Source organism: Nansenia antarctica (genome assembly GCF_963989245.1).
Source record: "Nansenia antarctica genome assembly, chromosome: 3".
In the NCBI taxonomy this organism is placed as follows: domain Eukaryota; kingdom Metazoa; phylum Chordata; class Actinopteri; order Argentiniformes; family Microstomatidae; genus Nansenia; species Nansenia antarctica.
This window is the reverse complement of record NC_137688.1, coordinates 24,440,795-24,512,883: the sequence shown is the minus strand read 5'-3', so window position 1 is coordinate 24,512,883 and position 72,089 is coordinate 24,440,795. Positions and strand designations below refer to the sequence as shown.

Sequence of the window (72,089 nt, the reverse complement as noted above, 5' to 3'; positions counted from 1 at the left end):
CATCAAAGTCCACCAACCCAAAGAAGACCTTGTTGGTGAAGGCACTAGAGTAGCGCCAGGAGTTGGCCAAGACATTAAACTCCTCATCTGCCTGCCTGAAACCATACAGTAAAACACAAGATTGCATATACACCGATAATAATAATAATAACAATAATAATAATAATAATAATAACAATGGGGCAAGCTCAACTGATAGCACCTTCAACAATAAGACACCTGTAAAGAGTCACACAGCCTGTTCCCATGTGTCCCCCTCTCATGCAGACTCCCCTGTCCCAAAGTGCCCCCCTCTCCTGCAGACTCCACTGTCCCCAATTGCCCCTCTCCTGTGCCAATGAGGTAACCCCTTCATGATTGCAGACTACTCACTTGCACACTCCACACTGCCGCTGAGGCTGCAGTGCAGTGAACATGATGACAACGGAATAATTGCGCGGTGGAGCCTTGACAAACCGACGGAACTTGTCCCCGTTCATGCGGATCACAGCACGCTTGCTAGCCCAGTCCATCAGCTGGCCCACCTTCTCAGAGAGCAGGGTCTGCGGGAGAACACAGAGGGCAGTGGTCAGGTTAAGGGGGTGTCAGCGGGCAGGGGGAATAGGTTCAGGTCAAATTTCGTGGTATGGTACCTGTACTGTATTAATGACAATAAAGACCATTCATTCATTCATTCATTCAACCAGTTATAATATTGGTGCAACTGATGCTTATAGCTAGGTAGCTAGCTAGCTACTTCTCATAAAATAAGGACATCATGCAAATGCAATGCAGATGCAGAGCTATATATTATTTATCAAGAGATTACGACAAGATGTGCTCGCATGCGATGTGTTACTAGTACTGCAACCGAGTCAAGGTGTTTAGCTCCTAGCAGTGTTCATTGAGCTGACTAGCTAAGCATTAGCTGGACTAGCAGACACACATCTCTGCCCCGAGAAGACCCTCGTTCAATGTTGTTGAGATAGCTATCGTACCATACTCTGAGACAAACATACCTCCTTTTTCTTCAGCCCCTGTCCATTTGAATGCATCTGATAAAATGCTAAGACCAGCGAAAACGAATACAAAAGTTTGGGAATCATTTTTATCCTCTCTGTGAAATACACACACTTCCCGGCTGTCAACAGGTTTAACGCAATGTAGTCCTGTAAGATTTCTATTGGTCGAGGGGGTAAATGCGGAACTTCCGGGCTTCGTAATACAAGGCCCACATTTTTATTTTATTTTTTTAAATAAATAAAAACATGGCTAAAAACATATCATAATGGTGTCTGAGAATCATTTGTAATATAAATCGCAGTGCAAAAGTTATATTTTGCCATATGGAGTACAAACAAAGTATGCGTTTTGGCCACTAGTGAGAATAGATACGTCAGTAATAAGGAGCTTAAGGAGCTTAAGGTTTCCGTAGTCCGTGTCCATGAGGTGTGCTAGGGGATGATAGACGATTGTCTACAGTGGGCTTGTTCATGAGACTGATCGCCTGGGGGAAGTAGCTGTTGGTTAGCCTCTGAGTTTTGGTCCTGAGGCTCTGGAAGAGGCCTCGCCTCTTGGATGCCAACGGTTTGAACAGGCTGTGGTTGGGGTGGCTGGGATCTTTGATGATCCTCCGGGCTTTGCTGATACACCGTTTGTTGTATATATCCTGGATGGAGGGAAGCTTACATCCAGTGATGGATGGCTGTCCGACCACCATCTGTAGTGCTTTGCGGTTGAAGGCAGTGCAGTTGCCATGCCAGGCAGTGATGCACCCAGTCAGTGCCCAATCCTTCTACCAATAAGTCCTGGTGTCAGCAAACCAAAGTCACTGTTAAGCATTATACAACAGTTAGTTCCGACCAAGTAATTTGGTTGGACAAGAGGCATTCCATGAGTTACGATATATAGTATAACAGCACTGGGACTTTTAACTATATGTATCACTCCGCCGCACAGGTGTTCTATTAAATGACCGTTAATTAGACTACATTACGATACAAGTAGCTAGCCACGAAAGTATGCTAGTTTGTGTTCTGGCCTGGGTTGCACCGATTTGGCGTCAGTCATTACTAAATGTAGGCATTTAGTGGTTACTAAACCCCTAGTAGTTACTAGCTAGTTCCAAACTAGTTGTTTACTAATTTCGGTTGCACCACGCCAATCGTTTGTCAATCAGCTAGTAAATACTTAGTAATGCGCACGTTGTTACTAAAAAGACATTGTCACATAAAACGTAGAAGAAGAACATTATAGCCAATCAGCAAGCAAAGCTCTCAAAAAACATTTACAGGAGGCTGCAATCCGTAACTGGACCCTCTAAATCAAAAATCAGATTAAAAGACCCGAACTACCCACTGTACATACTTTATGTTTTGTCCCCCGCCCCCACCTGTGGTGTATGTCCCCACCTGTCCTACCCGCTGTACATACCTGATGTGTTGTTGTATTGTATATCTAGTATTGTTCTTCCCATGATGGATGTATTTTTTATCCTGTAGATAGTAATAGTTATTTGTCTGTATTATCGTGTAGATAGTACTAGTTGTTTTTTTTTCCCCCTGTCTGTCTTACATGTAACGATGAATTGAAAATCAAGGACCCCAATTGAAATAAGCCAGTGGCTTTCTTGGGTTTTTATCCTTTTAGTTGACCTTGTATGTAATATGTACTTTCATGTACCTACTTCTGCAAATCTTCTAATAAAGTTTTCAATCAATCAATCAAAAGCAAAACCCTCCGTTTTTAAATCCTCAGTTTTGACCGCCATTGGCTAAAAGCTGTAATTTGGCTCTACAAGTGTTAATATGTCATTTTATGAAGTTTTAATATGTTTTCAGGCGAGAAAGTAACCATATATATTCACAAAATGTGTCCAGTTTATCAAAATAACCCGTTTATGTATCTGATCTGACGTTTTTTCCCCCACTTCTGTGGGAAACTTCGCTTCCCGTTGCGGAACTATTTTTTCTTGACGGAGCCAAAATAAATGATTAAATAAACAAACAAATCATAATCTGTTCAGTATAATACACTCCCTCTCGTGTGATATTGCTTAAGTTATAGTCATGACCCAGTCAAAAACCAGCGCAACAACAAACAATCTTTCAAACCTCTTCCCTCCTCTCCGCGTCACTAATCACTTTCATAGGTCATAGAGCGAAGTACACATTGATGCCTTCTTTAAAACAGATTTTTTTAAACAAGCTGGTAAACACCGAACACAATGGAATGAGTAAAACCTAATGCAAAAAGTACTGACTTAAAAGGTGGGTAAAGCTGAGTATACTTGGTATACCCACGACAACATCACAGTATCTATTAGACATTGTCTATTAGACAAGTTTAGTCAGCTTTACCCACCTTTTCTTCACATCACATCACTATTGTGTGGATATTACAGGGGTACTGATGTGCTTTTAAGGCTTTAGTAAACAATTATTAGATTATTTTTTTTCTGAGTGGGGCAGTCCCACTCATATTTTTCTTTTTTTATAAACAGACAGTGGAGGTTTTGACAGGAAGGATGGGTGAGAGAGAGAGAACGGAAGACATGCAGGATATGTCCACGGCCGGAATCAAACCCTGCGGTTACGTGGTCAACACTTTACCTGTTACGCCAACAAGCACCCCAGTAAACACATTTTTAAAAGAGCAGTCCAATTAACTATGACACTATAACATGCAAAAGTTAACATTCTCAACATACAAACTGTAACTTCACTTCCCAAATGTGTCTGTTGGCAGCTTGATGTTGCTAGCTTGAAAAGATTATGGATTACATCAGATTTTGTGCCAAAGAGATGTACTTGAAGCAAGGGTGGTGGAACGAGCAAAGGGAGCTGCAGAGGCTAGATGATTAGCAACAACATGTAATTGCCCTGAGGGACCAGCTCAGTGTGTGTGTGCGTGTGTGTGTGTGTGTGTGTGTGTGTGTGTGAGAGTGTGTGTGTGCGTGCGTGCGTGCGTGCGTGCGTATAGCATGTGCACGTGCATGTGTTCTTGATAATTGTAAGACAGCCTTCCTCATGTTCAATGGCATGGAGGATGTCAAGGTGTCATTACCGTTGCGCGTATCCCCTTCCAGTTTGATGAGCCACGTGAAGAGAGAGGTTTCCCTACCACCCCATTAGCCTCTGGTTCTATTGCTGGTGGAGCTATGATGAACCATATCATCTCTTCACGTGAGACACAGGTACAGAACAGTACAATGCAAACAGCTTGTGTGTTGTACAATCAAGCACTGAGGTGCTAATTGTGTATTCAAACAGCACTAACTGAACTGTCCCCGTTTCCAACCAGTCTGAGAGGCAACGACACCAGATCCAGGAAGGGAAGCTGAGCCAGAGGAGAAGAGGCCCTGAATATTGCATGGCACAAGGTCAAGGGAGACATGGATTGAATGACTCCTACAAAAGGCAGGAGATGAAGGGGCTGCCCTCAGAGCGTCGCAGGTGAAGAGACGCTGAGAGGTTAGACCCGAACGATGAGACACTCAGGAGGGCAACCGCGGTATTTTTGGGGGTCTCTTGTGATTTTGGAGTGAGATTAAGTAAACGCATCACCACCATAGGTCTGAACTGCCACCTTTCCTCGTCATGTGTACAACATGACGTTTTTTGGCTGTTGCTCTGATGAAGTGGTTGAGGCACCGGCACCGGCACCCCAGGAGGTCTTACCTACCTGGATCATGATCTGTTGTCTGTGTGCCTGCATCTCTATATGCTTGTTACTCTACTTTCTGTAAGTATAGATTATTCAGTAAGTTATTCAGACTTTACTGAAAGTCAACAGGTATAATGTATTATCACGTGTTATAGGCATGTGCTGTACAAGCCTTTATAATGCCTTGTTATAAGAATGCCTTGTCATACAAAATGTTAGGTCTTTTTGTTTCTTTACCAGCTACAAATGGCTGATAATAAATCAGGATCATTATGAGACAGTAAGAAGACTTTAGGCCTATAAAGAAGCCCTACTATATTCTGCCTAATGACTGTATCATAATGCACTATTCTTATTGGCTTTTAATGAAGCGTGTGTCTGTGGTGGCTATTTAGAGTGTCAATGGTTACAATGATAATGTCTAGGACGATGGCCACATGGGGCGGGTCAACACCATGTCTATTGGAGGAAGAGGAAGATGCCTTTGACGTAGGGGCTGTGGAAGAGGAGGAGGACGAGGGGGATGATGAGCAGGACGTCAACACTAGTTCAAGTGAAGAACGACGTGTGTGCTCTTTCAGGAACTGGAAGTCACAGAAAGCCAGAGGTTCAAAAGAATGGTTAGTACATCTGGACTCTGGAGTATCCCTCAATTCACTTTTATTTATTTTAAATGGTTATGATGTAATAACATCAGGATGAGTTTCATGGGGGTGAATTTCCTGAAAACGTTGTGGAAAGTGCTCCAAAATCTGTCCCTTCCTGCTCTTCGCAGTGAACTTCGGAGTATGAAGACTCTCCAGCTTCCCACTGTGAAGGAGACCACGCAGCGCTGCCCCTCTCCCAGGCCCAGGGGTCAACTCAAGACCAGAGGGCGTGGTCAGGAGAAGGTACGCTGGGCGTGGGAGCTCTGCAGTGTGGAGGAGGAGGAGGAGAGGCACCAGCAGGAAGAGAGGCAGTACCGTGCGAGGCAGCAGCTGGAGAGGCAACTGCAGATCAGCCAGCTGGAGACGGAGCTGGACTACAGCACCCGGGTGTTTAATTCACTCAGACAGAACCAGCAGGTCAGACCCCTCATTCAGCATGGGCACTATGGCACTACTTTGCAGCAGTGGCTCATAGTGGGTGATAATGATGAGGGTGGGGATGGTGATGATGATGATGAGGATGACAGTGATTATCGATAACAAGATGGAGATAATAATAATAATAATACATTTTATTTATATGGCGCCTTTCACGGCACTCAAGGTCGCCGTACAACAACAAATCTAAAAACAGCCACAAAATTCAAAACACAAAAAACATAGAAATATACAGTATAAAACATAGCCAGCAGCAGAGCAGCACGGGAAAAGCAAATCAACAGGGATACGCCTGCGTAAACAGGTGGGTTTTGAGGTGAGTTTTAAATGAGATGATAGAGTCAATGTTCCTGATGTCGGGGGGGAGGGAGTTCCAGAGGCGAGGGGCGGAGCGGCTGAAGGCTCTAAACCCCATGGTGGACAGACGGGCTGGGGGGACGGTCAGGTTGATGGAGGAGGCAGACCTGAGGGACCGGGTGGGAATGTTGATGTGGAGGAGGTCGGACAGATATACTTATTTTGGTCGGACAGAGATACTTATTTTGTGCCACTCTCTTTTCACCAGCTGATGTCCTGCCTCCTCCAGTCTGTGCTCTCTCCGAGCCCCTATGGGGGTACAGCAACCCACCCCACCGGACACCCACAGGTGTACGTCATCACGAACCAGCTCCAACACTGCTGCACTCAGCTGGCAAGGCAGCACAACAACATCCACAGGTGCTTGCTTCCAGAAACGCCATGAATCGGATCCAATAATAATTTTTAAAAAGAAACTAAGAGAACTATGGTTTGAGATGAGAGTGAGGGTGTGTTTAGGGTTCAGTACCTGCATATCCACTTCAATTAAAATGTGTTTTTTATCTACAGAATACAGGAGGTTTTAGGTGAACTGCTACACCAGCAACAGTCTCAACCTCCCTTACCTCCTCCGGAAGGCCTAAATACCATGAACATGAGTAGCTTTAGTGACTTCTCGTACTCTCCCAAAGGTAAGGTTATAAGTTGTTAAGACTGCTAGTTTCAATGTAGGCTTTGTAGTATTACTAACCAGCTGTGAATATGATGACTATTATCTACTTATCTTTTCAGGATTTGACCCATCTCCCTCATCTATGGGGGAGTTATCTAGCTCAGTTCCGCAGTCCTCTAGATGGCAGCAGTGGGATGAGCCCCAGCCTCAGTTCCCTGTGCTCCCAGCTCCAACCAGCCTTCAACAATATCCTTATGAGAGTTACGCCGTGGAGGGGGAAGAACTATGGTACCATATATTCATAATTTTGGCACTTTCTCTGTTGTTCATGTGGAAGGCGGATAAGGATGTCTTACAGAAAGGATGTCTCACAAAACATGAGAAAAGTTGTATGAGTATTTGTCCAAGCACAGTAGATAAATACAGTACATGTTGTGAAATATGGATGGTGCCAGTGACTAAAATGTAATTAAAAATAACATGGCTTTTGTTGTTTGTTTGTTTTTCTCCAAACTTCTCCTTTGAACATCAGGCCATCAGAGGAGGAGCGCAAAACCTTGCGGCCCAGAGCGGTGCGCTTCGCCGACGTCCATTTCGGTCAAGTTGACCAATCAGGGATCAGAGCCAAGAGTCAGAATGCTTTCAAGCTCCTCCCTCCTCATAGACCCAGCAGAAGTGGTAATTTAAGAGAGAAGTCTGCTAAAAGTCTCTCCACTATGTCCAACCCCATGTCCAACCCCATCACAACCCTCAAAAGTAGCAAGCCTTCGACCCGTGTCAGGCTGGTGTCGAAACAAAGAGTTCCAACTTCTAAGAGGCAGATGAAGACGAGTAAAGGACACAACAGAAAGCCGGGTGTGTGTGATACAAAACATATCTTCCACATTGTGCTACAGAGAAATATGAAACATATGACTAATAATGATGTTATGAAGTCTTCACAAACCCTCTATATTAAGGACTTCCTTAATAGAGTGTGTGTATTTGTGTGTAATCAGATGTGACCAGTGACGTCCCCCAGTTTGAGGTGTTGCGTGAGACCATCTACTCTGAGGTGGCTTCCCTGATATCTCAGAATGAAAGCAGACCCCATTACCTCCTAGAGCTCTTCAGGCAACTGCAGCTTCTCAACACTGACTACCTACGGCAGAGAGCACTTTTCACCTTAAAGGTATCAACGGTGTTATCTAATGGTCCTTCAGTTGATAGAGCATGCCACTAGCAATACTAAGGTTGTGAAATGTCTGCCTGGATCATACTGTATACCAAAAACGTATGCACTCACTGTACTGTATGTCGCTTTGGATTCAACTAAATGGCTTACACTGTATATATCTTCTCCTCCCATCTTCTTACAAGTCACAACACACTTCATCTTCTTACAAGTCACAACACACTTTACAGAGAAAATATAAACATAAAACGGTGGTTCTTAATTATTATTATTTTTTTAAACAGCAACACTCTAACCTATGGTATGACACGTTGATAGCTGTCAGAGAGTTAACACGTATGACCTAATGGTGAAGGAATTGGGATATTTCCAAAACCATACAGTATTATCCTTTTTTCCTGCAGGACATAGTGGCTCCTGAGAGAGACAGCCCTGAAGCCCAGTTCACGCCCCCCAGCCCTGTTGTCAAGAATGACCCCAGATCAGAAGTTCCCGCTACCCTGACCGTGGCTACAACCGATACAGTATACAAACACTCAGGAAAGAGCAAGAAAAGAAAGGATGGTTCAAAAAAGGACGAGAGGTTCCTCTCTGTCTGCTCCGACCTCCACCCGACTGAGGACCTGGATGAGAACTGTATGCAACCAAGTCTTGTATGAATGTTCATCAGTGTTTTATGAACGTTCATAATTGTTTCATGAATGTTGTGTTTTGTACCGTACACTTGTAGGGGACACTGTTATTGCTGTTCCCTGACACTCTTGTCTGTTTTCTGATCTGGAATGAAATAAGGAAAGGTATCAAACATGTGTGTTTGATACCTTTCCTCATTCCGGTCCTTGCATTACAATGAGCCTGTCCTCCAATTTCTCCTCCACCAGCCTCCCCTGATCTGTATGTATAATAAGCTATGCACCATGCTGTGTTGTTGTACAGTAGGTGCTTGTGATGATGATGATGATGATAATAGTAGAGGACATAATGCTGCCGTATCTGAGGTCCAGGGTGAGCGAGTGGACACTAGACATCTTGACAGGCAGGTCCATTCTATCATGGAGGAAGTCCGGCCCATCCTAAAGGTCAGACACATACAGTACATGGTGAGGTGTGCTTTTCGAACCCTCTGACTCAAATGACTTAAAAACTGGAAAGTGTTGCAGTAAAACGTGTGTGTGTGTGTGTGTGTGTGTGTGTGTGTGTGTGTGTGTATTTAGGCCCATATAGAGGAGGAGTTCTATCCCCAGCTCCTGGCCTCCATCAGACACAAGGTGCTGACTCTAACAGAACAGCCAGGTGGGAGCAGCAGTCAGGACGTCCTCTGGTTCTTCCATAAACAGCTCAGTGATGTTCTGCAGGTGAGGAAGCATCACATTCTCCTGTCTAACTGTCTAACTGTCTGTGTTCGAAATGGCACACTAACGTACTATTCATACTACGTATGACGTATATTTGAGTATGTAGTACGTTACCACTACATAGTATGTGAAATTTGTATACGTGAGAAATGCCCGGATGTATACTAGATTAGCCAGAATTTATGAGTATGAGGCGTGAGGCTACTTTACATACTCAACTGCCCCAAAATGCATTGCGCGTCTCTTCAGTCTCGTCAAACTGCACAATGAATCGGACATAACAAACCTGGCAATAGCCTACATGCAGCAAATTTACATACAGCTGTTATTTTGGGAATCTGCATGGTGAAATGCATTCTTAGACATGTCTACATCGTCATGATTACAAAGATGCCACTTGAAATGCATAAAATCAAATTTTATTTATGTCTTACACACACACATTCGCCTAGTATTTGACTGCCTCTAGCCACCCAATCACAAATGGTCCCAATATTGTAGCTTCAGATGAAGGAACAAGTTGTTGTTTTTTTATCCTTTTTTTAATCCTTTAATCTTGCTCTTTTAATCATGCTCTTTTAATCCTGCTCTTTTACCAACTGCTAAGACAACATAATAGTAAGCTAGTTATTTTAGCTGGCTAAAGATATTGGCCCCCAAATAATTTTACAACTTATTTAGCTATTTGTTCCGGCGTTTCTGTCGAACCCTGCAGTAAAGGTATCTAACTAAGGTAACGTAGCTAGCTAAAGTTAGCCTACAGAAGTGTAAAACAAACGTCAGATCAGATATATAAACAGGTTATTTTGATAAACTGGACACATTTAGGGAATATTCATGGTTACTTTTTCACCTGAAAACATATTAAAAGTTGTAGAGCCAAAATTACAACAGCTTTTAGCCCGTGGAGGTTTAACCTGATTTAAAATCCCCGCTGCCGGCCGGTGCGAAATGCATTCCGGGATACTGAGCTGCATACTTCAGTGTGAACAGTCTGCTGGTAATGGCGTACTTATTATAGGCAGTATGCAGTACATACTCATTGAGTATGTAATAGGCAGTATGTTAGTATGCCATTTCGAACACAGCCCTATACTACTACTACTACTACTTACCATCTGATATTCAATCAACCAAAAATGTATTTAAAAAGGATATGTTGTACATTGACCTTCAGTATGTCTGTCAGAACAATTATGTATGCATAACTCTCACTCAGCATTAAAAAAACTGTAATGACTAAACACTTTCTTTTTCAACAATTTCACTGATTGCTGTCTAGTCAGATAAGTTTAGATAAAAAAAAATCCCTTTTAACCCCTATACTCAGAGCTCTATGGCCAGATTTGCAGGGAGGCCTTTGAGGAACTGTGGTGGGGATCTGCTTGTGGACATTTCGGAGATCCTCTTCAATGAGCTGGTGTTCTTCCACCATATGCAAGACCTCCACATTACGGTGGTGAAGCAGAATGTGAAACACGCCCACACGCGCCCTGCAGTGAAATGGACGTCGTGCACGGAGGTGAGCACCAGCCAGGCTGCAATTGTGCAAGAATAACACTATTTACAGCGCTGTCATTTATTGCTATATTTATTACTGTTATATATAGATGTGAACATTACAGATACCTGGTCAACACAGCTTGGGATTCCAAGGAAATTACATGGAACTATGTGTGAAAGGGACAACATTGCAATATATATTACAGTTATTTCTTTAAAATTATAATCAACTTTCATTCGTTAGTAATGAAAACTCCCGCAGTCTCGATCAATCTCCTACCTAGATCAATCTCCTCTCCACTTACGTTACATCTACAATATGGCATGCATAAAAAAAATAAAAAAAAGTTTTAGTAGAAGGCGATAATAGGGAGAAGGTTTTTCCTTCTATCAGTGGCCCCGGGCCCGAGCTAGAGTACTCTTCCTGCAACGAATAGTGGACTGCTGATTCACATGCTTAGTATTCAAATGTATTGATTGTAAGTTGCTTTGGAATAAGGCGTCTGCTAAATGCCAAAAATGTAAATGTAAATGTTATTATATATATATATATATATATATATATATATATACAGTATACATATATATGTAGTGGGTACAAATATATGCTGCGCCTTTAAGACGAGCTCACCCCTCCCCCACCCCGGATGTGAACGCGCAGGTGTGCTTGAGAGAGGAGCAGTGAGTTGAAACGAGCAACGTGGACGGAGTGGTAGCGGTGTGGGCTCTTTGCAAGTATATAGTTTTGATAAGAAGATATTGCCGAGTGGTCATACAAAGTACGGGATACGTTGATTTGCGAGTGTTTTGTTTGGGAAGAGCGGGCCTGAACGTCGTCGGTATCGAGAGGTGAAGCGTGCGCCAGCTCACCCCTCCCCCACCCCGTGTGTGAACTGCGAGAGAAAGGAGCTACTGGTTGGTGTTCATTGTCCTGTACAGAGGAGAAGCGTGCGCCAGTGAGGCGTGGGTTCAGCGAGGTTTCTCGGAGTTGCCCTGCCAGCCATCAGACACCCTTGACGTGCGATCTCTGCTGGATGGGTAATCTCTGCACTACACCTTGCCATTAGCACTGGCCAACCACGCATACCGTGCGCGGACGAACAGAACTGTGAACTGAACGGACTAACGCTCGAACGCGCACAAACCCACACCGGGAGAAAAGGACTGCTCATTCAGACTGATGTTGTTAAATGTACCCTCTGTGAGACTGCTAGACTCTCTGTGAGACTGCTAGACTCTCTGTGTGACTGCTAGACTCTCTGTGTGACTGCTAGACTCTCTGTGAGACTGCTAGACTCTCTGTGAGACTGCTAGACTCTCTGTGAGACTGCTAGACTCTCTGTGTGACTGCTAATACATTACCATATTGAATTTATTGACCCAAATGTTAACCGTTTTGTGTTTGGATAATTTTCCATAAGCTCTGTGTTTATTTTTGAGTAAACATTTGAATGGAATAACAGCTGTAATTTCCCATTTCATTTACTTACCTGGGGGTAGGGGCGCCTCACCTGTTTAGCTAGACCTAGGTAAAGTAGGGGGTGGTGTCAGGTCAGTTCGGCACTTACCTCGCACACACTGCACACACTTTTCACGGCCACCTACTAAAGCCCACTTTACCCCGTCTAAGAGGTTGACGTTAACCCAAGCTACTAAACAGGAAACAACTTGCTCACTCACCTGAACATTGAGGCCATAGGTATTGGGTGTGGGGGACCTAGATCCTGTCCCACTCAGTCCTCCCCAGACTAAGTACTTTGTAACCCCTACAAGGCGGCGGTAATAATCCCGACCGTCACAATTGGCGTCACGAACAGGATAGAATAAGCAACCATTTTTAAGTGGAAGCCATGGCAGAATTAGAGGAACTTAAGAAGCAATTTGAGAGGATGATGGAGAGGTTCAATGACCAAGCTGAGGCCCTGATACAAGCTAGAAGCGAGCATAGAGAAGCTCTGGCATTAGCTAAAGCAGTCATAGATCAGCAGAAAGAAAAGCCCCCTGCATCTATTGTGTATATCCCCAGAGACCGCAAGATTTCAGATTTCAGTGGTAAACAAGGTGATGTAGATATTGAAGAATGGATCACATCAATTAAATCTGCCCTTCAAATCATGAAGGTCCCTATAGAGGACCAAGCCGAGTTCATCAAGCAGCATCTTCAAAACGAAGCCAAACTCACAGTCAAGTATATGGCAGACAAAGCTAAGGATGCAGAGACCATATTTGAAGCACTGCGTAAGACTTATGGTGACAAAGTCCCTTTAGGCACCCGGCTCAAAGAATTCTATGACCGCAAGCAGTTGGCAGGAGAGACCATACGTTCTTACGCCTATGACATTCAAGAAAAGCTCATGCGAATTTGTCGTAGAGATGCCAAGCGTGTCCCTGATTCAGACGGAATGCTGAAAGAACAGCTTGCTCTTGGGCTTCGAGATGATATCTTAAGAAGAGAGATCAAGAGGAGACTGAAGGAAAAGGAGAGTCTTACTTTTGCTGAGCTAATGCAAGACGCCATCTCATGGTCTGAGGAGGAAGAGGTTCAGGGGTCTGATAGTGCGCAAAGCAGTTCCCGTGCCAAAGGTGCCATTAATGCTACCAGGGCTACCGACGAACCTGCTTCGCAGTTGACAATGGAGATGTTGTATGAAGCAATACAAAAGTTAGCCATCCGTCAAGATGAACTGTTCCAGATGATGGGCCACAGTGGCACTGGCATGACACAAGGGAAAGGCGAGAGGGCAAGAAGCCCCCCTTTGAAAAACGAAGATGGGCAGTTCATCTGCTACACGTGCAATGAGCCAGGACATACCAGCAGACACTGTCCTCTGAACAGGGGAGCTAAGAGCATAGCACGTCCTCCACTCGGAAGGGATGGGCCATCTGGGCCTGCAGGAAACGACCCCGGAGGGGCGATGCGCCAGAGTCCAGGTACCCCTGCAATTAGAAGTCACCTGGCAAGGCAGCCCTGTAACACTTCTCAAGCCTCAAGTGTAAGTGCCTTTGGAAACTGCTTGGTCGTTGAAGTGAAGATAGCAGGCGTGAAGACTGACTGCCTGTTGGACACAGGCTCAGAGGTGACCACAATCCGGGAATCTTACTTCAGAGAGTACTTTGGGAAGTCGGCGTTGTCCTCAGCCAACTGGGTCCAGCTCGCCGCTGCCAATGGCCTCGAAATTCCCGTCCTTGGATGCCTGGAGGCGGAGGTAGAGTGCATGGGGAAGACCGTTGGCAGGAAGTGTGTCTTTGTCCTTAAAGATGAAAGCCCAGATGTGGAAGAGATGAGAGGCCTCCCAGGTATCCTGGGAATGAATGTTCTAAGTGAACTGAAGGATCTTTTCGTTGCCACGGACGGCATGAAGAAGATGAATAAGTATCGGGAAACAGAGGCTAAGGTCCACAGGGTGCAAGCGAACATCAGAAAAGAGGCAGGGTCCCTCGGACAGAGTGACCGAATAGGATATGTTAAAGTGGCAGGCAGAGAGACAGTCATCATTCCCCCACTCAGCGAGCGCATCCTGGAGGGTTCGCCTCGACTACGGAGAGGGCTCGCCTCGCCTACGGAGAGGGCTCGCCTCGCCTACGGAGAGGGTTCGCCTCGCCTACGGAGAGGGCTCGCCTCGCCTACGGAGAGGGCTCGCCTCGTCTACGGAGAGGGCTCGCCTCGCCTACGGAGAGGGCTCGCCTCGCCTACGGAGAGGGTTCGCCTCGCCTACGGAGAGGGCTCGCCTCGCCTACGGAGAGGGCTCGCCTCGCCTACGGAGAGGGTTCGCCTCGACTACGGAGAGGGCTCGCCTCGCCTACGGAGAGGGCTCGCCTCGCCTACGGAGAGGGCTCGCCTCGCCTACGGAGAGGGCTCGCCTCGCCTACGGAGAGGGCTCGCCTCGCCTACGGAGAGGGCTCGCCTCGCCTACGGAGAGGGCTCGCCTCGCCTACGGAGAGGGTTCGCCTCGCCTACGGAGAGGGCTCGCCTCGCCTACGGAGAGGGCTCGCCTCGCCTACGGAGAGGGTTCGCCTCGCCTACGGAGAGGCACCCGTCCAGTAAGGACACCGACCCTGACATTGACACAGGCTGCCCTGACTTCATATGCATCCCTGCCACTACACACATGCCCCACACAAACACAGGCCTGGGTATTAGAGAAGTAGTTGAGGAGCTGGGAACTATGGGTGGGTCAGATGCAGGGAGTGAAAGTGAGAGTGTGGCTGAACCCAGACGGTCTCAAAGACAGACCAGGGGTAGAATTCCCTGTAGATTCAGGAGTGATTATGTTTTGAAATAATTTGTGCGATTGCAAATGTTTTCTACTTACCTTCATGCATGTCCATGTTTTTAGGTATTGAGGAGTGAAAAGTGTTATGATGCCGTGTTTTATTGTTTTCAGCTCTTCTGAGGCATCCTTATGTACTGGTTGAAATGTTACCTGTGTTGTGAACCTACCTGTGGGTACTGTCGTATGGAGTGACATGTTGTATTTTTATTTCTTCTTTTACTGAGGTCGCATCGTCATTTGGATGTTGGATGGCATGGCAGGGTTTCGCAGGGGGGAATGTAGTGGGTACAAATATATGCTGCGCCTTTAAGACGAGCTCACCCCTCCCCCACCCCGGATGTGAACGCGCAGGTGTGCTTGAGAGAGGAGCAGTGAGTTGAAACGAGCAACGTGGACGGAGTGGTAGCGGTGTGGGCTCTTTGCAAGTATATAGTTTTGATAAGAAGATATTGCCGAGTGGTCATACAAAGTACGGGATACGTTGATTTGCGAGTGTTTTGTTTGGGAAGAGCGGGCCTGAACGTCGTCGGTATCGAGAGGTGAAGCGTGCGCCAGCTCACCCCTCCCCCACCCCGTGTGTGAACTGCGAGAGAAAGGAGCTACTGGTTGGTGTTCATTGTCCTGTACAGAGGAGAAGCGTGCGCCAGTGAGGCGTGGGTTCAGCGAGGTTTCTCGGAGTTGCCCTGCCAGCCATCAGACACCCTTGACGTGCGATCTCTGCTGGATGGGTAATCTCTGCACTACACCTTGCCATTAGCACTGGCCAACCACGCATACCGTGCGCGGACGAACAGAACTGTGAACTGAACGGACTAACGCTCGAACGCGCACAAACCCACACTGGGAGAAAAGGACTGCTCATTCAGACTGATGTTGTTAAATGTACCCTCTGTGAGACTGCTAGACTCTCTGTGAGACTGCTAGACTCTCTGTGTGACTGCTAGACTCTCTGTGTGACTGCTAGACTCTCTGTGAGACTGCTAGACTCTCTGTGAGACTGCTAGACTCTCTGTGAGACTGCTAGACTCTCTGTGTGACTGCTAATACATTACCATATTGAATTTATTGACCCAAATGTTAACCGTTTTGTGTTTGGATAATTTTCCATAAGCTCTGTGTTTATTTTTGAGTAAACATTTGAATGGAATAACAGCTGTAATTTCCCATTTCATTTACTTACCTGGGGGTAGGGGCGCCTCACCTGTTTAGCTAGACCTAGGTAAAGTAGGGGGTGGTGTCAGGTCAGTTCGGCACTTACCTCGCACACACTGCACACACTTTTCACGGCCACCTACTAAAGCCCACTTTACCCCGTCTAAGAGGTTGACGTTAACCCAAGCTACTAAACAGGAAACAACTTGCTCACTCACCTGAACATTGAGGCCATAGGTATTGGGTGTGGGGGACCTAGATCCTGTCCCACTCAGTCCTCCCCAGACTAAGTACTTTGTAACCCCTACAAGGCGGCGGTAATAATCCCGACCGTCACATATATATATATATATATGCCATCATTTGTTCCATAGTTCCTTTTCAGCCGACTCTCTGCTTTGTCCCCGTTTCTCTGGAACTTTATGCATTTTTTGAGGTAGTGTCTTGTCATTTTCTCTTCTTGTGTGACATCGCCATCCAGCGATTTTTGTGCGTCAGTACACACTCCCCCATTGTGAAGAGTGGTCGTGTGATTCGACACCTCGTCGCGCTAAAAGTAGGTAAAAAAACGTTGCGCTCGTAGTGTTAAGCCATCAGCGGCCTGGCCATTCCTGACTGAACCGGAAGATAGAAATAAAGTATGTTTTCTAGTCCTGGCTTTATGCTTTCTATGTTTTATTTTTCATGCAGTGTGATTTTGGTGTACTGTGAATGCAGTATGCCAGGAAGGATGCTTTATCCTGTGTTAAAGTCAGACATCTAAAAAAAAAAAAGAACCCCCCGCCACCCCCCAAAACTGTCTTAAATCTGCTTTGGTAGAACAAGGATGAAACAGAACTGGGAAAGGACTCTGATGAGGATGGAAAAGTATTGGGTCGTAAAAATGACGGATGCGGTTATGTTGTGCCGCAGGACAAAGAGCAGGAGGAGGATGTCAATAACTGTACTGAAGGATCGCCTCTGTCGATGAGTAAGTACATTTTAGTTGGGCTCATACTGACACATTTCCCCCAGACTACTGTAACTAACTGTTGGTATTTTACACATGTGTAAAACAGACACTCAAGCTGTGACTAACTGTAGCAGTGGAGAGGATGAGAAAGAGGAGGATAAGGAGGAGAAAAAGGTGGAGGATATGGCTGGGCCTGTTCTCCAGAGCTCTCCCCAAGCCTCTGACCTCTCTGCTCTTCAACAAGACCTGGTACGAACCACCAGCCAGGCAGACCAGGAAACACAAGAGGATGAACGAAAGAACGAATGAATGAATGGGCTGACAGACAGATGGATTGACAGACAGATGGATGGATGGATGGATGGATGGACTCAGAAGATTAGTTAATATACAGCCATATCTTCAAGTACTGGCAGTTCATACGTTCTGCTCTATGCAAGGAATTCTAAGTGTAATCAGATACACTTTAGAGGAGATCCCCTTACTGTACTCTGTATGCCTCTATTCCTGTATTACAGGGAAGGGATGTCCCACAACAGGCATGCCAGGAATCTAAATCTGATTTAGAGACTGTGGCAAGCCGTGGTGGTGAGTTTGTAGCCTATTATTGGTGCCAGCTAACCCAAACATGGTGGTAAGGATGGAATCCAGAGCAGTGTGTTTGCTGAGTGGGCATAAATTCAATTCAACTCAACTTGACTTCTTTTATTTGATTTAGCATAACGAAGTGTGTTTTTCCCCATTCCTCCCCCCCCCCCCCCTATTGTTCTGTCATACAGCAGAACATCTTGTGTGTGATGGGCAGCCCTCTGAGAGCTGGAGGGAAGCTGCTCCTGGGTCTATCTGCTCTTCTCCTCAAGACACAAAGGAGCCGGTCCAATCTACCTCTCCCTCGGAGAGCACCTTGTCATGCAGCCTTGACTCACGCCTTCCCACCCTCGTCTTTCCCCTCCAGACGTCCAACTCAGACTCAGGCCAACACTCCCCCACCTCTCCCCAAGGGAACACCCTGTCCCACAGCCTCGACTCACCATTGCCCACCTCCCCCTTCCTCTCTTCTTTCAACACTCCCAGCCCAGACTCGTACTGCTCCACCTCCTACCCAGCTGACCCCCCAGCTGAACCACTGACCCCCCGCCCATACCAACACTCCCACTCAGAGATCTCCAGTCTAGAATCAGACTTCCTTGTCATGGTGAGGGAACATGTTAGTCACCTCTTACCCGCCATTCTATCCTGAGCTACTGCAACGCACGCTTCCACATTTCAAGTTCAAAAGCTTTATTGTCCCAAATATAAACATTGACCTTTGTATTGTGTTCCCATGGCTTACAACAGACACAGCATCAAACATCACACATACTCCATTATACAATGTACAATGTACAACAAAAGTGTAAGAAGAATGCATATGCAGTGCATGTATTCATCTATTATAGGAGGGTGGGTCTGTAAAAAAAAAAGTCTGATGATTTTGTATAAATAAATTGCATTGATACAGCAGAGAAATGGCGTAGAAATCACATGCTCCAACAAATATGATATTGCATTATAATATACTGTATCATGTGTTTGTGTCCAAAAAACGGCAATATTTATGTACCTGAGTCAAAAATGATTGATCTACAGTAAGGTATAGCTGTGAATGTGAATATACTGTTTGAATATACACTAATGAGTCAAAACATTATGACCACTTGCCTAATATGCTGTTGGGATAGCCTTTGTTGCCTTTGTGCATCGATGAGCTTTGGGTTTGTGGTTTTGTCCCTCCTCTGACCACTGTGGGTAAGTACTCACCACTGCTGACTGTGGGTAAGTACTCACCACTGCTGACTGGGGGTAAGTACTAACACTGCTGACTGTGGGTAAGTACTCACCACTGATGACTGTGGGTAAGTACTCACCACTGCTGACTGTGGGTAAGTACTCACCACTGCTGACTGTGTGTAAGTACTCACCACTGCTGACTGTGTGTAAGTACTCACCACTGCTGACTGAGGGTAAGTACTCACCACTGCTGACTGTGGGTAAGTACTCACCACTGCTGACTGTGGGTAAGTACTCACCACTGCTGACTGGGAGCACCCACAAGCCTTGCCGTTTCAGAGATCTTCTGACCCAGTCATCTAGCCATAACAATTTGGCCATTGTCAAACTGACTGTTCACTTGCTGCCTAATATATCCCACCCCTTGACAGGTGCCAGTGTAACAAGATAATCAATGTTATTCACTTCACCTGTCAGTGGACATAATGTTTTGGCTCATCTGTGAATATATTATTGCTTAAGTGGCAATATAATTGACCTATAAAAGCCTTATCCTAAAGTGACTTGAACACTCTTCTTTTTTTCTAAAGGATACACTTTTAAGTTTAACAGTGGAACAAAAAAGCACTTTGTCAGAGGAGGTTGATGGACAACCAGGTAATTCATCCGTTTCTCTCTGATTGATTAAATGTAATCATTTTGGGTTCAGTCCTAAATGTCATACTGTATCAATAATTATGTTTTTCTCTTGTACATAAGGTTTGAACTTGAAATCTTGAGGTCGACAATGGGACGCTTCCAAAGTGAAGCTTCCAAAAACATCGGAGCTACAATTAAACATAATAACATCAGATATCTGAAAGTTGTATATTCTAAACTGATTAAAACATTGTCAATTCTGAAAAATGTATTATATATAATAAAAAATATATATAATCCCAAATTTAAGAATGGATGTGAGTTCTTCCCATAGTTTGGTAGCAAAACATTTTCATACAACAATGTTTTCATGTCTTTCATGGTTGTGCTGGAGGAATACAGTAGCATTGTCTCATCCCTATCCTAATCTTTGAGATTTATCACTCACAAACCAGAGCATCAGGCTATTTCAAATATGTCCCATCATCAAAATATGCAGCATGAATTATGACACCGTTTTATCTTTCTATGCGGGGAAAATAGTGCTGCTGTGACTGCAACCTAAAATCACTATCTGATCCTGATCGTTTCCTTGAAATCAACTGCATCTGGGGGTCAAGGACCTGTAAATGGGTAAAGTACTTTAACCTTTCAAATCTTCATCATGTTGCCAATGTATGGGTCTATCACCATCTTCAGCTGAATAATTTCTGAGACAATTTCCTCTTTTCGAATTGAGTTTAAATTAAGTCCTCAGAATATCTGGCACAGCTAGTGACTCACTCATTCAAAGCAACTGACAAGAAGAGTGAATTGGAAGAGTGTAATGATATCCATGGTAAGCCATGATTAATTGACAACAAGAGGAAACTCGAAGAGTGAAATTATATCCACGGTAAACACACACAGTACATCATGGTAGGTAAATCCACATTTGCAAATTCACCACAATATAGTTGAGCATGCAAACCAAATTAAGGAAAAGATGTGCTCAACTCAAAGTAAAGTTCTGTTTTGATGAAAGTGTCGTTGGGGGCTGTATAACCCAGGGTTGATCTAATAAGTAAACAATCTCAAGAGTGTTGGCCGTATTATTTACTTGATGCAAACAAAAGGCCTATCAGCAAAAAGCTAAAATATGCAAACAAATGGATGACGACGTCAGGCTGACCAGGAAACACAGAGGAGAGGTGCAGCATCTTCTGATCTCCTTATCCAGGGATAGGGAGGCTCTCTAAACAGGCTAGCAACCACCTGGACTTCGCTAGCCCAAAGCTAGTTAGACTAAGACTCTTTAGCTGGCTCAGGACATGGGTTTGCGGCTTAGGTTAATTGCAAAGAGGAATTAGATGTGATTTATTTTCTGACAATGTCACTTGGAATTAAGATTAAGAGAATAAGACGGGACCCAAGGGGGGGACTGGTGATCTCATTAGGATGCTAGTGTGTTGAGTAAAATCCCACACAGAACTCTGTCAGTCACCAGTCATTTGTATTGAGGAAGTGAATTGTGTTCCTGATTAGCTTTTGTCACGGCAGACGTGAGATTCATGGAAAGGGCTATGTAGTCAAGTAGGAGATTAGGGTGTGTCTGTGTGTGTGCAAACTTTTGTTTGTGTGTGTGTGTGTGTGTGTGTGTGTGAGTTTGTGTGTGTGTGTGTGTGTGTGTGTCCAGTGTAAAGATGACCTCTCTACTGCAGAGGGAGGCCAGGCATAATTTCCACTGCTATAAGGCCCATATTGAGAGAGGGTGGGAATAAAGATGATGTCTCTGCTGAAGTGGGCAGCTCACACATCCCAGGGGATGCTGGAGAACATGACTGCTCAATGGAGCTGAAGATGGGAAGTCATTAGGCCAGACCTCACGCCAGCTCCTCAGCCTACTGAGGGCAGGGACACGGAGATGTCACAGCGTGCCAGCAGTCAGACCAATGGCAGCAGCAATATAGACATAATGGTAGACTGAACTGGGCGACATAATGGTAGACTGAAGGGGGCGACATAATGGACTGTGACTCCAACCCCAGGGTTACTCAAATTGTTTTAAAATACTTTTTCCTACTTATCTTTGAAACCAGTCACTCTCATAACCTCTTTGTCCGGGTGCCGCATTTTGTTGAGTGACAACAGAAGTCTTCCCAGTCCCAGTAGTCTTGTGTTGACTGATGACACACCACAAATATTTTGCATGTAAAAACCACAAATACTTGTGTAAAACGTATTTTGTTGGAAATGGTCTGTTTAATTTCTATCAGAGTTTGAACAATAATGTCCATATAGTGTACACCAATAGCACCATGGTGAAGCAAATCGGTTCATGAATGAATCAACTTATCAAGAAACATGCCAGCACCTTGAAGGGGCAGTCAGGTGAAGCCTCTCAGTGGATGCCAGTCCAGCACAGTGTCAGGATTGCTCCCAACCCTGGTCAGACTGTGTTTTGAGTTTTTTGGATTTGGGCACACGCCAGGATTATTGGAGCATTACTGAGCCCTCTTAATCCATCTTAGAATCCGGCTGCTGGCACTGCCGTGTCTGTCCTCTGGGCCAGAGACTGTCCTGCTCTGTGGACCAGAACCGGCCAGGTGGGAGACCCAGATCTGCCTGGATGGAGCTGAGGGTGATTTTTTTTTCTTCTTTTAAAACATACTCACAAGTTATCCACAGACCCTTCATTGTAGAAATAAAGATATCATGATAATATCAAGATGTGTTCGGCTAAGTGGCGTATACATGTAATAACGTTATCTTGTCTCATGAGCTTGATGTACTGTATTTGGTTTTCATTTGCATGCAGGGACATTAAAACATTGTGTGTTTGTCATCAGTCACTTAGCCACATAAACGGTCATCCTATACCACTTATTCATTCTCCCTCCACGGCAGATGTCTCAGCAGTACAATAGATGCAGAACGTCTCCTGACTACCTAATTCTCTGCATTAGGGGCCCTCTGGCATTGCAGACCGATGCACCATTCAGGGTACAGAGATAGATGGTATGCAGGTAGCCATAAAGAATGGCGATAATAAGGCACATACAGGGTTTCAGTGTTCAATGTGAGAAAGCACAGCCTGAAGCACAGAGCAACCTTACCTCCACTGGAATACTGCACTTTGGAGACCCTGACATTTATGTGGTGAGATATGTGAGTAGGACAAACACAGATATGTCTCCCGCCCCTGCGGTGTGTGTATAATGTGTTTTTACATGGATGACAGGTAGAGAAGAAACTGAGTGTCACACAATAATAATGTTTACAGTGCGACGAGTATCATCCATATTGTACTATTTATATATATTATTCAGGGATAGGTATCCTAAATATGATTAATATTAATAGTGCACTATTCACCTTCCCTGAATATTCCTAGGATGATAAGTTGATGAAGCTTATGATTGATGCTGTTTTCTTTCTCTGGGCCCAAAAATAGAAAGAGGAATATTGTATATTGACTGTGGCTCTCTATCTCTGTCTGCAGTCTTTACTGACACAAGACAAATGGATGGGGACTTAATGAAAATGTCCATCAGCCTTGGGTAGAGAAGCCTCCTTGCAGGAAGATCTCTCAGTTATCCTAACCCCAACACTTACCCAACTGAGTGGTTCCACTCCATCTTGTGTCACAGCAAATAATTGTATATGGGTCTGGTCATACTCTTGCAGCACAAATACTAGGTATACGTTTGGGCTAAACAAGTACTGACAGATTATAGTAATCAATCATATTTATCCTTGTAATCAATAATAGTTTGGTCAAAAGTGAAATTGATATAAAAGCCCCTCATAGACAGTTTAGTGTGGAGTGATCTAACTCATATTCTCTCGTTGGATTCTACCTGTTGACCTTTTAAGGAAGGCTTTGTGGTCTGCCTCCATCTTTAATCAGTACACAGCTCCTCAATAGGACGGTTGGACCATCTTTCATCCATACAGATGCAATCCTGCTTCTCTGTCAGCAGAATAAATCCTTTCTGCCACACAGAACGATTTAGACATATGAACAGTTCTGAGCCACTGAGAAGATGCTGTCAACACTTTTCCATGTTGCCTGTTCAACTGTCATCCAATGAATCCGCTCATACACTGGATAACATTCAATTAGTGAAATCAAAAATAAAGTTGGTCTTCTCTTGTTTTTATGAGGCAATGAGGACAGTGAATACATGGGTTTATCTCATGCTGATTAAATTGAGTTCAATTTTGGACAGGAAACGGAACGAAATCTGAAAGTAACTAAAATCTGAATTAGACTAGATGTAATATCTTGCCCAGTATACCAGGCACGTCAAATTGACAGGACAGTAATAAAATACGAAACCCATTGTCTGACAAGTTGCTTTCTTTGAGCCCCTCGCTATCACACATTTAGCAGCAGGTAGGAGCGCCACCGCTGATGACATCACTGCTTCCAATGCGTGTTTCTGTATCAGTATCCCGCTATGAAAGTCTACTGCGCTGAGCGCTCATTCGGACTCAGAAGAGCTATCAGTTGGACTGTAAATCTCACACTCGCGCTTTGGAAAAATACGCACGTCTGCTGATAATTAAAAATGTATCAAACATGACTTCTGATGAATTCTCATTGAAGTGTTGCCATTATGTTCTGAGAACAAAACGACGGAAAGGAATATACTTGAGTAGCTGAAACTGGTGAATAGGTGAGTTACAACAGTATATCGTGAGCTTAGAATGATAAGGTTCTATCTCCGTTTAGGGTAGTTCAGAGATATTGAGCGTCAAAGTTTTTACATTCCATTATGTTTTGTGAGATGGAGCCGTTGTATTTTATGAATTACTAACTCAAAAATGTCAACATTTTAAAAATAACACAACAGGCATTAATAAACACCTAATGGATCAGATTATGTAAAAAACTCAATTTTGACCAAAAATGGAGATAGAACCTTATAATTCTAACGTCACGATATGATGTCGTGTTCCTGTTATACATTATTATTAATAGTATATTATTATAATATGTACTTTTTTGTTTTTACAGAGGTGGATTTTATCACTCTAAAATATGTTAAAGTAGGGTATGCTATCCTTTTCATTATCCCTCCCCAATGACAGCAAGTTGAGCAGGTATAATTTACCTGCTTTGTGTGTGGGTGTGCGTGCGTGCGTGCGTGTACTTGTGATGTATGTCTGTATTTAACCTATTATACTGTGCACAATCAGTACATTCTTTATCTAATTTCAATATTTTTTCCTTTATTTTTTTTTAGGAATTGTGTTGATAGCTGGTGCATCATGGGAGAACTCTTGACATTGATACTCTTGGTGCAGACAATAAGGAGCTGCTCAGGAAACACAGGACAGCTCACATTACCATTTAAGTTCACAAAGACAGAATACAACGCCACCATTTATGAAAACTCTGCTACCAAGACCTATGTAGAAAGCCCAATCAAGATGGGGATATACATCATAGACTCTGCATGGGATATTCAGTACAAGGTAGATTCTGGAGATGGTGAGTCTTTATTCAAGGCTGAAGAGTTTGTCCTGGGAGACTTCAGTTTCCTGCGACTACGGACCAAAGGAGGTAGCGCTGCTATACTGAACCGGGAAGTGAGGGAGCATTACTCTCTGACATTAAATGCACTGGAACGGAATACCAATGCGATTACCCAAACAACAGTTCAAGTCCAAGTTCTGGACACCAATGACCTCAGACCGCTTTTCTCTCCAACCTCCTACTCTGTCTCTGTGCCTGAGAACGTGGCCGTCAGAACCAGCATCACCAGAGTCACTGCCTCTGATGCTGATGTCGGCGCAAACGGAGAGTACTATTTCAGCTTGGGAGAGCAGAACGACATGTTTTGCATTCATCCTACCAGCGGGGTGATTATTTTGATGGGTAAACTGGATTTTGCTGACAGAAGGCTGTTTGAGATGGATGTCTTGGCCATGGACCGGGGCATGAAACGCTATGGGGGGAGTGGCTTCAGCAGCACAGCCAAGCTGACCATCAGGGTCCTGCAGAGCAATGAGCACGCTCCTACCCTTACGGCTGTTCCTCTAGCTCCATCGGATGCAGACACAGATCCTACCTATGCCCTTGTCACTGTGGAAGACGAGGACCAAGGCTTAAATGGTGAGATAGCGTCATTGAGTATAGTTGCTGGGGACCCGCTCCAGCAGTTTAGGGCAATGAGAACCAGCCCTGGTGGTAAAGAATACAAAGTTAAAGCCATAAAGGATGTGGACTGGGAGAGTTGTCACTTCGGATGCAATCTGACATTACAGGCCAAGGATAAGGGAAGCCCACCACAGTTCTCCTCAGCTAAAGTCATCCGAGTGAGATCTCCGCAGGTTGACGTGAGCCCTCCTAAATTTGAGAAGAGCACATACAGAGTCAACCTAACTGAATTCGCCCCTCTTAATACTTATGTTGTCATGGTAAGAGCTACGCCTAGCCATCTTCTTTTAAAATACTCATTGCGATTTCCGAAGATCCCGGCAAATACCTATCCTTTCATTATCAATTCAAACACAGGCTTGATAACAACATCTGGGACTTTTCAAGCTGATCGTGTCAGCAAGTACGAGTTTGAGGTGGTTATCAATAAAGAACAGGCACCAGCTAGGGTGGTCGTTGACGTGATTGATGTGAACAATAATGCACCTGTATTTCAACAGCCGTCCTACGAAGCTAATGTTGATGAAAACGTGCCAGTGGGAACCAGTGTCCTAACAGTCAGTGCCAGCGATCTGGATGAAGGGGAGAATGGTTATGTTACTTACAGCATCACCAATGTAAACCCCCAGCATTTTGTCATTAACTATTTCACTGGTGTGATCAGTACAGCCAGGGAGTTAGACTGGGAGCAGATGCCAAGGGTTTACAACCTCAGAGTCCGAGCTTCCGATTGGGGCTCTCCTTTCCGTCGTGAGGTTGAGGCTCCGGTTTTGATCACTCTCAACAACTTGAATGACAATGTGCCGTTGTTTGAGAAGGTGGACTGTGAGGTGAGCTTGCCAAGAACGTACAAAGTGGGTGAGCGGATAGCTGCAGTGTCTGCTATAGATGCTGATGACCTAGATCTAGTACAATATGAGATCACAGATGGAAACGGGTTTGGTCTTTTTGACTTGTCCTCAGACACAGGTGTGTTATCACTCAAGGTGTCAATAATTTCCGGCGATGCAGCGAAAACGTCCTTTCACTCTTTACAAATCACTGCCAATGATGGGGAGAGAACAAGTGAGACGATGTTCGTGAACATCACAGTTGGGTCAGCTCTGGTGGTAGCCTACTCTCAATGTGTTGATACTGGAGTAGCCACTCGGATGGCAGAGAAGTTCCTTCTTGGCACTAATCTCCACTCTCAATGGGAAAACAAAGATGACTTTGAGGATCTTCATTCAGTTAATAGCTTTCCTCCACAGTTTATGGACTCTTCCCCCAGTTTAATTGAAGTTAAAGAGGATCTTCCAGTCGGGACAATGATAGCTCTTCTCAGTGCCACAGACCCAGACAGTGGCTTCAGTGGAGCACCTGTTTATGTGATATCGGGGGGAGATTTTGACAGTCGTTTCATGATTGAAATGGACACTGGTTGGCTGAGGATTATTGAGTTGTTAGATAGAGAAATAACAGATGAATATACTCTCAACATCACAGTGTATGATCTAGGAATTCCTCAGAGGTCAGCATCACATACCTTACAGATCAATGTTCTAGATTCAAATGATAATGGTCCTAGGTTCCTAGAGGATAGCTACTCTGTAACCATAAGTGAGGCCACAGATGTGGGAACAGCAATCATCCAAGTTGACGCCACAGACAAAGATTCTGGAGCCAATGGAATGGTCAAGTATTCCTTCATGGCTGAATCCGATCATTTTCATATAGATGAACAAACTGGAGTTGTGAAGGTGAAAAGTCCACTGGATCGAGAGGTGCACCCACTTTTTAGCCTAAAAGTGGTTGCTTGTGATCAGACGAGAGATGAACCTCAGATTAAATCAACTGTGTGGCTGAAAGTGGTGTTAAAGGACGTCAATGACAACCCTCCTAGGTTTTTCCCTGCGCACCAGCGTGTGAAAGTGAGAGAGGACCTCCCTGTGGGAGCGGTTGTAGCCTGGCTACAGGCCCATGACCCTGATCTCGGACAATTTGGACAGGTCCGTTTCAGCCTGCTGGAAGATGGAGAGGGAGATTTCAATGTTGATAAAGTGAGCGGAGCCGTTCACATCACGCAGGGCCTGGATTTTGAGAGGAGACAAGTATACAATCTAACAGCCAGAGCAAAGGATAAAGGGAAGCCAATCTCCCTCTTCTCTACCTGTTATATTGAGGTCTACATTGTGGACGTGGATGAGAATCTGTATCAGCCTCGATTTTACTCTTTTGTGGACAAGGGAGCTGTGAGTGAAGATGCCTCCATTGGTACCACGGTTATGACTGTTACAGCAAAAGATAATGACAAAGGCAGAGATGGAGAAATACGCTACTCCCTAAGGGAAGGATCAGGCCTTGGAGTATTCATCATCAATGAAGAGAACGGTGAGAGTTTCCTCTTTTTTTATCAATATATTGTCATAATCTTCCATAAAACGTAGTAAGTAAGTAACGTTTATTTATATGGCACAACATTTACAATGACAACAGCCGCCCAAAGTGCTTTAACAGATAAAAGATAAAGAGAAAAACAAGATAAAAGAGATAAAATACAGATTAAAGAAAACAGAAAAAATAGATAAAATACACTAAAAGCAAGGTGCAATACAAATAAAAGTGCAAAGAGTGCAGTGTCGGGAAGGCAGGCTCACCTCAGGTCAAAGGCCAGGGAGAAGAGATGTGTTTTTTAAAAGCCTCAATGCTCTCGGCGGATCTGATGTGGAGGGGGAGACTATTCCAGAGCCTAGGGGCGGCCTTAGAGAAGGCTCTGTCCCCTCTAGTTTTTAATTTAGTCCTGGGGACCTGAGGAAGCAGTTGTTCAGCTGACCTGAAGGGTTGAATCACCAATCAATTTCTGACTGATGAGCAAATGTTTGAGCCAAGGGGACCTAGAGCATCGACAGAAGGGCCTAGAGAAGTGTTGGCAAAGAGAATTACCTCAGTCTTGCTCTCATTTAGATTGAGGAAGTTAGCACTCAATCATGCTTTGATGTCAGTCAGGCAATTGAGCAATGGCTGAAGTGCAGCCTTTCCTCTAGATTTTAGTGGCAGATAGACCTGGACATCATCAGCATAACAGTGGAAGGACACTCCATGGTTCACCAGGATAGGGCCTAGGGGCAGCATGTAAAGGAGAACTAGAAGGGGGCCCAGTATCGACCCTTGAGGAACACCACAGGTGAGAGGGGCCTTAGAGGAGAAAAATTCTCCTAGCTGAACGGAGAAACTATGTCCGGACAGGTAGGACTTGAACCAGCTTAAGGCGACACCAGTGATGCCCAAATGCTGTTCTAGATGTGACAGTAGGATCGAATGATCCACTGTGTCGAAGGCGGCTGAGAGATCTAGGAGGACCAAAATGGCAGGACTGCCAGAGTCGGCTGCTAGGAGCAGATCATTTTGGACTCGCAGGAGGGCTGTTTCAGTGCTATGGCGTGGTTTAAAGCCAGACTGAAATTTCTCGTGGATGTTATGCACAACTAAAAATGCTCGCAACTGAACGTAAACTGCTCGCTCCAGGACTTTGGACAAGAACGATAATAAGATTTTTCTTTTTAATCAGGTGTTGTACTACAGCGTGTTTGAAGGCCGCTGGGACGTGTCCAGAGCTGAGAGAGGTATTGATAAGTAATAGGATAATTGGGCCGACCGACTCAAATACTTCTTTAAGAAGGCGAGAGGAAAGGCTGTCTGAGGGGCAATTTGTGGACCGTAGGTGCTGAACTAAATTGGAGAGTGAGGAAAGGGATACCAGCTTGAACTGCTTGAAGACAGCAGGCTGGGGGCACAGAGGGGGGGGGGGGGCTGGAGTAGTTAAAAGGTGAGCTGGTTGAAGAGCAGAAATTTTGTCAATGATTTTTTTTTTAAAGCGTTCACAGAGAGCAGGTGATGGCACAACAGGGGATGTGACAGGGGGGTTGATGAGACCATTGAGGACGTTAAAAAGAACCTAGGGCTTGTGGCTATTGTTAGAGACCAAGTTAGAGCTGTGCTCAGTTTTGGCTGTTTGGCAGCTCTTTGATAGTCAGACAGGCAACCACGTAGAATTTCAAGGGAGACGTGGAGCCTGTCCTTTTTCCACTTTCTCTCTGCGCGCCTGCATGCACGTCTGAGAGTGCACGTGGAGTCATTGAGCCACGGTGTTAAAAATGCCTTTTTGCGTTTGGACCTGAGGGGAGTCTAAAATTTCAGAGCAGGTTGAGTCAAACATAGAATTAATTTCATCAACATTAAGAGCACAGTTTACATCCAATGCACAGATTGGAGAAGCATTAAACGCATCAGAAAACTGTGAGGCAGTCAGAGAGTTAATCCTGCGTGAGCCGTGCACAGGGGCACGAGTGCTACCTTGGCATGGAGTGGTTATGGTAAACACAACAGGTAAATGGTCAGAGATACCGGCAGCACATATGTCATTTATACAGACAGATATTCATACATATTACAAAACGTACAGCCTCATCTTGAGCACTCACCATTGTGTAATACCGAATGTATATACTGTATGTTAGAACCAGATTAGTGTAATCTTTCTTTTACATATTACAAAACATATGCTTCCCTTTAGGTCTGACTAACTCCTTCATACTGAATTGCAAATCATCTGTTTATTATGTAAATCAGAGAGCTCAGAGGCCAGAGCTGTATGAGAGATCACAGTTCCCAATGACAATCTGCTCAGCAGTCACTCAGTCAATGTTTAGCCAAAGCTAGTAGAAGCTTAGACAAAACTAGTAGTCACTCAGTTAACGTGAAGAAATAACTAGTTACTCAGTAGATAGCCAGAAATCGAAGTTAGTAACTCAGACTTAGCCAAAACCGGGACTGAAATTAAAAATGCTTCTTTCGTGTAACGTCAGAGGTCCAACTCGGTGTCGCGTAGCCATGCCCGCATCTCTGGTTCTAGGTCAAAGAGGCTGGCTTCTGAGGGTGGTCTATATAATGCTTATTTTGTTTCTTCTCATAGGTGTCATACAAACACAGGAGCGTCTAGACCGTGAGACCACCAATCATTACTGGCTAACTGTTTACGCCACTGATCGAGGTGTGGTGCCTCAGTCTTCTTTCGTGGACGTCTACATTGAGGTTGAAGATGTCAACGACAATGCGCCACAGACCTCTGAGCCGGTCTACTACCCTGCAGTCATGGAGAACTCCCTCAAAGATGTGTCTGTCATCCAAATAGAGGCGGAGGACCCTGACTCTGGTGGAAATGACCAGTTATCCTACAAGATCACCAGTGGGAACCCTCAAGGATTCTTCAGTATTGATCCCAAGACTGGTGAGGCCCTTAACATCATTTATAATGTATTCACACTGGGAAATGTTTGTGAGGCTCTGTGCTCTGCTCTTTTTGCGTCATAATGTTTACACTGAAGTTTAACTGTTCTTGTAATTAGACCCTGTTGCAGTGCCTCATAGGACAAGCAACATAAAACATAATGCTACATGTGTCTGTACTGTAATGTCAACTGCAATATCCCTGAATAGCATTTTTTATGCAGTATATCATTTTCACAGTAATTTCATGCTCAGTACAGAATACAACCTCCATGCAACCTCTCCTGTTATGCAAAGTTTTAGAGCAAGGGCTCCCTCTAAAGTAAATATTGTTTGCGTGGTATGACTGATAAGAAAGGGATAGAGCCAACCTCCAACCATGGCACACTGTCCTTTTTAGTTTAGTATTAATGAAGCTTGCTTCTGTTGCCTGCTTTAAGCCTACTGTCAATAGGCAATTTCAGTCACTTGTCTGTCCTCTGCCATAGTATCTGAACTCATGTCTCCCTGACGCAGTATGTGTCTTTATCAAAATAATGATGATCCAGGAATGTCTGGACTTGGAGAAATCATGTGTATGTTCATTATGCTTTAACTGTGAGAATTAGTCACTTCCACGATGTCATTATTTCAGTGTAAAATCAAGTACTGTAGCAATCCAGAACCTTTCTAGCTCTATTTCCATGATGTTGTGGTTGACATTTTATCCTCCAGAAAAAATACATTTCGAGAGAAAAAATACATTTTGGCCTTCAAAATGTAGCTTTTTCTCTCTCCTGCCAGTCATATACAACCCACCAAAGGAGCCTATTTTATGTGGTTTTAATGGGCAATGATATTCCACAGTTAACCATAACAAGCATCCAGCTAAGTCTTGGGAAAGAGAACTGTTTTTCTTTCTTAGAAAAGGCTAGATGCATTTCTTTAAAGTGGTTAATCTCTCTGGTTTATGTCCATCAATGTACTATGTATAAAGAACCTGTATTTATGGTACAATGTTTCAGGCCATTATAAAGTTAAAGTCCCAAATGTCTACTCTGAACTTTTTAAGCTTTAATTTTGAAAGCACAGTAAATGGTAAGTGTGTAGATCAGACCTTATACAGTCGTATAACTTTTTCCACACTAACGTGTGTGTTTTCTTTGACCTCTCTGACTATCCCGTTATGTGCTTTACCTAACAGGTTTGGTGACCACCACCTCCAGAAAGCTGGACAGAGAACAGCAAGAGGAACATATGCTTGAGGTGAGCGATCCGTCATTGTTCTCTATTATTAACTCTTTTGTTACTCACTAAGGGCGGCTATACACTAGACGACTTTTCAAGTTGTAACATCGCTGAGCCTCTCACACTCAACGACCGTCGTGCTGGTGTCCGCGTCTCAGCGGCGCGCAGACTGCGCAGCACAGCGCACACTACAGGATGTGGCAACGACGGGGGCTCACAGACTACACGATTCTTCACTTGGTCAGGACGATTCGCCAAGCTGTAGTGTCGCGATATCAGCACATGATGACGAGACGTTGACAGCTGTCAAAAAAAGATGGAGCTCGACACGCAACAACAATGCAATGCACATGCAATTTGCACATGCAAAAAGATGGAGCTCGACACGCAACAACAATGCAATGCACATGCAATTTGCACATGCAAAAAGATGGAGCTCGACACGCAACAACAATGCAATGCACATGCAATTGCACAATGCACATGCAATTGTTGCAATGCAATGCACATGCAACAACAATTAGCTGCACTTGTTGCATGTGCATTTATTTGCTCAGAAAAGCCTTCCTTCCATCTGTTCACTCCACCGAGCGCTGACAAACTTTTTTCTTCGGAGCCATCCCTTCTTTCACGCCTCCTTCGCGCTGCATTTCCTCGACCTCTCATTGGCTGTGCTGTCCACACGGGTCGTTGCCCATCTCAGACTAGCAGAATGTAGATTCCGTCGGCCGATAAAATGAAACATGTTTGAAAAGATCTGGAGCCCTGCGACGGCCCCTCCGACGGGATCGGCGGTCCTCCGATTGCGTCTCTGAGCCTGTCACACTAAACAAGCGTCGGAGACGGCGCGTCTCCGGGTTTGCAACGACTGGAGGATTTTGTCGCCGACCGCAAAAACTGGTCGGCGACAGCTAAATCGGGGTTAAAATCGTCTAGTGTGTAGCCGCCTTAAGGTATTCTGAAGTAACAGCAAATGTCTCAGCAAATACACAGTCTGTTCCCTTCCCTTCTTCCTTATGACCCAGATAACAGTAACCGATGGTGGTGTTCCAGCCAAGTCCACGGCAGTCCGAGTAGTCGTGAGGGTGCAGGATGAGAATGACCATGCTCCCCAGTTCTTGGAGTCAGTCTACAAGATCCAGCTTCCCGAACATGACAGACCTCCGGAACGGAGGGGGGCCGTCCGGAGGGAGCAGATCTACAGGGTGATCGCCTGCGATAGAGACACAGGCCCCAACGGGGACATCAGCTACAGCATCGAGGAGGGGGACAAGCAGGGGAGCTTCTTTATCGACCCCAGAACTGGCCAGGTGTCCTCCGGAGAGGACTTCATAGCAGGACAGTACGACATTCTTACGGTGAGTCCACTCAGTGTGTCACTATGGTGTTTCATCTACATTATGGGCTTGATTTTATTTTGTGCTTTTCTACCGGCGACTTCCTCTATAAATAAAAGTAATTATGCTAAGAAAAAGAATATCATGCCTATTGTCCATGTACTATCACCTGCTCTGAATGTGCCCTCTCCCTCTCTCTGCTCTCACCCAGATTCAAGCGGTGGACAATGGAAGGCCACAGCAGACCTCCACCTGTCGCCTGCACATCGAGTGGATCCTGCGGCCCAGGCCGCCCTCCCAACCTCTGGCATTCGCTGAAACTTCTCTCTCCTTCTCCATCATGGAGAGTGACCCGGTGGCTCACATGCTGGGGGTGGTCTCTACCCAGCCCATAGACTCACCTGTGTGGTTCCAAATCACAGGTAAATCAAATCACTACATTAAAAAGCACAATGAAGCCTTCATAAACACTTTATAAGGCCTAATTACTTTTCAAAGACAGGACTGGATTGTTCAGAATGTGTTTCTTTGAACTTTGAGCTTTCAGCTTTGAACTTCAAGTACTCTCTAGAATTAACTCAATGTAATTACAGTACTGTTGAAATCTGTAGTTATTCTGTGGAAACTCTTTCTACGTGAGCTTTTCATGCATGGCTTGATGTTTAACAGCTCCTTTTCAAAGTTATTCACTTCTCTTTACCTTTACCTTTTCCTCTTCACTAATTAGCTGTCCTATTACTGATAACTTGCTTGATCTTCTGCTCTCATTTTCAACGCCCTCTCTCTCTCTCTATCTCTCTCTCTCTCTCTCTCTCTCTCTCTATTTCTCTCACTGTCTACGGAATTTGCTTTAATTGGCAAGGAGACATGCACTCCAAAGAAGTGTTTCACATTGCTCAGACGGCTTGCGACGTGAACTGCACAGCAGAAGGTATCTAAAGAGATTACTGTCATCTCGTTATCTGCCTCATGTTTCCTGGTTCATGTCTGAAGGGCTTTGTGGTGTTCCACTTGTACAGCTGAAATTGAATCTAATTGTGTTTGTCTATTTGTCTGATTATACATTTGCCAAATTCTGGTAGTGTTCAAATTGCGTAAGATAAGATTGGATTACCTGGGTTGTATCTTAGTTTATTCAATTGACTGTACATACTGAGGATTGAGCCTTCAATTGGATGGGTAATATTTATTTACTCCATTGTCTCTCATCAATATGGTAATACTAGGTGGTCAGTCTGACAGTCGCTTTGATGTGGGCAAGGCCAGTGGAGCGGTCATTCTGGCCAAACCTCTCCTTTCAGAAGACAGATCCAACTACAGCCTGACGGTGGAGGCCACAGATGGAACCCGAGTTATCAGCACCAAGGTAGTGCCACAACACACAAATAACAGAACTTTTCAGATAACTGCTGTCATATGGACCCCATAAATGTTTTTCCCAACACACTATAGTTAAACTTATACTTATGTTTAAACCTAACCCTGACACAAACTCTAATCCTAACCCAAGCATGTTGTTGTATATGAGTCCCAGTGTTTTGTTGATAGTTTGACATAGTTTGTTGATCTGAAGACAGGGGCCTATCCAAAATAAAGTGCAACCTTACATTGCTTTTCATGTCATTGTTTCTATTATTTTCATATATAATGATATAATGATATAAAATGAAAAATGAATTCCCTATTTGGAATCAATAAAGTATTATCTCATATCTCACATCACCACGCATACCGGAATCCACACTGCCGTTGTATGCCTGCTGTATAAGAAATAAGGTGGCTAAACTGACAACTAGACTTAATCTAAAATGATTCACATAGTGTGATGTGCCATGCATGGTGATGGATGCCAGGGAATCAAACAGATGGCGCCTTATAATGTAGTTGGCCTCTGGCTGTAGTCTTGTAAGACGTATCACATAATGGCATATTACCTTGAGAGCAAGGTAATTCCACCCTGTCGTGGTTTGTGTGTGAGTGATTTGTAGCAGTGACACAAGCCCCCATGTGCCTTCTACGTCTATTCAACTCCTCAGGCAGTCCATCTGTACCTCTTGTTGCATATAGAGGAGTGTGTGTGTGTGTGTGTGTGTGTGTGTGTGTGTGTGTGTGTGTGTGTGTGCACTGCCTGGGGTGAAGAGAGTAGTTAGACAGGGAGTGACATTCCCATTATTGTTATGGCTGAGTTTCAGCCTCGGTTTCAAGGTTTCTGGTTCCAGGGAGGTTCAACATGAAATGCTTCTCCTTGCCTTCATGGTCTTTAAACAGCCAGGTTAAAAGAACTGTTCAACCAAGCTGTGGAATATCTCAATATACACAGCTACTAAATGTCCTATAATAGGCTTAATTTCTTCGCTTTTTTGCACTTTTCCCCTCTAAAAGCACTTTTATTTTGGGCAAGTTTCTACCCTAGTAAAACACTACCATATGCTTGAGCACATAATGACGTTGTGTCAAATCGTTTTACCCTCTTATTTAGGTTTATGGGTATGGCACAATAATCTCCAAAATAACTACAGCACCAAAATATTGGACTTTCAAACAGAATTTTAGACTACTTTGATTGCAAGAAGGATAAGTAAAATGAACAAGGAGGGACACAACTGCAAGTATATTTCAAAATGCTTAAGAAGCCTCTGTGATACTTGGTATTCTTACCTAAATTTGCAACATTAAAAAAAATTGTGCAGCAAATATAAACACTTCATTTGAACAGGTTTTCATCAACGTCATTGACACCAACAACCACCGACCACAGTTCTCTCAGCCCAAGTATGAGGTCACCCTCCCAGAGGACACGCCTCCAGAGACTCAGGTCCTGGAGATTGGCGCCACGGACAAAGACAAGAGGAACAAACTGTCATACACTCTACTGAGCAACACCGACCCCCTCAGCCACAGGAAGTTCCGTCTGGACCCGGGCACCGGTCAGCTCTTCACGGCAGAGGAGCTGGACCATGAGGCCACGCACACACACACCCTGACTGTGATGGTACTAACTCACTACCTAGCACACACACACCATGACTGTGATGGTACTAACATATCACTACCTAGCACACACACACCATGACTGTGATGGTACTAACATATCACTACCTAGCACACACTCAGTAGAACACATGCACTTACTCCTGTCTATTCAGTAGAACACTGTGATGGTACTAACATATCACTACATAGCATAGTATACACTCAGTAGAACACATACTACGCACTCATTGTACTAATACTAATGAATGAATGAATGAATGAATGGACTTTATTGTCATTGCTACAGTACAGGTACCAAACAACGAAATTTAGGAGGGGTGGCTCCCCTGGTGTTAGGAAAAGAAAAAACTTAAAAAAAAAAAAAAAAATCACAAGAAGGGAAGGAGCTGGTTTACATAAATAAAGGCTATGTACACAATCCACTGTACTATACTGTACAGATAGACGACTAGGGTTGTCATATTGCACAATAGTATTGTTTCACGTTATTTAAAGTGTCACAGTTTGCAGGCTTGAAATGTACATGTTTGTTAATACATCACTACCTTCGTACAAATTCAGTAGAATATAAGCTCTGACTTGTGTCTATTCAGTAGATTACACCCTGACTGTGGTACTCAGACTTAGTGCTCACTCAGTAGAAAGCGTCCTTCACTAAAGCCTTTCTATTACTTGTTGGCTGTCTCAATTTCATAGTAAAATATGTGAATATGGGATTTTTTGCTTGGCTTTGAGTAAAAAAATAAAATAATAATAATACTTATAATAAGTGATATGTAATAATATAATAGTTTAGTGTGTTTGACTCACATTCCTTATTGTCTGGTTTTCAGACGGTTAGGAGTTAGATGTGGGCAGCCCACAGTCATGTGATATACCTTGTTTGATCCAGGTGCGTGATGAGGGGGTTCCTGTGAGGCGTAACCTGGTGAGAGTGATCGTGAAGGTGGATGACACCAATGACAATGCTCCGTGGTTCACCAGCGCCCAGTACCGCGGCAGGGTGTTTGAGTCAGCTGCAGTGGGATCAGCCGTGGTCCAGGTCACTGCTCTGGACAAAGACAAAGGGAGCAATGCTGAGATCCTCTACAGTATAGAGTCAGGTACAAAATCATTTACACTGCTGAAATGAAGCCTTACTGCATAGGAAGATAATACACCTTACAATCTGTATAACCTGAAACCTTAATGACGTCTCTGATACATCATTTTATTTTTATTTTGGCCATGACTATTTATTTTACCATTGATTGATACTTAGGTCATATTGAATTGAAACATAATTTAGATGCTAGGAATGATAAAGAGGATAGTAAATGAAAAAGGACATTTTATGTAGTAAAGCTTATAACAGTCTTGCCAACTGCCAGGCTGCTAGAAAACAATTATGCAAATCTCTTATCAGTCGTAGTTTGCCTCTAATTAATTCTTTCAGGGTCTTAATTCAATTTGCAAGCATCATGAATCACAAATGACTTGTGACACTAGGAGGCGTAAATGCTGTATCCTTTCAGAATAACAATGAATGCTGCTACTGATCTTAAACTATATATTTCACCCTCATGTTATTGATCTCCCAGGTAACAAGGAGAATTATTTTGCAATTGATCCTGTCCTGGGAACCATAACTATGGCCAAGAAGCTTGATTATGAAGATCAAGGTCAGTTTGAGCTCACTGTTAAAGCAACCGATCGAGGAGAGCCTCCACTGATTGCGGTGACTACTGTTCTCATAGCCGTCACCATGGCAGACAACGCCAGGCCTAAGTTCTCCCAAGTGGAGATCTCAGCAATCATTAGTGAGACAGCTCCTGTGGGGAGTTTTGTGACGTCAGTCTCCGCCTCTAGTACCTCATCTGTCCTCTACCAAATCAGAGAGGGAAACATAAATAACGCCTTCAATATCAACCCCAATTCTGGTGTCATCGTCACTCAGAGGGCATTGGACTATGAAGGCGTGTCATCATACAAACTGACAGTCCAGGCAACCAACATGGCAGATAGAGTGAGCAACATCACTGCTTTTATTCACCTTAGAGATGAGAATGACAACAGACCAGTCCTCAGCCAATTAGAGTACACTGGAAGTGTCAGTGAGTCCGCCCCTGCTAACAGCGTGGTGCTGACCAATGACAGCTGTCCTCTGGTTATTCGGGCCACTGATGCAGACAGTGATCTCAACGGCAGGCTGGTCTATCAGATTGTAGAGCCTTACACCCTTGGCTACTTTGCTATTGACCCCAGCACAGGAGCTATTCGCACAGTTACTGGCCTTGATTACGAAAAAAGGTCAGAGTTCAGCTTTACTGTGGAAGTCCATGACAGTGGAATGCCGTGTCTATTTTCAAACGTCACTGCTAACGTCACCATTCAAATCAACGATGTCAACGACTGTCCCCCAGTATTCAGTGAAGACGTGTATGAGGCGTCTGTCATAGTGCCAACATACACTGGCGTGAGGGTGATCTCTGTAAATGCCACTGACGAGGATTCAGGCCCTGGCTTCAATCTACTGTTCTCTATCATAGATGGAAACATAGGAGGCAAGTTCAGGATCGACCCCACATCAGGAGATATCTCAATACAGAATCCGGCCCAGTTGCGGAGCAGGTACGAGATCACGGTCCGAGTGTCAGACGGAAGGTTCACCAGTTCGACTCTCGTCAAAGTCAACATGAAGGAGAACAAGAACAATGACCTGAGATTCACCCAAGACATCTACACCGCTTCTGTGCAAGAGAACTCCTCAGAGAGGAAAACTCTGACTGTAGTGACAGCAGTTGGTAGCAAAGTCAACGAGCCTCTGTTCTACACCATCCTCAATCCGGAGGGGAGCTTTGAGATCGGCCGAACATCTGGCGTTCTCTTTACCACCGGGGTACCTATCGACAGAGAGGAACAAGACACGTTTGAAATTGTATTGGAGGTGATGAAGGAACAGCGTTCGTCTGGTGCAGCTCATGCTCTCGTGGTGGTGACCATTGAGGACGCCAATGACAACAAGCCAGTGTTTCTGAACCTCCCATATTCTGCTGTGGTGAAGATGGACTCAGAGGTAGGCCATGTTGTGAGGCAGGTAACCGCCGTGGATAAAGACACCGGCAGCAACGCTGAAATCAGATATGACCTAGAGGAGCATCAGGGGTATTTTCAGGTCAGCCCTTCAGGCAAACTGTCTCTCAAAAAGACATTTGAACCCAAAGAAAGAAACTCAAAGTTTAAGATCAGAGTTATTGCGAAAGACAGAGGGGACCCATCTCTCTCTTCAACAGTGGAAGTGGCAGTAACTGTGTTGAACAGAGCTACACCTATGTTTGAGAAACCCTTCTATAAACTAGTTGTTCCAGAGAATGTTCAACTGCACTCCTCAGTAGTGCAAATAAAGGCCAATGCTTCAGAGGGGCCTCGAACAGTCTACACCATCTCAGAAGGAGACCCATTAGAACAGTTCTCCATTGATTTCATGACGGGAGTCTTACATGTCACAGAGACCTTGGACTATGAGACCCACCCAGCTTACAGGCTAAGCATCAGAGCCACAGATTCGTTAACAGGAGCTCATGATGAAGTGTTTGTTGACATCATCGTGGAAGACGTTAATGATAACGCACCAGCGTTCAACCAGAGGTTTTACAAAGTCAGTCTGTCTGAGTCTGCTGGCATTGGTACGTCAGTATTACGTGTGGCTGCCACAGACCCTGACTCTGGTAACAACAAAGTGTTGTTTTATGAGTTAGAGCAGGAGGGAGGTGGGATGTCGAACTACTTCAGCATTGACCGTGACCTTGGAGTGATTATGACATCTGGCCTGGTTGACTATGAGGAGAGACCGCAGCATAGGCTGGTGGTCAGAGCTGTGGACGGGGGAGTCCCTGCCCTGTCCAGTGATGTACCAGTCACAATATCCTTGACCGACATCAACGACAACCCACCAGTGTTCACTCAAGCGCTGTATGAGACCACAGTCAATCAGCTCGCTCCAAACGGCCATTTTGTAGCCTACGTCAGGGCTTCTGACGTTGACTTCTCAGACACTGACTGTCTGGAATTCTCCATCCTTGCTGGCAATGAGGACTACAGTTTTACCATAGACAAGAAGAGTGGTGAGATTGTGGTTTCGCACTTCCGCAAACTGATGATGGAGCCAGTCTATAATCTGAGCGTGTCTGTGTCTGATGGTGTTTATAGGAGTGTAGCTACGGTCCGGGTCACTGTGGTCGGCACCAACCTCTACAATCCCTCGTTCTCTCAGACGGACGCTGTGGTGGAGCTGTTAGAGAACTCCCCCGAGGGCACCTTGGTCACACAGGTCCACGCCACAGATCAAGACCCAGGAGTGTATGGGAAATTGACGTATTACATTGTGAATGATGTTGCGAAAGATAAATTCAGTATCAATGAAAGAGGGGAGATTTTTACCTTGGAGAGCTTGGACAGGGAGAATATCATGGATAGGCTCATCTCTATTAGCCTGATGGCTAAAGATGGCGGAGGAAAGCTGGGCTTCAGCTCTGTCAGTGTGATCTTGACCGATGTAAATGATAACGCTCCACAGTTCAGAGCAGCAGAGTACAAAGCTAGTGTTCCAAGGGATATCCCAAGAGGAACCACTGTGGTCAGAATCACTGCTATAGACCCAGATGAAGGAAGCAATGCTGACATCATGTACAGTTTTGAATCAGAGATAGGAGGCTTTGACATACATCCCCTCAGTGGGGATGTAGTGACCAAAGAAAGTTTATCTGCTTCTAAAAACCTATTTTCCTTTTATGTGAGGGCTAAGGATGCTGGGAATCCACCAAAACAATCTGTCGTGCCAGTTTATATCAGAATACTGCCCAAAGACGTGTCAATGCCAAAAATAGTAGAATTACAGGAGAGATGGTCCATCAGTGAAGATCTACCTGTAGGGTCTGAGATTGATGTTATACTAAAAAGTGAACAGCCCTTCATGTACAGCCTTGTCAAGGGCAACACCCCAGAAAGCAACCAAGGCCAAGTTTTCGTCGTCCACAGAGAAACAGGGAAACTGAAACTAGTCAAACCTCTCGACTTCGAAACCACTAAATGGTATCAGCTCACTCTGCAGGCGCAAAGCGACCTTGAGGGCATTGAAACAATCTCTACTGTGGACCTCCATATTCAGCTACAAGATGTCAACGACAACAGGCCACAGTTTGAATCTGACACATACAGATCTTTCGTTGCTGAGAACCTGCTAAAAAGTGCTTTAGTAATCCAGGTGAGGGCGACTGATCAGGACTCTGGAGTGAATGGTCAGGTTACCTACAGCCTGGGCCGGAACCAGAACTCTGTGGAGGTCCTAGAGCTGTTTGCTGTGGAGGAGGATTCAGGCTGGATTACCACACTGAGAGGGCTGGACCGGGAGAAGCAGGATAGGTATGAAATCAAATCAATCAATCAATCAATCAAATTGTATACACACAACAAATGCCATGAAGTGCTTTACAGTTACCCAAACCCAATCTTAGGTATTCAGTGACAGTGCTTGCCACAGATAGAGGGCAGGATGGAGGACTGACAGCAACTGCCACAGTGGAGGTGACCGTGGTGGATGACAATGACAACCCACTGCGCTTCACTGCGGATGTCTTCAGGGGGAGCGTCAGTGAGGGCCTTCCCATCCCCAGCTGGGTTATTGTAGTCCTGAGGACAACCGACGGAGACTCAGAGGACCTCAACAAGCCAGTCAGCTGTTTCATCACAGGTAGGCTAACTGGACAACCTATATACTATAGCTTGAGTGAGATGATTTTCTATTGTTATTTACTAACTTAACAGTTGGTTACCAGGAGCCTAATATCCACAACATCTAAAGGGGCTTTTATAGAGGGGCCTCTTCATCTGCTCTTTTTCAACTTTTTATTCATACATCCCTCTTACTTTTACCTCTTACTTAGAAGACCAGTAATGTTTCATACAGTCCGCATTCATATTGTCTTATTTGAATGACACATTCCCCCAGGAGGGGACCCACTGGTTCAGTTTGGCCTAGAGCACCACCTAGAGGAGTGGAGGGTAGTGGTGAGGAAGCCTCTGGACAGGGAGGAGAGGGACAGTTACCTCCTCAAGGTAACCGCTACAGATGGGAGCTTTGTGACTACAGCCACTGTGGAAATCAGTATCCTGGATGCCAATGACAACAGTCCTGTCTTTGAGAAGGTAAGGGTTGGGCAGTAGAAAACTATAAGCAAAGACTTCCCAATCATGGATACACTTTATCATGTAGTTCCCTAACTACCTGGTATTTGGTAGCTTATGTTGACATTGTGACATTTAATGTGTCGTATTACCAGGGGTATTTGTCTGGTAGGTGTAATTTTATTAAATTGGTACTGTCTGATAATTACAAACCGGTAACAGATAATCACTTAGTAAAACATTTGACTTGTTGGTATTTGTTACTGTGAATCCTCAGTATGTGGATCTCACCATGTCGTCTGCAGGATCTCTATGCTCAGACGGTCCCTGAGAATGCCCCTGCAGGGAGGCTGGTGCTGTGGGTCACTGCCACCGATGCAGACAGCCAATCAAATGCACAGATCTCATACACACTTTCTGGTGCTGGAGCAGATCAGTTTAGCATGGATTCAAACACAGGTAAATACATTGAGTTCAAAAGAGAGTAGTTGAGTGTGTCTTAAGATTTCACATGAAAATTGATTAATTGTGTAGCAAAGCTTAAGCACATTTAGGTGTTTCGGTGTGTATGTTTATTTGCATGTTTGTCTCATGTGTGTCTTCTCAGGGCAGCTAAGAACCTTGGTGCTGTTGGACCGGGAGAAGAGGGATGTGTACAGCCTGATAGTGCGAGCAGAGGACAGAGGACATGGTTATTGCCAGACTGACGTAGTTCTAACTGTGACAGACATCAATGACAATGCCCCTGAGTTCACCAGTGATCCCTACCCCATCACTGTCTATGAGAACACAGAGACTGGCACGTATGTGGCCCGGCTACAGGCCACTGATAAGGATACAGGTAAGATGTGATATTATTTCATTGCATTACAGACATACTGTACTGTTTAAATAATAGTCAAACCAGGGAGCAGTCTTTGGGACTATGTAAGTGAGTAGACAGGAGACTCATAAAGGGTCTGATGTTAGCAAACTGATTTAAAACATATTACTGAGTTCCAGGTAATTCAACAATCTACCAAACTTCCCTTCCCTTCACAATTTGATGTTTTTTCTATACTAACTTCATGTACTGTAGATGTGTGCCAAACTGCTTTGCATCAATAAAAAAGGACACAGTATGTGTTGTATGAATAAAGAGCCTTTAGCTGCAGAGCCCAATAATTGTTTTTAAATGTGTTTTTTTTATAGAATTGTATTTTCAAACTCTTCAAAAAGAGCTCAGCAATCCCAACCAATAACTGTACTATTAACTAATAACCACAGTTTATGAGAATGAGCTCAGCTTTCTCAATTCTCACGGGTCCTCATTTCCTCAGCATAGCCCTAATTCAATTTCAAAACAGTTTTGGGTATGTTATACCTTGTGTGTTCCAATTTAGAATTAGCCTAAAAGCTAGCTGCGTCTTGTTGGAAATATGTTAAATGGGCAATCTTCAATTGGTATATCCATTTTTGGACTTTTAAATTAATGTGATATAGCCATACCTGATCCAGAATCCAACATATAAGCTTGTTTTACAAACACTGTATAGCTTCAAAGCATGGTTAAAACAGAACAATTTTGGTCAGTCCTTGAATTAAGAGTGGTAATATTTCTCCAGCCCCATCCCTCAGCTGTTTATCAAAGTGGTGGGGAGACTCCTTTAATGTTATTTGAATCCCAGATTGCAGCTTTAAATATGTAAGACATAGAATGAGTTATGTTCATTATTCTGGTATTAACGCACAGAGAGAAAAAAAAATGCTTTGATGATGGACTGACATAATGGATTGTGAATATAATGAATCTGTTGTTGGCAGTGGTGTTTTCCTCTTAATTGAAAAACATCGTCAAGCCCAATATCCCCCAAATCCAATTAAACAATAGCTAGCTGCAAATATACCCCCCAACTGTACAGCATGTAGAAGTATAATTATTATTTTCTTTTCATGTCCTACAGTGGAGAGTTGGGGTAGAGGAATCTTCTTTTTTTTAAGATAATAAAAATGGCCCAAAAAATCGATATACTAATTTCAAAGCTGATCTACTTCTAAAAAACCAACAATTTCCCCAAATATATCGCACATATGTCTCCCTCGACCAATAGAAAAAGGAAAAACAACACTATTAAAGACTTCCTGTTTGTCATCTATCTGGACGTGTTTCAGTAATGCAGTGACTAATGCAGGAAGAACAGAAGGTGAATTCAGCATACAATACATTGCAGCCTATCCACACTCACACACTACTGAAGTATTGGAACAGCTGAGACTTACATTGTTGTTGTTACTCTCAGTGTTACTCTGTTGGTACCTGGCTGTCACTCCAGTGACATCCTCCCTGACTGCCAAACCAGCAGTAGTAATCTAGGTCCCAGCATCCCCAGCTGGTGAAGAGTAATTACACGTACTACTTTGATTTGTGTTTTTCGTATTGTAATATTGCTTTAATTGGTGGCATTATTTGTATGATTTCTCTTTGCCTAACTCCTTGTCTGTAACTTCTGCATGCGCTTGTGCTGTCTGTTAGGACTGACCTCTACTGTGGAGGTCCACAAGACAGAAAGGGACAGAGTTGTGCTCTTACTGTGGGATATGAGAGAGAGAGAGAGAGAGAGAGAGAGAGAGAGAGAGAGAGAGAGAGAGAGAGAGAGAGAGAGAGAGAGACATTTAATATTCATGCTGTTCATCTGGTTATATGGTGCAGAAGCCTTTTGAACTTTACTCATTTAGAGAGAGAGAGAAATGAGTGTTGTGACTCTGTGGGGATGTAGTGGGAGTTAGACTCTGTGGGGATGTAGTGGGAGTTAGACTCTGTGGGGATGTAGTGGGAGTTAGACTCTGTGGGGATGTAGTGGGAGTTAGACTCTGTGGGGATGTAGTGGGAGTTAGACTCTGTGGGGATGTAGTGGGAGTTAGACTCTGTGGGGATGTAGTGGGAGTTAGACTCTGTGGGGATGTAGTGGGAGTTAGACTCTGTGGGGATGTAGTGGGAGTTAGACTCTGTGGGGATGTAGTGGGAGTTAGACTCTGTGGGGATGTAGTGGGAGTTAGACTCTGTGGGGATGTAGTGGGAGTTAGACTCTGTGGGGATGTAGTGGGAGTTAGACTCTGTGGGGATGTAGTGGGAGTTAGACTCTGTGGGGATGTAGTGGGAGTTAGACTCTGTGGGGATGTAGTGGGAGTTAGACTCTGTGGGGATGTAGTGGGAGTTAGACTCTGTGGGGATGTAGTGGGAGTTAGACTCTGTGGGGATGTAGTGGGAGTTAGACTCTGTGGGGATGTAGTGGGAGTTAGACTCTGTGGGGATGTAGTGGGAGTTTGACTCTGTGGGGATGTAGTGGGAGTTAGGGACTCTGTGGGGATATAGTGGGAGTTAGACTCTGTGGGGATATAGTGGGAGTTAGGGACTCTGTGGGGATATAGTGGGAGTTTGACTCCGTGGGGATGTAGTGGGAGTTAGACTCTGTGGGGATGTAGTGGGAGTTAGACTCTGTGGGGATGTAGTGGGAGTTAGACTCTGAGGGGATGTAGTGGGAGTTAGGGACTCTGTGGGGATGTAGTGGGAGTTAGACTCTGAGGGGATGTAGTGGGAGTTAGACTCTGTGGGGATGTAGTGGGAGTTAGACTCTGTGGGGATGTAGTGGGAGTTAGACTCTGTGGGGATAATGGGAGTTAGACTCTGTGGGGATATAGTGGGAGTTAGACTCTGTGGGGATATAGTGGGAGTTAGGGACTCTGTGGGGATATAGTGGGAGTTAGACTCTGTGGGGATGTAGTGGGAGTTAGGCCAGTGCATTCCTCTCTCTGCTTAGCTGTTGTTTCCTCAGCGCATGTTGATGTTGTTGTTTTTGTTGTTGTTGTTGTTGTTGTTGTTGTAAAGGGTTCTACAGCCCTGATCATCAACACCATTGTGTGCAGTAATCACAGACATAAACAGTGGCTTGGCTAATCGCTGCTCAGAGAGGATGTCTATATCATAACATACGCCCACTGTACATCATACAGGAAGCCACGCTGGATAGATGGAATGTCAACAGGATCTGGTGATGAATATTTTAGTCATCTGATGAGGGGAGAGAATGTCTTATTGTAACCAGGGAGTAGCTAAAAGGACTGTAGAATTTAGGAAGGGGCTGGTTATCTAACTAACTCTGAGCTAAATAGGCAGTGTAGGAGGATACAGGCAGGGGGCGCCAGCAAACCGTTAGACTAGCAGTTACTATCGTTAGCATTAGCATGGGAATTAGCTTAGCATTAGCATTGGAATTAGCATTAGCATTAGCCTTGGAATTAGCATTAGCATTAGCCTTGGAATTAGCAGTAGCCTTAGCATACAAACAACTACACACACGGTAACGGTATCCCATATGAACAACACATTTATTTACATAACTGATGTATACATCCCCAGATATATACACTCCCTCCCCGCCGGCCACTCACACACTCAATCACTCACTCATAGTATCTGGCCTGAACAGGCTTATAGTCCCGGACTGTGGTGCGCGTTGAGGCCTGGTTGGATGGCATGTGCGTCGAGGAAGGTAGCAGACAAAAGGGGGGGGGGTGACGTAGCAACGCGGAGGGAAAGGGCCTTCTTCGTGGTCCACGACGAGGTGAAGGGCCCAGGTCCGGTGGTCCACGTCGAAGCTCCGATGGAGTCAGCGTTCGGTCGCAGTCCGCTCGTGGAGGCGACGATTCTGTCCAGTTTGGCGTCTCGCGTGGTCCAACGTTAACAGCCGGCTGCTGGCAAGGCTGTCTAACGGGAACACAACTAAACTGGGCTACAGTGGTAAACTCAATAATCACTTTCCTGGCGTCTTCAGCTTCTGCACGGTGTGCGTGTTACTGAATCCGCCATCTTAGATTGACTTTTCGTTGCTTCTCTCTCGTTACTCTCTCTCGTTACTCTCTCTCGTTCTGATTCTCTTCACACACTGACTGACAGAGCACTTCCGTTCCTATATATACACCACCGAACCTAGCATCCGGGTCACGGACACACCCCGGATATACTACGTCATCAAACATATACATAAACATTACAATAACAATACATACACCTTCATAAACGTACAGGAATAGTATAGAAAATAATAAAGTAAATAACAGGGGCAAAATAGGGCTGGTTTGGGGAAACTAAACTGGCTCTAAACTGTGGGCCTTCACAACAGCCGCCCCATGAAACCCTCGGTTTCAGTTAACTAGGGAAGGCACACTGGCTAGGCTGCTCTAGCAGCGTGAGGTAGGAGGTGATAGTGTCCTCCGTAATTTGAGGGAGCTCAATCAGGCGTGCCACAGGTCGGGTGTAAGTGCGACCACCAACGTCCACGATGGCCGTCCGCACCCTTCCATCCGGACCCGGCAGGACCTTGGTCACTCTGCCTGTCTGCCAGGCGGCGCGTGGAAGGGACTGATCGATCACCAGTACCACGGCACCTTCGGACAAGTTGTCTCTCTCCCTCAGCAGAGTCTTCTGCTTCTCCTCCTTCTCCAGGGCGCGGATGTGCTCCTCGAAGCAGATCAGAGCGTCTTCCTTGTCCATGTTCTGCAGCTCCTCGTACTCAGCGAAGGTGGGGTTGTCCAGCAGGTACTGCTGGGCCTCGGACCAGGTGGTGCGGTAGGTGACGTTGGCCATGTTGTCCAGAATGCTCTTCAGCGCCTCCCAGTTCCTCTTCCTGAGCTGCTTGGCTTGTTCCTTCTCCTTCTTAGCCTTGTAGGCCTTAAACGCTTGCTTCTTCTCACTCAGCTTGGGCAGGGCGCTGTAGCGTGGGTCGTTGATGATCATTCTCATGGCTTGCTCCCATGACGCGTTGGATGAAACACCCTTCTCCTTCAGAAGCTCTTTGAAGGCCTGCTTGGCCTCCTCTTTTGGGTTCCACTTGTACGTTTTCTTCGCCAACTCCGGCCTTTCCTCCTTGGAGGCGTCTACAATACTGGCTGAGACTTGCATGGCTGACGTGTACTCGACGGAGTTGACGGGTGCGTCAATGCTGACCTCGGCCACGTGAGGGTGCATGGCCACCTGCAGGTGTTCCTCGGCAACAGCTGTTGCCGCCAGGGCCTCCATGTCCATCATGGTCGCCATGGTAGCAGCAGGATCAACCTGAAGAGTGGGGACGGGGGCGGTGCCAGGAGCTGCAGCTTCTACCGTCCCATTCTCCTCCGCTTTGATCATCGCTTCAAGATCTTCCAGCTCTTTGGGCTTGGTCCACCGGGACTCCTTAGTCTGGGAGTTGTAGTAGTAAGGCTTTCCCGTGTCAGACTTGTACTCCTTCCACGGGCACTTAGACAACATTTGCTCAGCAGGAGATTTCAGGTCGTCTGGTTTCTCCCCTGAGGACTGTTTAGTCTCTGTGTTGTAGAAGTAGGTCTTCCCATCCAGAGACTTATGCTCTGTCCACAGAGACTTCTTCTTTGGTTGGTCATCCTGTGGTGAACCATTTGTGGTACTAACTGTTCCAGGTGCACTGGCAGCAATAGATTCCACTCCAGGCGGTCCGGTTGGTTGGTTTGCTTCTTCGGTTCGGACATGGAGGGATGACGTAGCTCTCCCGTCTCTATCTCTCCCCTCGGTAGCGCCTTGGAGGGCCCACCCAAGCGCAGTCTTAACAGCCATCGGGCAGCCTCGTGGTCCTCTCAGCGGAGGACGGAGCGACACGATCAGTTCAGCGTTGTCCGAGCCGATGAGAAGGGTTGGCTCCGCTCCTTCTATCGGATGTAGGTCTACTCGCCGTAGGTGGGAATATCTTGCGCGTAATCTCTCCAGGGGGTAGTCGTAGCGGGAGAGCGCTAGCTGGTCTGCGGTGAAGACATTCCGAAGCCGATATCTGTCCGACGGCCGCCCCGCCGGGGAGATAGAGAAGTTGATTCTCGCCCCGGTGACCTCTTTAAGGTCGCGACGTATCGTGCGCAGAGTCAGCTTCTCCGCAGTCCCTTGGAGCCCCAACTGGCGCACTGCCCCCTGGAGAAGGATGGTCCGTTCCGACCCGTCGTCTAGAACGGCGTACGTGTCGTACACAGCGTTGTTGTGGTGAAGTCGGACCTTCACCACCTTCAGTAGGACCTTGGAGCCGCTGCTCCGGGCTGGGTCTAGGTAGTAGACAGGTGTTGCCTCTTCCGGTGCGCTACCGGACCTAGGGCTTCTGGTGCCCTCCGTGGACCTGGCGAGGGAGACCTCGTGTAGGATGTTGAGGTGGACCTCCTCACAGCGGTTGCACTTTCTCCTCAAGGTGCAGTTCTTAGCCAGATGGTCGCGCCCACAGTTCCAGCACCTCTTGTTCTCCTCGAGCCACCTCTGCTTGGCCTCGGTACTCAGGTTGTTGAAGTCACTTCACTCATTGAACCAGTGCTCGCTGGTGCAGTACGGACATGGCGGTGGACCTCTCCGTCCCTTTTGAGGGGGTTGAGAGGAATCCTTTCCCTCAGGTCGGGCTTTCCTCTCTCTCCGAGGCTCCTCCTCCGTGTGCAGCACTCCTACTGGGCGTCCTCTGTTCGAGCTCGGCCCGTCCCAGCGGTCTCCCTTCTCCCTCTCCTTCTTCGGCTCAGCGTAACCCATGGCGTCTACGTTGGTGTCATGCACTTCCTCCAGTAGGAACTCCGCGAAGGCAGCCATGCTCAGACCCAACTTCCCGGGGTTACGAACGCGCTGCTGTCGCCGGAACCTCTCCTGCCGGAAGCGTGGGATCTTGCGGAGCAGCCGCTCTACGTTGGAGGTGCTGTTGATCTCGCTGGCGCCAGCTGGGCCCTGCGTCTTCAGCATTCCAACCAAGGTGTGCACGCGGAGCGCGAAGTCATCCAGCGCCCGGTCATCCTTGATGGGGGCCTGCTGTTCGAGGGCTTGCAGTTCAGCAAGGGCGTGGTTCCAGGGACGACCGTAGCGGGCATCCAAGTCGGCGAGCGCTCTGGTGTAAGGTGTCGGTGCGGAGGCATGGGCCAGAACCATGTTGTGGGCTCTGGGGTTCCTCACATGCTGAAGGAGAATCGCATATTTGTAGGACTCTGAGCAGGAGTCGTCCAAGAGCGTGTCTAGGCAGATGCGTAGCTCCACATACTGGCTCCTGTCCTCGTCCTTGAAGAAGGGGAACTTGGGTCCCTCCACCTGGGGAAACATCCTGTAGTGGATGATCGGGGCTGGAGTGACGGTCTGGGTGTCCGGCCTGCATGCATTTTGGTGCACTGGAGGACCTAGGAGTGTGCTACGCTCTTGGGGGATGGCTCCCCTCCCGGGCAGCGACGCTGGCTCCCTCTGGGCCGCGTAGCGGTCGGGTCCCTGGTCCTCTTCCTTCCAGGTGGTCAGCTGGGCCTGTAGTTGGACAGTCATGGCGGGGGTCATGGAGCCATCGGCGGGGGGTTCAGGAGATGGCACTCGAGAGGGCCGTGCGGATGATGCTCTGGAGCTACGGGCCGACGGAGCTCTGCTGATGCACACGTCGCGCATGGTCTGCATCACTTCCTCCATCTTCTCCGCGTGCAGTCGCTCTCTCTCCATCTGGAGGCGGTCGCGCTCCATCTGGAAGCGTTCACGTTCTAGCGCCTCCTGGCGCTGTCTCTCCGCCGCGCGTTCCGCCCCCTCCATCTGGAGGCGCTCGCGCTCGAACTGGATGCGTTCCCTCTCTCGTTCACGCTCGAACTGGAGGCGTTCTCGCTCTAACGCCACCTCGGCCTGTTGGCGCATACATTCGGACAGCGCGGCACTACTCCCTCTGGAGTGCAGGCTATCCGCCCCAGAGGCAGAACTGCCCACGGAAACCCTGGACCGGGAGGAAGCCACTGAGCGGCAGGAGCTAGGTCTCAAGCGCGCCGTACTGGGAGGCAGATCGTCAAGGCTGAGGCCCTCCCTCTTCCGCCCGCAGGCGCTGTCGGACCGGGCCTCTCCTTCCTGCTCTTCCGTTTCCACGGCAAAACCCTGCTGTTCTGCCATCTCATCCTCAGGCTGGTGCTCTTTGAGGGCTGTCTCAGTGCTAGCCACCCGCGCGCCGGCGGACACCTCGGCCTCTCCGACCACTGTATCCCGTGGAGTGCGCTCCTCGCTACCACTCAGTGAGCTTTCGAGCTCAAGCTCATACTCCTGTAACCTCGGAGGCAACCGCGGGACTCTCTGTGGTCGTGGCTCGGGCTCCGGGGGCGGAGAAGGGGGGGTAACTGTCTGGTCTGGTTGGCTGCGCTCAGCCATGCTATCACTACACTACCTATCCGGCTCGAAGGACCAATTGTAACCAGGGAGTAGCTAAAAGGACTGTAGAATTTAGGAAGGGGCTGGTTATCTAACTAACTCTGAGCTAAATAGGCAGTGTAGGAGGATACAGGCAGGGGGCGCCAGCAAACCGTTAGACTAGCAGTTACTATCGTTAGCATTAGCATGGGAATTAGCTTAGCATTAGCATTGGAATTAGCATTAGCATTAGCCTTGGAATTAGCATTAGCATTAGCCTTGGAATTAGCAGTAGCCTTAGCATACAAACAACTACACACACGGTAACGGTATCCCATATGAACAACACATTTATTTACATAACTGATGTATACATCCCCAGATATATACACTCCCTCCCCGCCGGCCACTCACACACTCAATCACTCACTCATAGTATCTGGCCTGAACAGGCTTATAGTCCCGGACTGTGGTGCGCGTTGAGGCCTGGTTGGATGGCATGTGCGTCGAGGAAGGTAGCAGACAAAAGGGGGGGGGTGACGTAGCAACGCGGAGGGAAAGGGCCTTCTTCGTGGTCCACGACGAGGTGAAGGGCCCAGGTCCGGTGGTCCACGTCGAAGCTCCGATGGAGTCAGCGTTCGGTCGCAGTCCGCTCGTGGAGGCGACGATTCTGTCCAGTTTGGCGTCTCGCGTGGTCCAACGTTAACAGCCGGCTGCTGGCAAGGCTGTCTAACGGGAACACAACTAAACTGGGCTACAGTGGTAAACTCAATAATCACTTTCCTGGCGTCTTCAGCTTCTGCACGGTGTGCGTGTTACTGAATCCGCCATCTTAGATTGACTTTTCGTTGCTTCTCTCTCGTTACTCTCTCTCGTTACTCTCTCTCGTTCTGATTCTCTTCACACACTGACTGACAGAGCACTTCCGTTCCTATATATACACCACCGAACCTAGCATCCGGGTCACGGACACACCCCGGATATACTACGTCATCAAACATATACATAAACATTACAATAACAATACATACACCTTCATAAACGTACAGGAATAGTATAGAAAATAATAAAGTAAATAACAGGGGCAAAATAGGGCTGGTTTGGGGAAACTAAACTGGCTCTAAACTGTGGGCCTTCACAACACTTATGTTGAGTGATTGAAATCGGCCCCAATGCGACAAGCCTCTGTTGAAGTTCAACTAAGGAATGTGGTCAGATGGCCTTGGGCTGGACAAGCCTGCGGTCAAAACATGCTGATGAACTCCCTGATTCCCTCTGGAATGTCACTTTTGCAACTGATAGGGGCTGGGTGAGCTTTTATGGATACATTTCTGACTATCTAGGAAGACTGTATGTCTGTATCGATGTCTCTGGATTCATATTTTTGAAATCCCAGTGTGTTAATATGTTTCTCATTGACTTTTTACAACTGAGGATGGTATATAGTTAGATTTTTGCTGTATCTCTGATATATTCTTTTTTTTAAAACAGACCTCATGCACGATCTCTCGAAGGGAGATGAAGAAACGCTTTGGGGTTTTAGGTGGGCTTCTCTTATTGACGGAGCATTACTATGAGGAGACAGTTTGAGTGTAAAGGCCTGGTTGTTATTCTGTTCTTGATGGATATTTCAACAATTCTTCTCCTTTTCCCCCCACTGACTTGGAAGAATAGCAATCCTTCTGGTGTCTGTTCCAGTTTTTTTTTACTTTTTACAACAGAGGGTGGTGTATAGTTTGAGGTTAGTGGAGGTTTGAGGAGTATAATTTTCTTTCGAAGATGAAAAATAGATACTAAGAGACTAAGTAAACCCTGATGGCATGAATGGAAGCATAATAGACCTGGCTCTAAATTCTCAAACCGAAATACTATAAGCCTCTTCTTACAGTGTGTCACAGAGAGGTATCTCTGATATATTCTTTTAAAAAGCAGATCTCTATCTCTATCCAAACTCCCAATCCGAGCTATTAGGCAAAATGAATGGCTCTAACCCTAGCCCATTGGCTTTTCCTCAATAAATCATCTCCCACGGCACTTTCTCCCAGTGCCTGCACACCATACCTTTCTGATTCGGAGCTACACCTCACAGCCGTGCTATTCGCTGACATCAGATAATAACAAATACTTTACTCAGTAAATTCACTCCCACTAAGGCCAGGTTTGAGTCGTGTGCTCAATAACCTGGGGAAAATGTTACTTAATGGTAGACGAAAACCCCTCCATCATTCACTTGTATCTATCTGCTCTCTCTCTCTCTCTCTCTCTCTCTCTCTCTCTCTCTCTCTCTCTCTCTCTCTCTCTCTCTCTCCCTCTCCCTCTCTCCAGGAGAGAACAGCAGAATTCTGTACTCCTTTGAGGACTCTGCAGATGGTGATGGCCTGTTCTCCATCAACGAGCGCTCAGGGTTGTTGCGTCTGGAGCGGCCCCTAGTCAGGGAGGTCCAGGCTGGCTCCACCCTCCGTGTGCGGGCCACAGATCAGGGCTCGCCCAGGAGACTCTTCTCTGTCTGCTCTGTGCTGCTCTCCGTGCTGAATGTGAATGACCGCCCGCCCGCTTTCCAGAACATGGAAAACGTTGCCACGGTGCCAGAGGACATCGCCGTGGGAACACAGGTGATCAAGGTCTTTGCCGCCAACGGAGACCCCTGGGATACCTCTGAGATTGTCTACGCCATCGTCAATGGAAACGAGCATGGGATGTTCAGCATCGACTCAAGCTCAGGTATGCATGTTTGAAAGTGTGTTTGTTTGTGTGTGTGTGCCTGCGTGAGTGTATGTGTGTGTGTGTGTGTGCCTGCGTGCATGTATGTGTGTGTGTATGTGTGTGTGTGTGTGTGTGTGTGTGTGTGAGATTACACTCATAAATGTGTGCATATGTGTGTGTGTGTGTGTGTGTGTGTGTGGTGTGTGTGTGTGTGTGTCTGTGTCTGTGTCTGTGTCTGTGTCTGTGTGTGTTTCTCTGCAGGTGACATTTTTGTGACCAAGCCTCTGGATTATGAGTTGTCCCATGAGCACTATTTGACAGTACAGGCCACAGACAAAGGTGGACAGGGCGACATTGCCATGGTGACCATCTACCCAACAGACGTCAATGACAACGCTCCAGTCTTCAGCCAGAAGGTGTACTCGGCTGTGGTCAGCGAGGATGCTGAAATTAGACAGACTATTTTAGCCGTGAGTAGCATTTATCAGTGGTTCTATCATCCCATTCAGTATAAACATTTGTTTATATTTGAATTCAACAGAAAATGGGGATTCCCACAATGAACATCTGAATTTTCTTTGACATGTCTAATCATGTTTATATCTAAAGGAGTTACCTAGACATGTTCAAATAAATCTGTTGTTGGTTGAGGCTATGATTCAGTCATTTAAATGGTCTGTGATTGGAGTTCATGGTGCATACATTTAAACAGTCCTATTGTTTGTTCAGGTCATGGCCAATGACATTGACGGTCCCTTCAACAACCACATCCACTTCTCTGTTGTCAAAGGCAACCAGGGCGGACACTTCACCGTCGACGCAGTCAGTGGCGAGGTGAAAGTGGTGCGGGAGTTAGATCGAGAGAAGGTAACTTCAGATATACTTTCTCATTACTCCAAACTTTCTAACTGTGTTCATTGTATTATATATCACAGAATGATCTGCATTCCAGCCACAGTTTGAATCAGGAAAGGATTAGCAACAAGCTAGACATTGTTTAATTGCTTGTGAAAGCTTTGGAATTAATTCAGCAATGTTTTTTCTCTATTAAATTAGGTTCCAGGCTACAGTCTGACAGTGCTGGCGTCAGACAGTGGAAATCCTCCTCGATCCAGCAGTGCAGTGATCAACATTGACGTGTCTGATGTGAATGATAATGCCCCCACATTCTCTCAGGCTAACTACAGCCTCGTCATCCAGGTAAGACAGGATTCTAACACGGACAGACAAGAGAGATTTAAGAGGGGGAGACAGAGAGAAAGGAGAGAGAGCGAGAGCAAGAGAGAGAGTGAGAGAGATTGCTTCTGACTCATTCTACTCATCTGCATCGTAGAAGTGGTTTAGTCGGAGTAGTTACATTACTACTTGGGAACTTGAGAAAACATTATTAGGTTCATGGATGGAGTAGCTCTTGGCAAAGCAGAATGATCTGTATGAGGTAGCGGTAAACAACGTTTACACAATTTATACCTAATTTGAAAAGAAGAGGGGGTACGGAAGAGGGGGTACGGAAGGTTCCGCACAATCACCTGAATCTTAACATGATTATTAACATATTAACATATTCACAACATGAATATGAAATCTCTTTCTCTTCTTTTCCCTTTATTTTTCTTTCGCTATCTCTCATCACCCTCTCTCTCTCTCTCTCTCTCTCTCTCTCTCTCTCTCTCTCTCTCTCTCTCTCTCTCTCTCTCTCTCTCTCTCTTTCTCTCTTTTCTCATTTTCTTCCACCCCCCACCCCACCCCACCCCACCCCTCCACCCCTGTCTCTCTTGTTCTATCTCAGGAGAGTCTCCCAGTTGGGGGCAGTGTTCTTCAGCTCAGTGTAACAGACCTGGACGCGTCCCACAACGGCCCCCCATTCTCCTTCTCCCTCCTGGAGGGAACAGAGGGAGGGGAGACCTTCCTGATCCACCCCCAGGGAACCGTCACCATCACCGCACCACTCAACCGTACATTAAAGGACCACTACATACTACATGTTCAGGTTTGAACACATTCATCAAATGTAAATTGCGATCTGGTCTAACAGATGTAATCCATAGAGGTTGAATAGAGAGGCAATAACGGACATAGCTGTTTTTTTCTGTGTCAGGGAGCTTCAGCTGACTGTAAACATAGGTCATGTTGTAACACTTTGTAGTCATAATAGACCTGGGTTAGGTTTAGGGTATTCTCAGATGAAAAGTATGGCACTCAAGTAGCCCACTAGCTTCCCCTACTGGTTTGTAGTAGTGATTGCAGGTCTGTTGTTTTATGCAGTCTTAAAGATGTTTGTATAATTTCAGACATCAGTTCTAAAATTAGCACTCACAAGCCAAAAACTGGTCCCAGATAATTCAAGAAATTATCCAGTTTTGAAATCTGTGTCTGTCTCTGTGTCTGTGTCTGTGTGTGTGTGCGTGTGCGTGTGTATGTGTGTTCAGGTGTCCGACAGCGGCAGACCACCTCTCCTCTCCTCCACAATCATCAGTATCGGGGTCATCCAGGAGAGCATCCACCCCCCCGTCCCCCTCCCTCTGGAGGTCCTCATCTCCATCCCGGGAAAGACCTACCCTGGCGGGGTGCTGGGGAAGATCCACGCTACCGACCAGGACATCTACGACACCCTGACCTACAGCCTGCAGCCCGATGACTCAAACAACAAACACACACTCTTCATGGTGTCCCCCAGTGACGGCAAACTGGTCACCCTCCAGCCCCTGCCCCCGGGGCACTACCCGCTCAACGTCACCGTCACAGATGGGCGCTTCGTCGCCGCCACCGGCGTGAGCGTGCACGTTCGCCAGGTGACCCAGCACATGCTGGAGAGCTCGGTGGTGATCCGTGTGACGGGCGTGGGGCCGGAGGAGTTTGTGGGAGAGTACTGGCGCGGCCTCCAGAGGGCGCTACGTGTCGTGGCCGGCGTGCGGCGGAGCGGGGTGCAGCTCGTGAGTCTGCAGCCCTGCGAGCCCCCCGGCAGCCTGGACGTGTTGTTAGTGCTGGAGCGGACCACCAGCAGCACCACCTCAAGCACCACAAAGGAGATGGTACGCCCCAGTAGCTCCCCCACTACCACCACCAAGGAGGGGGTCCTGCAAAGGTTGAAGGCTTCTGTCAGTGCGGTCCAGAAGGCCACGGGCCTGCGTATCCTGGGCGTGTTTAAGAAGCTGTGTGCTGGTATGGACTGTCCCGCCAGGCTGTGTAAAGAGGTGGTCACCCTGGATCACAACTCCTTGACTACCTATAGTACAGCCTGCCTGAGTGTCATCACATCACGACATCAGCGGTCTGCCACCTGCCTCTGCAAAGGTACAGCACGTAGTCATCAGACTGTCTGTCTGCCTGTCTGCATTATGTACATAGTCATAACACTAGTTCACACTTTATTGCTCTTATAGATGATCTACAGTTGCTAAAACCATCAACAATCTATCAAATGCCACTCTGTTGACATGCAACATGCAGCTTGCTTTTTTTATTTTATTTTTAAATTTAAGGTTAGGTCGTTTAGGGTAAGGGTAGAGGTTAGGGTAAGAGTTTAAGGTTAAGGTAAAGGCTAGGGTTAGGTTTTGGGTTAGAATAAAGGTTAAGTTTGTGGGTAGCGAAAGAGTAAGTGGATAGTTAGTTGAAATGTTATTGACATTTAATTGAACATCTACTAAACATCTAAAAACCATCCATTTGAGACCATCTAAATAAAGCAATACCACTTTTTTGTATTCATTTTCCTTACAGATGGTGAATGTCCTCAGTCCAAGCAGCTGTGTGATGATGACCTCTGTCCTGAGGGGTCAGACTGCTTAGCCCACCCCAAAGAGGGCAGGTACACCTGTGTATGTCCACCTGGTAAACAGGGGCCATGCTCAGGTAAGCAACACAACACCATCAACAACAACATTAATGTACTCGATTACCCTAAATGTACTAAAATATGTTATCATATGTTATATCATATGATATCAGTGGAGGCTGGTGGGGGTAGAAATCGAAGGACTGGCTTGTTGAAATGCATTCCATCCCATGCATTACAATGAGCCCATCCTCCGATTTCTATCTCCACCGGCCAGTGTATTATAATACTGTATATGATCCTATTATGATCTCTTCTTCAGGGGGTCCATCACTTCAGTTCAGTGGGAAGGGTTACATCCGGTACCGGCTGATGGAGAACCGGTACAAAGAGGAGATGAGGCTCTCTCTCCGCCTGAGAACCCTGTCCAGCCACGGCACTGTTCTGTTGGCCAGGGGAACTCACTACAGCCTCCTGGAGGTAGGAGAGAGTCTGGGCTTGGTGACTTGGTTGGGTTCATCAGCCACTGATCGGGTATGGAGAAACAGCCTGAGCAAGAAATGAAACAGCCAGTGCACTCATAGGCAATCAAATGTGACGGCAGCTGGTGAAAGGGGGAACAAGTCGGCAACCAATCCAAATGTTCCGACTTTTATTCTGAAAGATCTAAATCAATGTCAACGTGGTTGAAAATCAATGACACACTCGCTAGTCAAGCCAAAATATTGCAATGCAAATGGATTCGGTGAGTAATCCCCATAACTACCTAGTTGACGACTGCCGTCGCAAATGTTCTCGAGAGGTAGTGATAGAGATAAGTACAATGTTTACTCCTACATCGAATTATGATTATATTTATTATTATGACTATATCTGTTTATGTTTTTATGTTCCTGTTTACCGTTTTCTTTCCAGTTAGCTATCCCGGTATGTTATTAACTTAACCATTACGTTCTCTTGTCATGTCCATGACCAGTAAATTCGTGAGCTTAGAATTATAAGGTTCTATCTCCGTTGCGGGTAGTTCAGAGATATTGAGCGTAAGTTTTTACATTCCATTATGTTTTGTGAGATGGAACCTTAGAATTTTATGAATTACTAACTCAAAAATGTCAACATTTTAAAAATAACACCACACAGGCATTAATAAACACCTAATCGATCAGATTATGTAAAACACTAAATTTTGACCAAAAATGGAGATAGAACCTTATAATTCTAACGTCACGAGTTGTTGACCTTCTCCCCCCCCCCCACAGATAGTGAACAGCAGGCTGCAGTACCAGTTTGACTGTGGTGGCGGCCCGGCGGTGGTGTCCGTCCACAGCGCCCAGGTCAGCGACGGCCAGTGGCACAGTGTTTTCTTGGAGGTGGACGGCAACCACGCCAGACTGGTCCTTGACCAGTGCCACACGGCCTCTGGCACGGCGCCAGGCACCCTGCCAGGCACCCTCAACCTGGACGGCAGCTTATTCCTGGGCGGTGTTTCTGTTTCTGGCCAGCAGGGGGCGCCTGTCACTGACGGCCTACATGGCTGTATGGAGTCAGTGGTGTTTAATGGCTACGAGCTGGGCCTAGACACCAGGGCTCAGGCTTATGCTATTGTTGAGGATGCGGTGGGGGTATCGAGGGGCTGTATGCCCCCCCCAGGCCAGGACTGCTCCACTCAGCCCTGTGTGAACGGAGGAACCTGCTTCACTCTGCCTAATGGAGGTAGGGTCTACTGCACCATAGCAACAGCAGGGGAGGCTGATGGAGGTAGAAATTGCATTCCATGCATTACAATGAGCCTGTCCTCCGATTACTACATCCACTCACTGTGTCTCATGGACACATTTATAGTGAAATAGGTAGCCATTTATTTCATGGAAACTGCTGCATATTATGCCTATAAACCTCAAAGATTATTCCAGTGTAATTAACCATGTAAGTGAATTAAAGTTCTGCTGTGAATGCTTTGCTTGTTTTTGTCCTATACTGAATACTAGGTCATTGTAAGAGTATGTGGCACTGTTCCTATTGCAGGTTACCAGTGTAAATGCAGTGCCTTGTTTGTGGGGTCTCGGTGCGAGGTGGCAGTTAGCCCCTGTTCTTCTGGTCCCTGTCTGTACGGAGGAACATGTGTCCCGGACAACCATGACTTCTACTGCCAGTGCAGAGGACAGTACTCTGGTCAACAGTATGTACTGTCTTTTTGAAGCTTTTAGCCTTTTTAAGTCACATAAATTAATAGTAGTTCCAATGAAGAGTATACTGTTGCTATGGTCTTCCTCAAAACGCTAATTTCTTTCATCTTTTAGCCTTGACAGTCCGATCCAACTTTACAAAGTTTCTTCGAGAACTTACTTTTCTAGTTTACCATAGAAATCGTGCTGTGGTATTCACTCTCTATGCTCTGATATGTGTATCTCTGGTGAAGCTGGTCTGAATTCTGTGGTGTTGAAGCTTTCTAAAAACATTCCACTAGTTGGTTTTTGTGCTTTTATGAACTACAAAATGTGACGAAATAATGATTGACAGTTAGAATGACTGTGTGTGTTGATGTCCAGCTGTCAAGTCGGCCCGTACTGCAGACAGAACCCGTGCAGAAACAATGGGAGGTGTATCGATAGTCTGGACGGGCCCGTCTGTGAGTGCCAGCCTGGTTTCCAGGGGAAACGGTGAGCATAGACACATGACTCTCCCCTCTCACAATGACTTTGTGTTACCGTATGACATGTCTGTGATGTTATCTCACAGCATGACGGATATATTATTAGTATTATTAACTAATGTTATTAGAACATTACACTGTGATACAGTTTGATATGCATAAACCTTTAGTATGATGTCATACATGACATTACAGTGTCACAGTTGGACATGTCTATAACATTACAGTGTTACAGTTTGATATCTCTATAACATTACTGGGGGCGGCTGTGGCTCAGCAGGTAGAGCGGGGCGTGTAAGGTCGGCGGTTCGATCCCCGGCTCCTCCTGGCTACGTATCAAGGTGTCCTTGGGAAAGACACTGAACCCCAAATTGCACCCAATGAGTGGGCCACCATGAATGAGAGGCCATTGTAGCAATTTGGAATAAGCCTCTATTTACACTCACTGGACACTTCATTAGGCACACCTTGCTAATACCGGGTTGGACCCCTCTTTTGCCTTCAAAACTGCCTTAATTCTTCGTGGCATAGATTCAACAAGGTGCTGGAAACATTCCTCAGAGATTTTGGTCCATATTGACATTATAGCATCACACAGTTGCTGAAGATTTGTGCCAAAAAATATCCCCCTCACCATCACACCACCACCATTTTTGAGAACTGCCGCTCACAGGACATTTTCTATTTTTCTTTCCCATTCTGATGCTTTGTTTGTACTTCAGCAGATCGTCTTGACCATGTCTACATGCCTAAATGCATTGAGTTGCTGCCACGGGATTGGCTGATTAGATATTTGCGTTAACGAGCAGTTGAAAAGGTGTACCAAATGAAGTGGCCGGTTAGTGTAAGTGCAGTCCATTTACAGTACAGTGTCACAGTTTCACATGCCTATAACACTTCCCCATGATGGTTTTCTCCTGAATAGATGCATCAGTGACGTGGACGAGTGCATGGAGAGCCCCTGCTCTAACGGCGGGGTGTGTGAGAACACCTACGGCTCCTTCAACTGCACCTGCTCCGGAGGCTTCGGCGGCCGGCTGTGTGAGCTGGAGGCGGTGGTGGTGGTGGTCAGCAACGAGCTGCTCGCCACGGGCTGGAACATGGGCCTGGAGGAAGCCCTGGGACTGGCTCTGTTTGTGGCGGTCATCTTTGGCCTGGCTCTGATCTTCATCGCTGTCCGCAAGACAGCGGGCAAACACAGCAGAGCAAAGCCAGATGAGGACCAGGCTAAGGACGGTGCAGGCTTGTTTCCAAGGTCATGTCGGGGCGATGACAAACCCGGCCAGGGCTGTACCTCCGACATCCCCCCACAGGTCCCCATGAGGCCACGCTCCTACACGCCTAGTTGCCCTGGTGACTCCCAGCATAACCAGAACAGGCGCTCCTGTGAGGATCCGTCCATGGCTCGCCCCCCTGACCTCGGTACAGCCACCTCTGATGTGGTGGGGCCCGTCGTGAGGCGGTCTGTGGCCGTATGCAGTGTAGCACCCACCCTACCCCACCGGTCACCCTCCAGCTTTCTCCCAGACAGCGACTCCATCTACAAACCCTGCTGGGACTATGGCTATGATGGTACGGCTAGCGTCTGACTAGAGGTTGACAGGAAAGGGATAGACTGTCTACTAGTTTGTAGAGTTCTTCCGTGTGGACCTATCAGCTCATTTTAAAAGAAACAAGAGTCTTATTTGGGTTGTTTGTTTTGGTAGTCCTACCTTGCACCATAGACACCTGTAAAGGTTTTTGATCGTGAAGTAACATCCAACTACATATCTGAAATGTCGATGAACCTTTACCCATGGTTTAGTTTGTGTTTTGTGATTCAGTGCTACTTTTTCAGTGTTAAGAGTTGTCATGTGATTGGTTGGTTCTGATGTCTTCTCCAGAGGATCAGCTGGAGCTCGATCCACGCTCTGCCAACAGACGCAGGAAGGACCAGTCCCCGGTCCTCAGTGGTAACCATGGTAACCATGGCAGTGCGTGCCTCAGCTCCTCCCAAACAGAATCAGTGGATGATAACGGTAGGTACTAGTAAGGTTCTGGAAGGGCGAAACACAAAGTACTCAAATGAAGACTGTAGTAGTATAAATGCTATCTCGTTTTCACTTGTCTTCCTTCTTCTCCTTCACTATAGCCTCAGTTCCAGTATGGCTTAGAGCTATGCAGAGACCCAGATTAGGATTAAGCACGGGGTCGAGTGTAAGTGTGTTTAATGATGTTGTTATGGGTAGCCCAATAGTCATGAGAGAGAGCAGAGTAGATTTTTAGAGAGATTTGTCTCCTTGTGGTTTTAACTTCTTATATAACTTGAAATCTCTTCCTCTTCTCCTCCCTTGCTGACGCAAAGCTTGTGGCTTGTGACTTGTGACCGAAACCCCAGAGGTGATTTTTTTGCATGCCTCTGCTGGTCTTCCCTCCACTTTTCTCTGCTTCATTAGCTGAGCGTAGCAAATTCATTTCACAAGACCTTTTAACATTATGTTATGATTTGAAGATTTAATGTTCTATTCAAAAGCCTGTGGGCGCCTTGATTTAATACGGCAGAGATCTAACAGAGATTAAAAATATGCTGATAAATCGCTAACTATCCTGTCTTACTCAAGTCATCTTACTCAAAATAACCCTTCAAGTCTAAAAAATGTGCCACTGTTGTGTCTGGAATGACCAAAAGGGTCTGTGTATGAATATGTGTATAAGGGAGATTGAGACACCTGCTAATAATGTCAGTAAGTCAAGATCCTAAAGATTTTTGTGCCAGAATTCTAATCTCTGTAATACAAAGATGGTTTGTGCTTTTATCTGATGACATCTTTTCTCTTCTGAAACAGGCTACCATTGGGACACATCTGATTGGATGCCAGGTGCTCCACATCCTGTAGACCAGGAAGTCCCACTGTGTCAGTCTGCAGAGAGTCCCGCCTCTTCCTGTAACGACCCTGAGCTCTTCAACCTGGACTACTATGCGGGGGGCGTAGATGTAGAGAGTGATTCCTCACCACTCACAGATCTCTCCTCATTGGATGACGAGCTACCCCCACTTATAGACTGCAGAGTCGCTAATGGCATACACATTCCACATTCCTACTACACCGGCAGCGAGCAAGGGCGGAGCATGCCCCGGCACCAATCCTTCTCCACCCGAAGTAGGGCCCGGGAACAGCCATGCCCGACAGATCAGCAACACCAACCCTACCCCACCAATGAACATAGGCTCTTTACCACCCACTACGCCAAGCCCCAACTAGCCACACATATTGTAGCATATGCTACTGGGATACAACCCGAGCCCTCGGATACACACCCTGGACACGAGACCCGGGACACTGGGCCCATCTCTTCTGCCTCCAGCTCTGAGGTGTCAGAGGCGTCAGAGGCCATGGTTATGAGTGACTATGAGAGTGGAGAGGAAAGGTTCCAGGGCCTGTTCGGTTATCCCTCAACCTGAACACTTGAACACAAGGCTTCAGACTCAAACTCTGACCTGAGGGACCACAGACTCTCACCCTCAACACTTGATATATGCCAGATGACAGACAGGCTGGAGCACCGAACCAATTGCAGAGGGGGTTAAAAACCCAAAGATAAAGACAAACCCTTCATGAAATGTCAGCTTTTTCCTGTCGGCATTTGTTCTTTTACGCATTTTATTCTGCTGACTTGTGGAATCATGTGCAATGCTTTCGATATCACTGTATGGTATCACCCAGCCTCACACTAACTGGGAAGAGAAATGGTCTCTTATCTGTGTTAAGATGGACACATTTTTAAAGGGAGAAGTCATGACTTGTGAATGTTAAGCAGAGACAGACATAATTTCAGAAGAATAAAGTTACTGTAACACTTTTTGTTTGTCTATAATGGCTAATACTATTCCATAGATGTACAGTAGGTGTTTAAGTTACATTGCATGACGCTTATATTGGGTTTATACTGAATTCATATTAATTTGCTATTTGATTGAACAATAAAGTTTGGATTGTCTAAATATCTGGTTGTTTGAATGTATAATCCTATATTATTAGAATCATAACCATACCCCCAGCGGCTATGCTGGACTAAACAGTGTTTAGTTTACTTTGAGATTTTCTACCTGCAGGGCCAGAAGAGGAAGGATGAAGAATAGAGAGGAAGGGTTAGAGAAAGGAGTTGAGGGAGAGGAGGGACTGTCTCAGGGGGCCCCACAGTCCTGTCTTTTAGAAAGTGTGGCAGGGATTCATCTGCATTCAACCTTGAGACTTCAGGGATTCAACTTCAACCTTGAGACTTCAGGCACTCAACTTCAACTGTGAGATTTTTTACTCAAAGAATCTTTCAAAATCTGGTTCCCTTTTACATGCCAATAGTAATTTTGGACTTTTGAAAATATATAAATGAGCTGGACTTGAAAAGACGTTAGCCTGATGGAGGTCACCCACTCAACTACTTGGTCATCTCCATTTCTGAAGCTCCTCTCATGCAAAGAAAATACTAAAAAGCTGTTTTTCTACTGGTCTCTCGCAGAAACTATTGCTCTTTTCATGAGATGAGGTTAACCCCTGCGATAATCCTCAATGATGCTCCACCTTGTGTTTGAGGCTTATATGTTCAGATTTTGGTGATGTATGGTGATGTAACATTTATGTATGTACACTTAAAATCTGTTTTTGAACATTCCATCAATTCATTGTCAATGGGACTTTTTCTCCACAAAAAAATAATTGTGGATAAACCATTATCCAGTAACTTCCAGAAAGCAATAGCAATGCGATCGGGAACGAACCACATGCTATGACTCCTCTCATGTCTACCTAGTGCCAAAACTGTGGGACGAGTAGCCTGTGCAAATTTTGGCTATAATAATAAATATATATGTACAATAACATTAAGTGTTGCTTGCTACTGCAAGCACACTTAACTAGAGAGGTACAATTTCTGTGGAAATTGTGAAGTGTGCATGCCCCGAAACCCATATCGGGGTATTTAAGGCAAGAAGTATAAACGCTATCCCTTGACATTGAACGTGCAAGTTGAAAGTTTTACATTTCGTGACGTTAGAATTATAAGGTTCTATCTACATTTTTGTCAATATTTTGTTTTTTACATAATCTGATCCATTAGGTGTTTATTAATGCCTGTGTGGTGTTATTTTTTTAAATGTTGAAATTTTTTAGTTAGTAATTCATAAGATTCTAAGGTTCCATCTCACAAAACATAATGGAATGTAAAAACTTTGACGCTCAATATCTCTTAACTACCCTAAACGGAGATAGAACCTAAGCTCACGATTTGTGTGTGCGTGCATGCTCCAAGTGAATCTGCAGCCCCCTGATGGCCAGTACATAAATTCTGTGGCCCCCACCGCCATCCAAGTTGCCCATCCCTGTTTATAGCAAGCACACTAATAAAGTAACAAAGTAATAACAGACCTGATTACTGTGAGGCCTGGAAGAACGGACGGACGTGCTGGAAGCCTATTCCCTGGGGCCAGCACAGGGCATAACATTGCCATAGCAACCTTCACCAGCGACTTCAACTTCTATGATAAGCCCGAGTTGTGGGGTTTGGATGTGTGTGTTTGTGTGTGTGTGTGTGTGTGTGTGTAGGTCACCCCCCTGCATCCCCTGGTGAAGACCGCATGTCTTGTAAAAATGTGTTTTCCCCCCATACTGTATATCAATGAGCTCAATTTCTGTTTTTTCTACTATCTTTTTAATGTAAAAATCTATGTTGATGATTTTCGATACAGTGACTCAATCCAGGCTTATTTTGATAAATCCAGCGAGATTTATTTAAATATCCAGCCTTATCGCGAGACTTCAAAATAAGCCTGGATTTTCCTTTAGTGATGTTGATGGTCAAGGCCCCTGGTCTCTTAATTTCAACAAGACTATATAAATAAAGGTTAAATCAAATCAGATCATATCTATGTGACAGTGAGAGGATGTTGAGCCTACCTCAGGAGAGGCCAGGGCATTTGAGTTTAAAAGATAAATGTATCAAAATTCCCTAATGTATTTTGCCCTCATGCTTTGTTGATCCAATTAAGGGAGATGACAAGCCTGGTTTTAGTGCGCAAATTAAGCATAGCTCATCAATGAATATGAATATGAATATGACGCTGATGTGTATTAATAGCTGACCTTGTCTCTTATCCACGTTTCAAATCTCGGCTCTACTGAAAACCACAAATGGAAGGATCCAGCACTGAAGGAATGGTCTCATTTGACCTTGAAAGTAAGAGCTATAGATACTTTAGTGTTAAACACTAGATGGCAATAGAAACCCTATAAAGCTTAGACTGGAGGTGTGACAATTAGCCTTGGTCTATCTATGTGATATGAGGCTAATCACCTGACCTCAGTGGATGTCAATGTGCCTCCAAATGTCAGCTTTCAATTAGGATGTGATTTGATTCATCAATCTTCAGTTGATTCATTAATTTAGTTGAATGCCTTCCTTAACACCGAAGTGTAACTGAACATTAATCTTCATGAACTTGTCAATTCGTGACAAAGAGTTTCAAAGCACAGTGTATCAGATGTCTTTCTTTACACTACCAATTCTGGAAAGAGAGAGGACATTATTGTTTATGGGTTAGTACAGTTGATATGATCCAGATTTGACAGGTCCGCATTAGTCCTATGACATACCAGTCACACCAGCTTTTCAAATGCTGTGACATGTTGTGAGCCTTGGGGGAGGGGGGGGGGACCACAGGCTTGTGGGTGATGTGATGTGATGTGGCAGGTCCTCCTGAGTGACAGGGTCATGTGACACAGGCAACGTGAGGAACACGCTGCTCGTACTCCTGTCCTACACCCTGACTGGTTTACACTAGGTCATACTGTACTGTTTGGCAATTGCTTGACACAGACATGCACACACACACACACACGCACGCACACAGGCACGCACGCATGCACACGCACGCACGCACGCACGCACACACACACACACACACACACACACACACACACACACACACACACACACACACACATAGTAGTCGATTAGTCATGATAATGAGGAGCAGGTGGTAATAACAACGTTAAATGGATTAATAGCCCAGTGCAGATTCATCCCACCTGGCCTCATACAGAAGGGCAGTAAATGAAGCCTCCCGTCCCCAGATCAACCCTGGCTGAGGCAGGTGAGCAGTTGCTACATTCCCATGGTTGTTTCTGAGGACCCTCTCATGATCTCATGAGAATCATGGAGATTTTATTCATTTTATTAGCACATTCATTCATTCAATCATTCGTTCATTCATTTATTAATTCTTCATTAATCAATTAACTTCATTCACATGTTACAGGTATCACCTGTAGCTAATAATAAAGTCTACTCAAGGCGGGAATTTAGAGGGGAAGTTGTGGTGGATATGACGATTTAAGAGACAGGAGCACGCGTGGTTAGCATATCCGTCTGGCTCACTCTGGAGTTGGTTCATGCCTGGCGTTCCGAAGTCCCGAAGGTAAATCATTTGTAACAATTTAGCTTTATGGCTCATAATAGTCACGCAGTCTTGTCTCACCGCTTTGTTTGTGCAGGTGGTTTAAATCGGAGCGGTCGCTGCTTTCTGCCATAATAGGAACGTCCGTGAGCTTGTGTATAGAATGTAGCTGTTTTACCGTTGTGAATAGTGAGAAGCAACAGGCCTAGCCTGACCTAAGCCCCTTTCACACATACAAGCCTTCCCAATAGATTCCATGCAATTTACACAGTCGCTGCATGTCTGAATGGACCCTGATTATTGCCTGGTCAGTTTCCTTTCACAGCTGTCCTGCATCGCGCAACCAGCAGGGCAGAGCGCATAAGAACTGCCCCAATATCGCTACTACTGCTAAATATAATTCTTTATATAATAATAATATAATAACTCTTTCACCTACATTAAACTGGACACTACTTAATTTCCAATCATAGTGGAGGTATGATATATGGCAGATATATATATGTATATGGTACATGGCAGCAGTGGCGTAGCGGACGGGCCCGCAAGAGACGCACCGCGGGGGGGCCCCAGCCACTAGGGGGCCCCCTAACATTGAATACAAACTTTTTATTTTTATTTTTTATTTTATAAAACAAAGAAAATAAGTGGCCCTTCATTGTGTCAACCTTCATTTTAATATATAGGCCTATATTTAAAAATATATACATAGTTAGCCGTATCCAATAGCAACATTTGACGTCCACGAAAATGAGCAAATGAAAATACCTCAGTGGTGCGCAAAAACGGGAACTTTCCTATAAAAAGGAACAAAATTCAGCGAAACTTCGAAAAATGTAATCTTTTCTTTTACAGACTGCCAATGCATCATACAGGTAGGCTCATAGGTGAAAGTGGGCCGGAACGGTCCGGTGCGGCGTTCCGGCAAGACTTTCTGTGCCGGAACGCCGTTGGGGGAAGAGATGCAGCTGCCTGGCTGTCAATCAAAATCCGATTGCTGCAGAGTGCAGAAGCAATCACGATTCACGATCCATAATTTCCAACAAGGAAACACATGGCTGACGTTATGTTTCGTTGCGTCTATTTTAATACCTTTGAAAAGGACATGTTAACCCGCTTTACAGTAGACCCGACGCGACGCGACGTGGTTGGGTGGGCAGCACTGGGCACTGAGACAGTCCGACCGGGATTACAGTCGCGCCGTATGGAAGCATATAGTGGACTTAATTCAAATGTTAATGCAATTTGAGATTGCATTTGTATGTTCCACTTTTGCATGCATTCTTTCAGACAATATTCAAATTCAAATGCAATTCTAATGATTTGCATTTTCATTTTCATGTACCTGATGTGCACATTCGCTGTCAATATTAAAATGATAATGCAAAGCCATTTGACATTTAATTTTCAAAGTCATGCGCTGCTTTGTAACTGACAAAACTGACAAGTTCATTCTAATGTAAAAATTACTATGCAATCCCAAAATAGCATATTCATTTGCCACTTTTGCCTGCGTTATTTGAGTCAATATTCAAATTGTAATGCAATAATGTGATACGCAATTGCATTTACATGTTCTAGTAAACACATCCGCTTTGTAGCTGACAAAATTCAAATTTTCATTCTAATGTGAAAATGACTATGCAATCCCAAAATAGCATATTCATTTGCCATTTTTGCCTGCGTTATTTGAGTCAATATTCAAATTGTAATGCAATAATGTGATTAGCAATTGCATTTATATGTTCTAGGAAACACATCCGCTCATTAGAATTGCATTTGAATTTGAATATTGTCTGAAAGAATGCATGCAAAAGTGGAACATGCAAATGCAATCTCAAATTGCATTAACATTTGAACTTAGTCCACTATATGCTTCCATAAGCAAGCCGTGTTGCCAGATTGGGCTACTTTTGGTCACACTGGACGGGTGGATTCGGCAGCTTGTAGACTGGTTGGGCTGGAAATGGTCAATTCCATCTGGCAACCCTGGTAGCAAAATATGTGCATACGTATCTGGTAGCCTACTGGTACTTTCAAATCGCATCGTATTATTATTATTATTATTATTAATAATAATAATTACAATTTACAATACAAATACAACAATTGGAGGTCCCTCAAAGAAAATTTGGGCGCACTGCGCGTGCACAACATCAACCTCCAAGGCTTGATTTTGACCCAGGAAAAACCCTGGTATGTACTGTATAACATGATAGCCATCTATGCACTGTATATAAGATGATGACCAAGGGTCTTTCTGCTGCTGACCAAGGGGTTGAGTTCACTTGATGAGGCCCAATTTTGTTTTAGACTCTGTAGGCTACTGTATTTGTTTATTAAGACTTAAGATATATTATCTGAATTTCTCTTGTTTTATCAAATGTTCCAATTATTTTCATTTCTTGTGCTGGTTTAAAATTGCAGGAAACTAGCACAAATAATTGTGTGGGAGAGAGGGGCCGCCGCTACCAAAACGTGCACAGTTTTGGGTCGCTCCACCACCAAAAACTCTCACTCCAAACTTTTGGTGAAACATGGCAGCCCTAAAGTGTTTCTAATTTCGACACCAACACCACGATGTGTGTGTTCAGGGATGCATGAAGCTGGGGGCAGGAGGAGAACAATATGAAACGATGAAGGTTGGGGTAGTAGCCTATAGTTCCTGTAAGAAACTCAAACCACTTTCACCCCTGGGTAGGCTACATCATTCAGCTGGTTATAGCGGTTTCTTTTTCTATTCTACTATTCAATTTCTACTTCTGCTGTCTGCGTCTCCCTGGGTATTCCAGATGGCAAACAGTAAAGAAATGGCACAATATACCAGGACTTAAGAAACGAGATGTCCAACAAAGGATGTGACAACCCTGGCCTATTTTGCGCAACAAGTAGACTCTGATGCAGCGGAGACATGGTTGCCAGATGGGCTGGTTTTTGGTCGATTTAGCAGTTTTTAGACTGGTTAGGTTGGAAATTCTCAATCCCATCAGGCAACCCTGAGCGGAGAGTCTACACAAGGTATGATTACAGATATCACACTGCAGGAGATGCACCACGCTTTGTTAAAAGAAATAAAGATTTATTGTACTTTTCTACTGATAATACATTCTACTGATGTGGTCTACCATTTGGTTTTAGTTATATTGCTCTCAATTGTTTGTACCTTTTGCTAAATCAAGCATTTAGAATGTATATAAGACTGTATGTATATAAGACTGTAATTTCTGTAATGTAATGGTATTTAGGTATATAATATGTATTGAGCTGTCTTGCTATTTGTGCTCTTTTTTTTTTTACTCTAGATCAACTGGTCATTTAGCCTACTCTTCATTTTATCCATGTCTGTTCTTTGGTTTTGAGTGGGGGGCGCGAACCTTTTTAAAGCATAGATGTGTTAAATTATGTTATTGAACCATAATCCACTTTTTAGGCTCTCTAACTTGGCAGCATCTATTTTAGTCATTCAATAAAGTCTTAATTTTAATGAACTGGTTTCATGTACCTGCTCCCTCATTTATGAACCTGAGTGCCTTAGTTTAGTCCCGAGGACCTCCCCTTGTGTAACAGAAAGGTGGCCTTGTCCCACAGTGTATTCCTCTACTGATTAGCTGCAGCCATTCGGGGCCTTGAGTGCATTATGCCACACACAGAAGACCTTTCATTCACCGAAGACATTAATTCATTCAGTCATTCACAGACAGAGGACCTCATTTATTCAGTCTTCATCTAGATTGTCCAT

General features: G+C 45.4%; 2 protein-coding genes across 2 annotated transcripts in view; one reads left to right on the top strand and one right to left on the bottom strand.

Moving 5' to 3' along the window:
- Positions 1-1,131, bottom strand: part of magt1 (magnesium transporter 1) — a 4,835-nt gene extending 3,704 nt beyond the window's left edge. Inside the window, exons 1-3 of the mRNA XM_080526444.1 lie at positions 999-1,131; positions 373-542; positions 1-95 (exon numbers count right to left, since the gene is read on the bottom strand). The exon at positions 1-95 is cut by the window's left edge and continues 23 nt beyond it. Of these exons, the coding sequence (XP_080382570.1) occupies positions 1-95; positions 373-542; positions 999-1,085 (352 nt within the window). The 5' untranslated portion in view covers positions 1,086-1,131. The remainder of the gene's footprint in view (positions 96-372; positions 543-998) is intronic.
- An 11,714-nt stretch (positions 1,132-12,845) lies between these two features.
- On the top strand, positions 12,846-64,363 carry fat1b (FAT atypical cadherin 1b; the record flags this gene model as incomplete). Its single annotated transcript, XM_080527105.1, has 30 exons — positions 12,846-14,164; positions 17,241-17,358; positions 18,065-18,304; positions 24,811-28,036; positions 30,618-30,932; positions 32,115-32,176; positions 33,184-33,516; positions 33,707-33,917; positions 34,722-34,861; positions 36,212-36,487; positions 37,382-37,592; positions 38,070-41,889; positions 42,012-42,217; positions 42,476-42,672; positions 42,957-43,110; positions 43,259-43,492; positions 54,116-54,511; positions 54,755-54,924; positions 55,223-55,360; positions 55,550-55,693; positions 56,283-56,483; positions 56,923-57,787; positions 58,214-58,345; positions 58,591-58,748; positions 59,528-59,981; positions 60,294-60,447; positions 60,818-60,928; positions 61,847-62,493; positions 62,805-62,939; positions 63,747-64,363. The coding sequence occupies 30 exons, from the start codon at positions 12,846-12,848 to the stop codon at positions 64,361-64,363; spliced, it is 15,384 nt and encodes a 5,127-aa protein (XP_080383231.1).
- Positions 64,364-72,089: the final 7,726 nt, after the last annotated feature.